The 70,743-nt window shown below is 46.6% G+C and overlaps 2 protein-coding genes across 3 annotated transcripts; one reads left to right on the forward strand and one right to left on the reverse strand.

Moving 5' to 3' along the window:
• The first annotated feature begins 1,073 nt into the window (after positions 1-1,073).
• GCNA (germ cell nuclear acidic peptidase) lies at positions 1,074-37,149 on the forward strand. Of its 2 annotated transcripts, XM_015127668.3 has the most exons (14): positions 1,074-1,235; positions 11,504-11,550; positions 11,924-11,957; positions 14,012-14,058; positions 14,435-14,468; positions 16,480-16,526; positions 16,903-16,936; positions 20,112-20,200; positions 26,354-27,445; positions 28,455-28,530; positions 32,258-32,402; positions 33,968-34,106; positions 35,914-36,118; positions 36,424-37,149. In XM_015127668.3, exons 1-14 carry the CDS (start codon positions 1,177-1,179, stop codon positions 36,542-36,544), a joined length of 2,169 nt encoding a protein of 722 aa, XP_014983154.2. In that variant the 5' UTR covers positions 1,074-1,176; the 3' UTR covers positions 36,545-37,149. The 2 variants fall into 2 exon arrangements, with proteins under 2 accessions (XP_014983154.2, XP_077845690.1); XM_077989564.1 differs by lacking the exons at positions 1,074-1,235; positions 11,504-11,550; positions 11,924-11,957; positions 14,012-14,058; positions 14,435-14,468 and adding an exon at positions 15,265-15,374.
• A 2,401-nt stretch (positions 37,150-39,550) lies between these two features.
• On the reverse strand, positions 39,551-40,647 carry CXCR3 (C-X-C motif chemokine receptor 3; the record flags this gene model as incomplete). The annotated part of the gene is given in 1 exon segment (NM_001145040.1): positions 39,551-40,647. A coding segment is annotated over 1 exon segment (1,097 nt), but the record flags the coding sequence as incomplete, so codon positions are not given.
• Between the last annotated feature and the right edge of the window lie 30,096 nt (positions 40,648-70,743).

Here is a 70,743-nt window from a genome sequence, read left to right on the forward strand (position 1 = left end):
GTGTGGGGGGGGTCGAAGTCTCATTGGCTGAGGACTGAGTGGTGGTGGGAGACAGGAGTGGAGTAGGGCAGAAGTTGGATAGAGGTGTGGGGGGAGTGGAAGCCTGCTTGGAAAACCGGTTGGAAGCAGTTGAACGTGGCTGGAGGTGGCTGGAGGTGGCTGGAGGTGCGAATGTGGGGGAAGGGTGGTTGGATTGAGGCCTGATTGGTGGAAGACTGAGGCGAGAACATGGTGGGGGTAGGGTCCAGACCTGATAGGAGGAAGGCGCTGGGGAGGGGCAAGGCCTGTTTGGTGGAAGATTGACTGGAGGCTGGAGGCAGGAATAGGGAGCGGGAAGCGGGTGGCCGGATTCATGTAAGACCAGTGAGAAGCCAGAGTGGCGGGGGGTAAGGGGGCAGTGGAGGTTGGGCAGAAGGAGGAAGGTGATGAGGGGGCGGTGGTAGCCTATTCTGGGTAAGATTGACAGTGGGGAGTAGAGGTGGGGGAAGAGGTTGACAACCGGTAGGTGGGAGACTTCCTTGGAGTGGGAGTAGGGGACTGAAGGTGTAGGGAGGTGGAGGGCCAGTGGGATGTGGGGGTGGTCGAGCCCTGGTACATGGCAGACTGGCAAGTTGAGGTGGAAGTGGAGGGAGTGGGAAGTGGGGGCGCGTGGAGGGTGGGAAGGGATTGGGGTGGTAGAGGCCTGAGTGGGAAAAGTTTGCAATAAAACAAATTTAAATACTTTTCATTTTGCAGAGCAAAGTTTCGGCTTTAAGGTGGGGGAAGATACCCAAAGATAAATGCAGAATGTGAGATGTCTCTGGTTTTGAGTTCTGGCTTTCTTTTTTTTTTTTTTTTTTTTTAAGATGGAGTCTAACTCTGTTGCCCAGGCTGGAGTGCAGTGGCACAATCTTGGCTCACTGCAAGCTCTGCCTCCCGGGTTCGCGCCATTCTCCTGCCTCATGAGGCCTCTTGAGTAGCTAGGACTACAGGCGCCCACCACCACACCCGGCTAAATTTTTTTGTATTTTTAGTAGAGACAGGGTTTCACCGTCTTAGCCAGGATGGTCTGGATCTCCCGACCTCGTGATCTGCCCGCCTCGGCCTCCCAAAGTGCTGGGATTACACACGTGAGCCACTGTGTCCGGCCGAGTTCTGGCTTTCTTAAGAAAGTGTATCTTTGTCTTTACTACAGACATGGATGGGTACAAAGAAGAGCTGCCCGGTTTGCAAGACCCAGAGGAGGACGAGGATTGGTGAGATTTGGAAAGTTATGTTTTCTTTTAGTTTAGTCTTAACTGTATTGGCAGAACAGCTTTCTCGAGAAGTATATTTATTTCCTTTAGTATCTGTAGAGCGTATAACTTGGTTTGTCATAAAATGAGAATTGTAAAGAAGGATTTTACAAACTAGGAGTCCAGCCTCCTATGAAATTTATGAATCCGCTATATAATTTCTCTGTTAGTGGCCAGGAAATGATGACACTTGAGGCAACAGTGCATCTTTGAATATATGTGGTTTCTAGAAAGTTCTTCATTCTGATGCAATTAAAACCTGTTGTTCCACGCCAGTATCGATAGTGCTGCCCTCTAGAGGTACACAAGTATTTTTCTTCTCCATGATAACACAGGGTGTTTTTGTTTTAAATTTTTTTATGGAGATGCACCCTGAACCAATAAAGGTTCAGAGAGCTTCCAACATGAGGTATTTTTGTGTGTGTGTGAGAGACAGGGTCTGCTCTGTTGCCCAGGTTGGAGTGCAGTGATGTGATCAGGAGCTATTTTTAAGATAGCTGCCTGTCTCTAAGTTTTTTCTCTTTTGGAACACTACCCTGTTTTCTTCCCTCACAGATCCGCATTTAAGGGTATGATATGGGGGAAGGTACAAACCAACAGAAAGTCTGGAAATAGACCTAAGTACATAAGAAAATTTACTAAACAAGAAAAACGACATTTCAAATCAATGGGGAAAAATATGGATTAGTCAACAAACCATTTGAGGATAACTGGCTAACCATCTGGAAAAAAATGAGACTTGGGTTTTTTCTTTATTATTCCTTATGCCAAAATAAATTACAAATGGATCAAATATTTTATTTTTATTTTATTTTATTTTATTTTTTTTTGAGACGGAGTCTCGCTCTGTCGCCCAGGCTGGAGTGCTGTGGCCGGATCTCAGCTCACTGCAAGCTCCGCCTCCCGGGTTCCCGCCATTCTCCTGCCTCAGCCTCCCGAGTAGCTGGGACTACAGGCGCCCGCCACCTCGCCCGGCTAGTTTTTTGTATTTTTTTAGTAGAGACGGGGTTTCACCGTGTTAGCCAGGATGGTCTCGATCTCCTGACCTCGTGATCCGCCCGTCTCGGCCTCCCAAAGTGCTGGGATTACAGGCTTGAGCCACCGCGCCCAGCCATGGATCAAATATTTTAAAATAAAAAATGAAACCATTAAAATGTTAGAAAACAATAGATGGATTTTGTTTCCAATAGTTTTGGAGTAGAAAGGTCTAAGTTTCATATCAAACAAAATATATGGTAAATAAACTGGAAAAAATATTTGTATTACGTATATAAAGGGCTATTTTCCTTAACAAAAAGCTTTCTATAAATCAGTAATTTAGAAAAAGGTGAACAAACGCATGGAACATGACAAAGAATATTAGAAGGTAGCTGTCTAGGAAAAAAAAAAAAAACAGAAACGGACCTCAGACATTAAAATTTTCAGCTTTGGCCGGGCACACTTTGGGAGGCAGAGGCAGGCAGATCACTTGAGTCCTGAGACCAGCCTGGGCAAGATGGTGAAACTCCGCCTCTACAAAAAATAAAAAAAATTAGCTGGGCATGGCGGCCGCACCTGTAGTCCCAGCTACTCAGGAGGCTCAGGTGGGAGAATCACCTGAGCCCGGGAAGTCGAGGCAACAGTGAGCCGAGATTGCGCCACTGCACTCCAGCCTCCGCAACCCAAGTGAGACCCTCTCTCCAAAAAAAAAAAAAAAAAAAAAAAAAAAAAATCAGCTTTTAATTATATTGCTTCTCATTAAATAAGTGATAACTTTTAATTATATTGCTTCTCATTAAAGGAATGATACATCTTATTATTTATTTTTTTCTCCCATTTGGAAAAGTAAAGAAATGATAACTTTTAAAATAAGATACCATTTTTTATAAATTTGCAAAAAGTTTGATGATACCCAGTGTTGTCAATTTATAGGAAAACAGAAAATCTCCTACACTCTTTGTGGGAATATATATTTGGTATAACGTTTCTGGAGGGCTGTCTGGCAGTATCACATTTTAAATGCCCATGTCCTTTGAAATAGCAGTTCCACTACTGAGACTTTTTCTTTTAAAATAATTTTATTTAATTTCTTGATACTTGTACTCCCATATACATGAGTGCATAAATGTGATTATATCATACGTGTAATTCAGTAATTGTAATTCAGTCCTATTTTTTCTTGACTTTTTCCCCCCCCTTCTCCCATGGCCTTTCTCCCTGTAACCCATGCTAAATATTTATGTAGCTAGCCTTCTATACTTTTCTCCATGTTCATGTAATCATATATAGACATTTACAGGTTATTTTGGTCTTTGTTCGCTTTTGTGAAAGAAGGCTATATGGGCCGGGCGCGGTGGCTCAAGCCTGTAATCCTAGCACTTTGGGAGGCCGAGACGGGCGGATCACGAGGTCAGGAGATCCGAGACCATCCTGGCTAACACAGTGAAACCCCGTCTCTACTAAAAAATACAAAAAAAACTAGCCGGGCGAGGTGGTGGGCGCCTGTAGTCCCAGCTACTCGGGAGGCTGAGGCAGGAGAATGGCGGGAACCCGGGAGGCGGAGCTTGCAGTGAGCTGAGATCCGGCCACTGCACTCCAGCCTGGGCGACAGAGTGAGACTCCGTCTCAAAAAAAAAAAAAAAAGAAGGATATATGATTTAATTACCAGGACATAGATAAATATGTACAAGAACATTCATTGCAGCACTGTTTGTAATAGCACAAATTTGAAAAGAGCTGAAATATCCTAAGGGTCTAGTTGAATAAATTATGGTTCATTGCAAAAATGTGGTGAGAGCTATGTGTACTGATAATGAAAAGACTATGAAGAAATATAAAGTGAAAAATGCAAGTTGCAGTACAATGCATATAGCATATTATTTGTAAAAAAAAAAAAAGAGAAAATGGTGTGTGTACTTGTTATGATGTGTGCTTACACTTAACTTTCTAAAAGGATAAATAATATACATTGTCTCTGGGAAGAAAAAGAGAGTGTCACTCACTGCTGTTTTCAGAGTTCTTTATTAGTTAGAAAAAAAACGACCTGGTAAACATTATTTTGCCATAGTTATTAAAAATGGGGGTAGGGGGTGGGGTGGCTCACGCCTGTAATCCTAGCATTTTGGGAGGCTGAGGCAGGAGGAATGCTGGAGCTTACAAGTTTGAAACCAGCCTGGGCAACATAGCAAGACCTCATCTCTATTTTTTGTTTAAAAAAACGGGGAGGGGTGGAGGGGATTAGCAAAAGAATGAAGCCAACATTGGAAAATATACGTCTTAACAATAAAAAGGAATGCTAATTTAAAAATAATTTATTAGCAAATTTAAAATATTTAATCTTATTATAGTAATGCTGCTGACATCACAAACTGACAACCCTTTAGAAATGATTAAGCAGATGTACCAAGAGCTATAAAATTGGACATACTTTTAGATTTTTTTTTTTTTTTTTTGAGACAGAGTCTTGCTCTGTTGTCAAGGCTGGAGTGCAGTCACGCGATCTCAGCTCACTGCAGCCTCTGCCTCCTGGGTTCAAGCAATTTTCGTGGCTGAGCCTCCTGAGTAGCTGGGATTACAGGCGCATGCCACCACGCCCGCCTAATTTTTTTTTTTTTTTTGTATTTTTAGTAGAGATGGGATTTCTCCATGTTGGCCAGGCTGGTCTTGAACTATTGGCCTCAAGTGATCCATCTGCCTTGGCCTCCCAAAATGCTGGGATTATAGGCATGTGCCACTATGCCTGGCTCTTTTTTTTTTTTTTTTTTGTATTTTTGGTAGAGATGGGGTTTCACCATGTTGGCCAGGCTGGTCTCGAACTCCTGGCCTCAAGTGATCCACCTGCCTTGGCCTCCCAAAGTGCTGGGATGACAGGTGTGAGCCACTGTGCGTAGCTGGACATACTTTTGATTGAGTAATTTGATTTTTGGCAACCAAGCATAGGAAAATCCAGTTTATGAAGCCAATTAAATGCCCAAAGGTGCTTTTCGTAGTATTTAATTTTTTTGTTGTTTGTTTGAGACGGTATTACTCTGTCACCCAGGCTGAAGTGCAGTGGCATGATCATGACTCACTGCAACCTCTGCCTTCTGGTCTCAAGTGATCCTCCCACCTCAGCCTTCAGAGTAGCTGGGACTACAGATGCACCACCATGCCCAGCTAATTTTTGTATTTTATTGTAGAGATGTGGTTTCGCCGCCAAGTTGCCTAGGCTAGTCTAGAACTCCTGCACTCAAGCGATTTGCCTGCTTTAGCCTCCCAAAGTGCGGGGATTATAGGCGTGACTGCTGTACCCAGCCTCGTAGCATTTAATTTAAAAACTAAATTAACAGCCGAGCGTGGTGTCTCAAGCCTGTAATCCCAGCACTTTGGGAGGCTGAGGCGGGTGGATCATGAGGTCAGGAGATCGAGACCATCCTGGCTAACATGGTGAAACCCCATCTCTACTAAAAATACAAAAACAAATTTAGCTGGGTGTGGTGGCAGGTGCTACCTTGGGAAGCTGAGGCGGGAGAATGTCGTGAACCTGGGAGGCAGAGCTTACAGTGAGCCGAGATCGTACCACTGCACTCCAGCCTGGGCGACAGAGTGAGACTCCATCTAAAAAAAAAAAAAATTATGTGTGTGATCAAAAATGCAAAAGGTGGCCAAGCCCAGTGGCTCATACCTGTAATCCTGGCACTTTGGGAGGCTAAGGTGGGCGGATGGCTTGAGTCCAGGAGTTTGAGACCAGCCTGGCCAACATGGTGAAACCCTGTTTCTCCAAAAAAAAAAAAAAAAAAAAAAAAATTAGCCAGGCACAATAGCATACACCTGTAAGCTACTTGGGGGGCTAAGGTGGGAGAATTGCTTGAGCCCGGCAGGTGGAGGTTGCAGTGAGTTGAGATCGCGCCGTTGCACTTCAGCCTGGGCGACTGGAGCAAAACCCTGTCTCAAAAAAAAGAAAAAAAGCAAAAGGTCAAATTGCAGCTCCATGACCCTCAGTCACTTGCCTTCAAATAGGGAGTACCCAGGGTGGATTGTTAGTCTCAGTTGTCCTGAGAGGTAAATGGGTTATGTGTTTTATTAGCCCCTTGTGAATTTGGTTGACAGGAGTCATGCCTTTAGCATTTGATGAATTGATAAATCTGAGTTTCTGAAGCTACAGGTCCAAAAAGCAGATCTTGGGCTTCCGGTTGGAGATAGCCCTTGAGGCCAGACACCAAGCTGCCAGTCTCTAACCCATCTTAGCTCCAAATTGGGACTGCTACTTCCCTTGATGTGGGCATTGTATTTTCGTTAATGAAGATAAGATTGTTAGCTTTTTTGTTTTTTATTTTGGGCTGACTCTTTACCTTGAACCTTCACATAGATGGGCATATATGTGTAATTACATTTTTACACACAGAAAATTATTACTTAGTGAGATCTAGTAGGCGGAATTCTTTCACAACTTGAGGTTTTTTTAGGGGATGGAAAATAATAGAAGGGGTCTTTGGAATCACTTTGAGATTCATTCATACATTCATTCATTTAAAAAATACTTACTGAATCCTGACTTTGTATGGAACAATGTGAAACAAATACACTCCCAAGTCCTTGCATAGCTTAGTGTCTGGGGTGGGGGTTAGAAACATGTAAACAGGTAGTAAAGTGTGATAAACGCTGCGATGGGGCAGAAGTGCATGATGCCATAGGAGTACAGAAGTATAGAGGAGGGTAGACAGGATCTTGTTTACTTTCCACAATAGCCCTATGAAATAAATGTTGTTTTTTTTTAACTGAGGCCCAAGAACTTGGTATTATAAAAGTCTAGAAGTGATGGTGGCTTAGAGTAGGGTACTACTAGTGGAGTTGGAGAGATTTGGATGAATATGTAATATATTGTAGTTCATAAATTCGGAGATGTCTTTTCACATTTTCGCATTTCTGAAATTGGCATGTATCATACATTTGATGGCAGGTTGTAGTTTGGTAGTGTTTTTTTTCTTTCATGGAGGAGGTATATATAATAATATCTTAGATTAGAGGAAATATATTAGAGAAGTGGAGCCAACAGGTCTTGCAAATGGATTGGATATGGGAGGTAAGGGAAAGAAAGAAATCAAGGATGACTCCTAAGTTATTGGCATTACTGGGTAGATGGTGGTGCCATTGACTGAGATGGGTAGGGCTGTATTTTTTTTTTTTTTTTTTCCTGAGACGGAGTTTCGCTCTTGTCGCCTAGTGATCTTGGCTCACTGCAACCTCCGCCTCCTGGGTTCAAGCGATTCTCCTGCCTCAGCCTCCCAAGTAGCTGGGATTACAGGCCCCTGCCACCACACCTGGCTAATTTTTGTATTTTTTTTTTTTTTTTTTTTTTTTGAGACGGAGTCTCGCTCTGTCGCCCAGGCTGGAGTGCAGTGGCCAGATCTCAGCTCACTGCAAGCTCCGCCTCCCGGGTTCATGCCATTCTCCTGCCTCAGCCTCCTGAGTAGCTGGGACTACAGGCGTCCACCACATCGCCCGGCTAGTTTTTTGTATTTTTTTTTTTTTTAGTAGAGACGGGGTTTCACCGTGTTAGCCAGGATGGTCTCGATCTCCTGACCTCGTGATCCACCCGTCTCAGCCTCCCAAAGTGCTGGGATTACAGGCTTGAGCCACCGCGCCCGGCCAATTTTTGTATTTTTAGTAGAGATGGGGTTTCACCATGTTGGCCAGGCTGGTCTTGAACTCCTATTATCCTAGTGTCTTATGAGACAAGGTCATTAACACGGTGAAGGGGGTGGGGAAGGAGGGATTGGCACTTCAAAGGCAGAAGTTGTACCGAAATGCATAATGCAAGAGGTGGGGATCTGATTTTCATTGATAAGCCTAATTAGTACTCTCTGATGCCCACTGACTAGTCTTTTTTAGCCCAAGCAAGATTCTTTGTTTTGTCAATACTATTACAAGATAGCCTTGATGATATGCAGAAATATTGTGTTTTAAAAATTATCCTGTTAGGCTGAATTTAAAATAATCAGAAAAGCAAGTGGGTCACCTAGTGGGTTGGCTATGTTTTAAATTTCTTGACAATACCAAAGTTACCTAATTAGCATTCTATTGATATTTTCAATTCCTGATTTCAAGGAAAAGAAGGCTGTCACACTTAACTGGTGTTCCTGAAAGTGGGGGTGCTTGTTAAAAATGCAGTTTGTTGGATTTTTTTTTTTTTTTTTAAACAGTCTTGCTCTGTCGCCCAGGCTGGAGTGCAGTGGCACAATCTTGGCTCACTGCAAACTCACTGCAACCTCTGCCTCCTGGGTTTAAGTGATTCTTGTTCCTCAGCCTCCCCAGTAGCTGGGATTACAGGTGTATGCCACCACGCCTGGCTATTAAAATTTTTGTCTTTTTAGTAGAGATGGGGTTTCGCCATGTTGGCCAGGCTGGTCTAGAGTTCCTGGGTTCAAGGGATCCACCCACCTTGGCATCCTAAATCACTGGGATTACAGGTGTGAGCCACTGCATCCAGCCAAAAATGCAGTTTCTGATTTCTGTTGTTCTAGAATAAGGCTCATGAATATTGTCTATTTGTTTTTTTGTCTTTGCTACTAGACTGTGAGATCCCTGGAAGTCATTCTTTTTTTTCTTTTTTGTAGCCCCAGTACCAAGTATATAGTAGATGCTTGATAAATGTCGAATTAGTGAATGAATGAACCACAGATATCCTCATCATATTATAACATATTTATTGAGTTGTAAAAATTACTAAGGGAATATAGGTCTGTGGTGGAAATGAACAGTACAGAAGCATATAAAGTAAAAATTGAAAGTCTGCCTTCACATGCATGCATCCTCCCATTCTTCTGAGGTAATATTTTTGAATAATTTGGCAGTGTTTCTTCTAAAGATTTTTCTGTAGTCATATAAAAGCATACATAATCTTTATGATTTATGGCCTTTTAAAGGAGGGATCTGGCCAGGTGCAGTGGCTCACACCTGTAATCCTAGCACTTTGGGAGGCCAAGGCGGGCAGATCACCTGAGGTCAGGAGTTCAAGACCAGCCTGGCCAACATGGTAAAACCCCATCTCTACTAAAAATACAAAAATGAGCCGGCTGTGGTGGCACACGCATGTAATCCCAGCTACTCCACAGGCTGAGGCAGGAGAATCACTTGAATTCAGGAGGTGGAGGTTGCAGTGAGCCGAGATTGCACCACTGCACTGCAGCCTGGGTGACAGAGCGAGACTCTGCCTCATAAATAAAATAAAATAAAATAAAATAGATCTTCTTTTTACCTTTTATAAGTTGTTTTTTTAAAGTTTTTTTTTTTCTTTGTCAGCCAGATGGAAGTGCAGTGATACCATCATAGCTCACTGCAGCCTCGAGCTCCTGGGCTCAAGGGATCCTCCTGAGTAGCTGGGAGGATCCCACATCCAGCTAATTTAAAAATATTTTTTGTAAAGGCAGAGTCTCGCTATGGTGCCCACGCTAGTCTTGAACTCCTGCTTCCAAGTGATCCTCTGGCCTCGACCTCCCAAAGTGTTGGGATTATAGGCGTGAGCCACTGCTCCCAGCTCTTCTACAGTTTTTGAGGTGTGTTTTTTTTTTTTTTTTTTTAATGTATCTTTAAAGCCTTCCAATGTTATTTCTTAGCCCTTTCATGATAGAGTTCTGGTTCTTGTTCCTTCAATGCATATATTCTTTTTTTTAATGAGATGTGGTGGGGGTCTCGCTGTATTTCCCAGGCCAGAGTGCAGTGGCTATTCACAGGTGTGATCATGGTGCACTGAGGCCTCCAACTCCTGGGCTCATACAATCTTCTCCTACCCCATGCATAACTGGGACTACAGCGTACCTGGCCTGCATATATTTCCTTGTTTTTTTTTTTTTTTTTTTTTTGAGACGGAGTCTCACTCTGTCACCCAGGCTAGAGTGCAGTGGTGCAATCTTGGCTTACTGCAACCTCTGCCTCCAGGGTTCAAGTGATTCTCCTGCCTCAGCCTCCCAAGAACTTGGATTGCAGGCATGTGCTACCACACCCAGCTAAATTTTGTATTTTTTAGTAGAGACAGGATTTCACTACCTTGGCCCAGCTGGTCTCAAACTCCTGACCTCAGGTGATCACCCGCCTCAGCCTCCCAAAGTGCTGGGATTACAAGCGTGAGACACTGCACCTGGCCGAAGTCTAACTTTTAATATGTAGAATCTGGACTTCCTTATAGCTATTAGATCCCCCTCCTTTAGCATTTTGATATCCTCTGTGGACTGTGTGTCACCATAACTAGTAACAAGATGACCTATGATGTAGCCAGGCGCCACATCGGAGGAGTGGCAGTGGGGTCACTGCGGTGTGACTCCTCTGGGCTGGAGTTTGGATCTGGCTGACAGTGGATGTCCAGCGGGCTGCTGTCTGGTGAGCTGAAGGGTTCCGAGCAGAAAGTGCTTGGCTTCACCTCAGGCAGTGCTGCATGGCTGTCTGGTAAGCGATGGCAGGAGGCAAAGGAGCCTGCCACGGAGCGGTGGAGAGTGAGTGCTGGGGCCCCTGGCAGATGAGGCGGAGAAGCAAGAGGCCCCAGCATCGTGGCTCACTGCAGGGAGCAGTGGCAGCTTAGAAACCGTCCGTTCACTGGCTCCCCATGAAACGGAGTTCAGTACTTATCCATTTACCTAGATAGCAATCCCAAACAGTAGGCTGTCTCCAAGAAGTAAACCCGAAAAGGGGACCTCCTTGCCCTTTTGCCCTTTGAATTTTTGACTGCAATCTCCTCTTCCTCAAGTCGTTTCCACCAAGGCCCCTTTCTCAAGACTCACTTTCATGTCTTTATTTTATTATTATTATTTTTTTTAGAGACAGGGTCATGCTGTGTTGCCCACATTGTAGTGCAGTGGCACCATCATAGCTCACTGCAACCCTGAATTCCTGGACTCTAGTGATCCTCCCCCCTCAGCCTCCCAAGTTGGTGGGATTACAGGTGTGAGCCTTTATGCCTGGTGTCGCTTTCATACCTTTAAAGGGAGATAAATTACTTGGCAGAAAACAGGCTTTTCACTGATAGCTAATAATACTCAGCTAACATTCTTCCCCTGTTTTTGATTCAGCAGTAAAGACTGAGCAGCTCATTGCTTCCAATTTTTGTTCACTTGTGCTATTGTGATCCTAGTTTCCTAAGGGGTTAAAACCCTTAAAACCTTTTTGCATTTCAGGAATTCTGATTGGTTGTTTCATTCACTTATTTGGGATTTTTGATATTTGGTTGCTTATGCTGTCGGTAGCCCTCCTTTTATAAAGTATCTCTTGTATTTTTGCAGTTACATCCTTAATGTTCAGTCAAGCAGTGATGACACCAATGGGTCTTGTAAGTAGAGTCCACTCAAAGCAGGAACATTTTGAAGTGTCTTTGTAGAGATGACTCAACTGTGATTTGGGATGTCTGGCCTAAGTTGGTTCTAAGTTCATCACCTCTAGGGCTCTCTTTAGGTTGGTGAAATGAAATTTCCTTACCGTCAGGAGTGGAGGAGGTTCTCCGCCTTTTTTCCAACTTACTTCCTTTCCTCTATTTTTTTTTGGCTCTGGGTTTCCTTACTTTTCTTTCCTTTCTATCTTTCATGGGAGATGTAAATTTTAAGCAGCTCTAATTTATAGACTTTGGTTTTAGGGAGTTCAAGATGTAGGAAACCAGATTTTATCATGCTTCGGATGTTTTCTAATGCCCTCTTTCTCTGATTTAGCTGTGGCCAGAACAGTTCCAAGGAGACAGGTCAGGTGAGTAGGAGAATTAATGAAACCTGACTTTTTTTTTTTTTAATTAAGGGGGAAAAATCCCCATTCTCTGTCTAAGGAAATTTAAGAGTGAACTTCACATTTCCTCTGTGGACACTCTGTGGTTCTCAGCAGGATCATGATGGCTGTTTGACATCACAACCAGGTTCAAAACATTAGATTCCTTATCCCTGATCCATTATCTAACTGGTCAGTTTCTTCTTTGAGGTATCTCTGTGAACTATGCCTTAACATCCAGGCTCTACTTGTCTAATCAGTGTTTACTCCGTTTTCGTTTTATTTTTAGTTTACTTTAGTTTTTATTTTTATTTTTTTTTGAGACCGAGTCTTGCTCTGTTGCCCAGGCTGGAATGCAGTGGCACGATCTCAGCTCACTGCAACCTCCACCTCCCAGGTTCAAGTGATTCTTCTGCCTCAGCCTCCAGAGTAGCTGGGATTATACTACCATGCCCAGCTAATTTTTGTATTTTTAGTAGAGACGGGGTTTCACCATGTTGGTTAGGCCGGTCTTGAACTCCTGACTTCAAGTGATCCACCCACATCGGCCTCCCAAAGTCCTGGGATTACAGGCGTGAGCCACCACACCTGGCCTAAGTCTAACTTTTAATATGTAGAATCTGGACTTCCTTATAGCTATTAGATCCCCCTCCTTTAGCATTTTGATATCCTCTGTGGACTGTGTGTCACCATAACTAGTAACAAGATGACCTATGATGTAGCCAGGCGCCACATCGGAGGAGTGGCAGTGGGGTCACTGCGGTGTGACTCCTCTGGGCTGGAGTTTGGATCTGGCTGACAGTGGATGTCCAGCTGGCTGCTGTCTGGTGAGCTGAAGGGTTCCGAGCAGGAAGTGCTTGGCTTCACCTCAGGCAGTGCCGCATGGCTGTCTGGTAAGCGATGGCAGGAGGCAAAGGAGCCTGCCACGGAGCGGTGGAGAGTGAGTGCTGGGGCCCCTGGCAGATGAGGCGGAGAAGCAAGAGGCCCCAGCATCGTGGCTCACTGCAGGGAGCAGTGGCAGCTTAGAAACCGTCCGTTCACTGGCTCCCCATGAAACGGAGTTCAGTACTTATCCATTTACCTAGATAGCAATCCCAAACAGTAGGCTGTCTCCAAGAAGTAAACCCGGAAAGGGGACCTCCTTGCCCTTTTGCCCTTTGAATTTTTGACTGCAATCTCTTCATCCTCAAGTCGTTTCCACCAAGGCCCCTTTCTCAAGACTCACTTTCAAGTCTTTATTTTTAATTTTATTATTTTTTTACGAGACGGGTTCTTGCTGTGTCGCCCATACTGCAGTGTAGTGGCACCATCACAGTTCACTGCACCCTTCAATTTTGGGCTCAAGCCATCCTCCCCGCTCAGCCTCCCAAGTTGGTGGGATTACAGGCGTGAGCCTCCATGCCTGGCGTCACTTTCATACTTTCAAATAGAAATAAATTACTTGGCAGAAAACAGGCTTTTCACTGATAGCTAATGATACCCAGCTAGCATTCTTACCCTGTCTTTTTTTTTTTTTTTTTTTTTTTGAGACGGAGTCTCGCTCCGTTGCCCAGGCTGGAGTACAGTGGCCGGATCTCAGCTCACTGCAAGCTCCGCCTCCCGGGTTCACGCCATTCTCCTGCCTCAGCCTCCCGAGTAGCTGGGACTACAGGCGCCCGCCACCTCGCCCGGCTAGTTTTTTTGTATTTTTTAGTAGAGACGGGGTTTCACCGTGTTAGCCAGGATGGTCTTGATCTCCTGACCTCGTGATCCGCCCGTCTCGGCCTCCCAAAGTGCTGGGATTACAGGCTTGAGCCACCGCGCCCGGCCTTCCCCTGTCTTTGATTCAGCAGTAAAGACTGAGCAGCTCATTGCTTCCAATTTTTGTTCACTTGTGCTATTGTGATCCTAGTTTCCTAAGGGCTTAAAGCCCTTAAAACCTTTTTGCATTTCAGGAATTCTGACTGGTGGTTTTCTTCACTTATTTGGGATTTTTGATATTTGGTTGCTTACGGTGCCGGCAGCCCTCCTTTTATAAAGTACCTCTTGTATTTTTGCAGTTGCATCCTTAATGTCCGGTCAAGGAGTGGTGACACCAATGGGTCTTGTAAGTAGAGTCCACTCAAAGCAGGAACATTTTGAAGTGTCTTTGTAGAGATGACTCAACTGTGATTTGGGATGTCTGGCCTAAGTTGGTTCTAAGTTCATCACCTCTAGGGCTTTCTTTAGGTTGGTAAAATGAAATTTCCTTACCGTCAGGAGTGGAGGAGGTTCTCTGCTTCTTTTCCAACTTACTTCCCTTCCTCTTTTTTTTTTTTTTGGCTCTGGGTTTCCTTACTTTTCTTTCCTTTCTATCTTTCATGGGAGATGTAAATTTTAAGCAGCTCTAATTTATAGACTTTGGTTTTAGGGAGTTCAAGATGTAGGAAACCAGATTTTATCATGCTTCAGATGTTTTCTAATGCCCTCTTTCTCTGATTTAGCTGTGACCAGAAGAGCTCTGAAGAGACAGGCGAGGTGAGTAGGAGAATTAATGAAACTTGATTTTTTTTTTTTTAAATTAAGGGGGGAAAATCCCCATTCTTTGTCTAAGGAAATTTAAGAGTGAACTTCACATTTCCTCTGTGGACACTCTGTGGTTCTCAGCAGGATCATGATGGCTGTTTGACATCACAACCAGGTTCAAAACATTAGATTCCTTATCCCTGACCCATTATCTAACTGGTCAGTTTCTTCTTTGAGGTATCTCTGTAAACTATGCCTTAACATCCAAGCTCTACTAGTCTAAGCCCTTATTAGTGTTTACTCCTTTTTATTTTTATTTTTACGTTAGTTTATTTTTGTTTTGTTGAGACCGAGTCTTGCTCTGATGCCCAGGCTGGAGTACAGTGGCACGATCTCGGCTCACTGCAACCTCTGCCTCCCGGATTCAAGTGATTCTTCTGCCTCAGCCTCCAGAGTAGCTGGGATTATACTAGCATGCCCAGCTAATTTTTGTATTTTTAGTAGAGACGGGGTTTCACCATGTTGGTCAGGCAGGTCTTGAACTCCTGACTTCAAGTGATCCACCCACATCGGCCTCCCGAAGTGCTGGGATTACAGGCGTGAGCCACCGTGCCTGGCCTAAGTCTAACTTTTAATATGTAGAATCTGGACTTCCTTATAGCTATTAGATCCCCCTCCTTTAGCATTTTGATATCCTCTGTGGACTGTGTGTCACCATAACTAGTAACAAGATGACCTATGATGTAGCCAGGTGCCACATCGGAGGAGTGGCAGTGGGGTCACTGTGGTGTGACTCCTCTGGGCTGGAGTTTGGATCTGGCTGACAGTGGATGTCCAGCCGGCTGCTGTCTGGTGAGCTGAAGGGTTCCGAGCAGGAAGTGCTTGGCTTCACCTCAGGCAGTGCCGCATGGCTGTCTGGTAAGCGATGGCAGGAGGCAAAGGAGCCTGCCACGGAGCGGTGGAGAGTGAGTGCTGGGGCCCCTGGCAGATGAGGCGGAGAAGCAAGAGGCCCCAGCATCGTGGCTCACTGCAGGGAGCAGTGGCAGCTTAGAAACCGTCCGTTCACTGGCTCCCCATGAAACGGAGTTCAGTACTTATCCATTTACCTAGATAGCAATCCCAAACAGTAGGCTGTCTCCAAGAAGTAAACCCGGAAAGGGGACCTCCTTGCCCTTTTGCCCTTTGAATTTTTGACTGCAATCTCTTCATCCTCAAGTCGTTTCCACCAAGGCCCCTTTCTTAAGACTCACTTTCGGCTAGGTGCGGTGGCTCACGCCTCTAATCCCAGCACTTTGGGAGGCCAAGGCGGGCAGATCACGAGGTCAGGAGATCGAGACCATCCTGGCTAACACGGTGAAACCCCTTCTGTACTAAAAATACAAAAAATTAGCCGGGCGTGGTGGCGGGCGCCTGTATTCCCAGCTACTTGGGAGGCTGAGGCAGGAGAATGGCGTGACCCTGGGAGACGGAGCTTATAGTGAGCCGAGATTGTGCCACTGCACTCCAGCCTGGGTGATAGACTCACTTTCATGTCTTTTTTTTTTTTTTTTTTTTTTTTTAGAGACAGGGTCTTGCTGTGTCGCCCACACTGCAGTGCAGTGGCACCATCATAGCTTACTGCAACCTTGAATTCCTGGGCTCAAGCCATCCTCCCCGCTCAGCCTCCCGAGTTGGTGGGATTATATGCATAAGCCTCCATGCCTGGCGTCACTTTCATACTTTTAAATAGAAATACATTTCTTGGCAGAAAATAGGCTTCTTGCTGATAGCTAACGATACTCAGCTAAGGTTCTTCCCCTGTCTTTGATTCAGCAGTAAAGGCAGAGTAGCTCATTGCTTCCAATTTTTGTTCACTTGTGCTGTTGTGATCCTAATTTCCTAAGGGCTTAAAGCCCTTAAAACTTTTTTTGCATTTCGGGAATTCTGATTGGTTGTTTTCTTCTCTTATTTGGGATTTTTGATATTTGGTTGCTTACGGTGCCGGCAGCCCTCCTTTTATAAAGTACCTCTTGTATATTTGCAGTTGCATCCTTAATGTCCGGTCAAGGAGTGGTGACACCAATGGGTCTTGTAAGTAGAGTCCACTCAAAGTGGGAATATTTTGAAGTGTCTTTGTAGAGATGACTCAGCTGTGATTTGGGATATCTGGCCTAAGTTGGTTCTAAGTTTATCACCTCTAGGGCTCTCTTTAGGTTGGTGAAATGAAATTTCCTTACCGTCAGGAGTGGAGGAGGTTCTCCGCCTTTTTTCCAACTTACTTCCTTTCCTCTTTTTTTTTTTTTTGGCTCTGGGTTTCCTTACTTTTATTTCCTTTCTATCCTTCATGGGAGATGTAAATTTTAAGCAGCTCTAATTTATAGACTTTGGTTTTAGGGAGTTAAAGACATAGGCAACCAGATTTTATCATGCTTCAGATGTTTTCTAATGCCCTCTTTCTCTGATTTAGCTGTGACCAGAAGACCTCCGAAGAGACAGGCCATGTGAGTAGGAGAATTAATTAAACTTTTTTTTTTTTTTTTAAGTGGGGGAAAAACCCAATGCTCTGACTGAGGAAATTTAAGAGTAAACTTCACATTTCCTCTGTGGACAGTCTGTGGTTCTCAGCAGGATCATGATGGCTGTTTGACATCACAACCAGGTTCAAAACATTAGATTCCTTATCCCTGATCCATTATCTAACTGGTCAGTTTCTTCTTTGAGGTATCTCTGTGAACTATGCCTTAACATCCAGGCTCTACTAGTCTAAGCCCTTATCAGTGTTTACTCCTTTTTATTTTTAGATTAGTTAATTTTTTGTTTTGTTTTGTTTTGAGACTGAGTCTTGCTCGACTAGGTTCGAGTGCAGTGGTGCAGTCTCGGCTCACTGCAGCCTCCACCTCCTGAGTTCTGGTGATTCTTCCCCTCAGCCTCCCAAGTAGCTGGGATTACAGGTACACGTCACCACGCCCAGCTAATTTTTGTGTTTTTAGTAGAGATGGGGTTTCACCATGTTGTTCACGCTTGTCTTGAACTCCTGACCTCAAGCGATCTACCTGCCTTGGCCTCCCAAAGTGCTGGGATTACAGGTGTGAGCCACCGTGCCCAGCTTGTTTCTTCTTTTTAAGTGGCATCCTCACCTTGATCTCTTACTTCTGATCCAGTCTGTGTACCACTTGCAGCTGGATCTCCTGAGGCACTGCTTTGATCATATCAATCCCCAATTCAAATAGGTCATAATAGAAAAATCAAGCTCTTGACCCCAATATTTAATGCCTTCTGTGATCTGGCCATAACCTCTCTTTCAGCCTCATCTGCTACTGTTCCTATTAATGAATCCTCTGCTCTAGCCAGATCTTGATGGAGGGGTGTTTCCCAGGTGCCAAACTGTAGGGGGTGCTGAAAAAAATTGCTGGAGTAAATATGAAGTATGGTGCTACATAACTGTTTTCCACATTGACTCCTTGAATTACTGTACAAATGCGAACTGGTCATTCTTGTTCTCCCCATCAAGCCAAATAGTGCTGTCAAGTGGGAAAATTTTTGTTCTGGCTATCTCTGATTTATCTCTGTTGAGTGTTTTTACAACATATAAGCCACCAACTCCTGACACCAATGTGTGAAATGTCATGTAAAGTCTGCAGTTGCAGGCCGGGCACGGTGGCTTATGCCTGTAATGCCAGCACTTTGGGAAGCCAAGGTGGGCGGATCGCTTGAGATCAGGAGTTCGAGACCAGCCTGGCCAACATGGTGAAACCCTGTCTTTACTAAAAGTACAAAAATTAGCAGGGTGTGGTGGTGGCATGTGCCTCTCATTCCAGCTACTCAGGAGGCTGAGGCACGACAATCACTTGAACCTGGAGGGGGAGGTTGCAGGGAGCCATAATTGCGCCACTGCGCCGCAGCCTGGGTGAGAGTGAGACTGTCTCAATAAATAAATAAATAAATAAATAAATAAATAAAGTCAGCAGTTGCAATCAACTGAAATTCTAGAGCCAAATTATGCATTGTATAAAACTATTAATCATTGATGATCAGTTTTATTAATTGTATTTCTAAAGTCTGGTTTATTCAGGTATGATTTACATATGGCAAAATTCACCCTTTTTAGGTGTACAGTTTGATGGATTTTGACAAGCATATGCGGTAGTGTAACCATCACCACTGTCAAGATGCAGAGTATTTCCATTGCTGTTATTTATATGTTAAATGTTCTATCATGGCGCCTAAGAAGTATTCCAGTATATAATATTATACATAATGAAGTCGTTTTTGAAATTAAAATGTATCTGAGTTTTAAATAGAAAAAATAGTTTCTTCCAGCCTCTGCTAGATAGATGGTGAACAAATATTTAAAGAAAATCAGTTTTAAGGGGCCTGAAAGGAGTGCCCACAAGTCTTGGTCCAGTCCCAGGTGCCGTCTATATATGGGATACTATAGGAAGAGTAGATTTGGGAGGAAGGTGATGAGTTTGGTTTTGGGCATGCTAGAATCAAGGAGCCTGTAGGCAGGGCTGATATTCAAAACTTTCTAACAACCAACAGAGCACAGGCAGGAATTAGTCAGGGTGGTTTCCTGCTGGTCAGGACAGACACCATGAATAAACAAATCGGTAAGGCCGTATCTCTGCATACTGACTAGATATCAGCTCTGCCCACAGGATATCCAGGTAGGAAGTTGGAACTGTGAAACTAGAAGTCGGAAGAGAAGTTGGGCTCAATATAATGGATTGGACTGGTATAATTAATAATTGATTGCATTGGCATGAGAGGGCTGGGAATAAGTCCTGGGATTGAGTCGAGGAAGGTGAGTGAGGAGGAGTGAATGGAAAGGTGAGATGAGAACCAAAAGACGACTTTGTCCCAGAAATCAAGAAAAGAGTTTTAAGGATGGAGTGGTCAATAGGATAGCAAAAGCACATCAACTTGGCAGTGTCAAAGTGGTAAACATGGTGGAAGCAGATGAACATGTGTGTCTGTAGCAGGTACAGACATGTCCTGTAACAGTGTTTTAAATATTTTCTTTCACTATGGAAGTATATTATACTTACTATACACTGTTTGGAGACAGGAAGGTGGCCAATTTCATCCTGCTGGAACTTCTGAGCCAAATACCAGGATCAGCTGAGGATGAGGACCCCAGGGGGTGCTTACCACTGGCACCCTGGGTGGTGCAGGTGCACTGCTGAGTTTGACACCTACCAGAGCAGTCCATCAGTTCAAGAGGGTGGTGCTGGTATGGGGCTGCAGAGAGTAGCACTGAACAGAAACTCCCTACTTTGAGGTGCCTCTCTCCGTCTGTGGCCCTCTACCCTTCTCAGACAACTGGATCTCAAACTTGATAAAGAAAGATGAGAGCTCCCTGATCAATGTTTCCCCTGTGCCAAAACTATCTGAATACATAAAATAGGACAGAACTCATTTCACTCTCAGTATGTGACAGACTCCTCCTTTTTAGAAGGATGTGAGACAGATGGAAAGATGTAGTAGGAAGATGGAAAAATATAGAAAATTAGGTAGAATGGAAGGATTGAGTGGTTCCAAAGGAGGGGAACAGAGTTACTGTGGGAAACAAAAAATTGACGAGTGGTCAAGATCAGAAAAGGTGAGAAATGCCATGAAAAAGAAGACTGTTGCGTTCATACTTCTCTCTTGTTTTTCTCCTGTCTCATCCCTCAGCTCTGTGGTAGTGATTGACTCTGATTCTGATGACGAATGTTACACCTATGAGGAGAAGAAAGCTAAGTTATTGGAAATAAACAGCGACGGCAAGTATATATTACTTTGTTAGATAAGTAGCTGAAATCCAAAGCCTCATCACACATGGTAGTTTCAGGATCAGAGTCTGCAGACTTCCTATTCAGAATCCTTCAGTAGTGAATGCCACCGTTTCTTTCCTCGTATGTGCTGGATGTGGATATGGCTGGGTTCCCTATAACCCTCTGGTCAATTTCCCAGCAGCAGCAACTGTTGTTGCTGCCTGAGACCTTGGGGGCCCCCTCAGTAGAGTTCTTACCTGCCTAGAGCTACATCAGTGAAGCGGGATTGGGGTGGTGGGTCAAGAATTGAGGCTGGGAAGTATGGAGGCTGCTCTGTGACTCCCTCTTCCCCCCTCTATGTGTGGGAATGATGAGGAAGAGAAAAGGAGTAAGAGGCCTGGCTCATTCTTCCTTCCATCTTGAAGGGTGGTGGTTGTGGGCCAGCTGGCAGTGTCGTGTTGAGAAAATTCTTACTTTCTCCATTGAGCTGCTGGTCCTTGCTGTTTGCCAGTCCTTCTGTATTTTCTAGAGATTCTTGTGTTTCTTTAGAGCCTGTTTCCCATGGCAGATCCTTACCTGTTTGGATTCAGAAGCCCCTTTAACCTTCTGGGTGGCTTGGAGCTTAACTCAATTCAGAACTTACCTGCTCAATGGGGATGAAACACAGGAAGACTAGAAACTTTTTTTTTTTGTGTGTGTGTGTGTGACAGTCTCGCTGTGTCGCCCAGGCTTGAGTGCAGTGGCGCGATCTCGGCTCACTGCAAGCTCCACCTCCCAGATTCACGCCATTCTCCTGCCTCAGCCTCCCGAGTAGCTGGGACTACAGGCGCCCGCCACCATGCCTGGCTAATTTTTTTGTATTTTTTAGTAGAGACGGGGTTTCACTGTGTTAGCCAGGATGGTCTTGATCTCCTGACCTTGTGATCCACCAGCCTCCGCCTCCCAAAGTGCTGGGATTACAGGCAAGACTAGAAACTTTTTAAGCATTAGGGACAGTATTTCATTGACCTTTGTTCTCTCAGTACAGATACAGGGCACTGTATCTGGGGCACTTAGTTAATGTTTGCTGAGCTGAACTCAACTGAAAATGGGAGATGCTTAAAGCGCCAACTACTTTTTTTTTTTTTGGAGACAGAGTCTCAGTCTGTCCCCCAGGCTAGAGTGTAGTGGCGTGATCTCAGCTCTCTGCAACCTCTGCCTCCTGAGCTCAAGTGATTCTCCTGCCTCAGCCTCCTGAATAGCTGGGATTACAGGCGCCCGCCACCATGTCCAGCTAATTTTTTTATTCTTTTATTTTTTTATTTTTAGTAGAGATGGGGTTTCACCATGTTGGCCAGGCTGGTCTTAAACTCCTGGCCTCAAGCAATCTGCCTGCCTTGGCCTCCCAAAGTGCTAGGATACAGGTGTGAGCCACTGGGCCTGACCAGCACCAGCTACTTCTTAGATAACTACCCCAGAGCTATTGTTGGCCAGAGTTTCTTTTTTTCTTTTTTTTTTTTTTGAGACGGAGTCTCGCTCTGTCGCCCAGGCTGGAGTGCAGTGGCCGGATCTCAGCTCACTGCAAGCTCCGCCCCCCGGGTTTACGCCATTCTCCTGGCTCAGCCTCCCGAGTAGCTGGGACTACAGGCGCCCGCCACCTCGCCCGGCTAGTTTTTTTGTATTTTTTAGTAGAGACGGGGTTTCACCGTGTTAGCCAGGATGGTCTCGATCTCCTGACCTCGTGATCCGCCCGTCTCGGCCTCCCAAAGTGCTGGGATTACAGGCTTGAGCCACCGCGCCCGGCCGGCCAGAGTTTCTTAGCTAAGCCAGGATATCAGAGCAGGGAAGGGAGAGGTCGTTTGAAACGCTGGTCTCCTATTGTTCTACCACTTATCCTTTTGGGTTTCTTTCCCTGCTTCCTCTCTCTAGCTCTGGATGGCTGTGCCTGAGCAGGACAGCGGTCTGGGTATAGAGTAGAGGGTCTGACATGACAAGCCGTTCAAATGTGAAAGGAACTCCAAGGAGGCAGCTTGAGGGCAGGCAGGAGTAACAGAGCCAGAAACCAGTTCACAACCAGAGGCCGCCAGGTGCTTGACTCCTTAAATCAGAAGAGACAGATTCTTTTAAGAGTGAACTTTTAGCCAGGGCTGCTCTTACCTTGCTGGCCTGTAGACTGTAACTGGGCATCCATCGCAGCAATGGAGGGATGAAGAATGCTCCTATAGGACTGGCTTTGTACGTTTCTTTATTGTTCTCTATGTGGCATTTCTTTCTGTTATAATGAATTTAGGCAATTCTACAGAAAACAAGGCCCAGTGAACTCTAAAACATACCTCCAACCTTTGTCGCTGTATAGTCATTTTTAAATATGTTGTAAGCAGTGTGTCCCTACTTTTTCTAATTTTTCATTTCAACTGCAGGTGGCAAATCTTTTAAGTTTTCTAGGAAGGAGGGAAGGCTTTTTACCATAGGAACATCTACTCCTTTTCTCTTCCCTTACTGCATATTTGAAGTTTTTTCACAATTAATTCAAGTAACAGATAAGATTCTCAAAATATATTGTCTCAAATCTGCAGTTTTAGGATAAAGAGTTTTTGCACCATAAGTAATATCTTTCACATCTTGCCTATGCCATGGTTTAGATTTTTAGATTTTTTTTTTTTACATCCAGAATCATAGAAAGCTAGAACTGGAGCTCCAAACACACTCCAAAGAGTGTGTGGCGTCAGACACACTGGCCTTCATTTCAGTGCAGGCTGTGATGTTCCAAATGTTCCTGAGGCCTCTCAGAGAGTGCTGACATCAGGACGTACTCCTGACTCATATCAGTGGTTCTGAGAGCTTTGCACTTATGAACTAATTTAAAGAATGAAATTTTGGTGACCAACACAGAGTTGTCAGTTTTTAATTTGTCTAATGAAGGAAATTAAAAAAAAAAACTTCAGCTACCATTTACTATCTTTGTAATTTTGTAAAGAACACCAAAAGTTTAGCCAAGACGTAATCACAAAATAAAGGACAGTCCTTTAAATTATAGAAATTTAACTTGATGGGGGAAAAATACCACTTTATTATTCTAATTTGTCTTATTTTGCTGTGGACCAGTGAAAATATTCAAGTCTGTAGACCTGTGTTTAGGAAGCCCGGAGCAACTACTACATCTTGCTACTTAGAGGCTATGATTTGAAAATTGCCACATGAGTTTGGTTGCTATTTGATCTGTCACTGCTCTCAGTGAAATAAAAAATAGAGGGAAAAACAATCTAAAATAACTTTCTTTTTTAAAAACTAATTTTTTATTTTTGTGAGTAGATAATAGATGTATATATTTATGGGGTACATGAGATGTTTTGATACAAGCATGCAATGTGTAATAATCACATCATAGAGAATGCAGTATCTGTCTCCTCAAGCATTTATCCTTTGTGTTACAAGCAATCCGGTTATATTCTTTTAATTATTTTAAAATGCACAGTTAAGTTATTGACTTATAGTCATCCTGTTGCGCTATTAAATAGTAGATCTTATTCTTTCTATTTTTTTGCACCCATTAACCATCCCCGCCTTTCCACACCCCTCCACTCTCCTTCCCTGCCTCTGGTAACCATTCTTCTATTCTCTATCTCCATTAGTTCAATTGTTTTCATTTTTAGACCCCACATATAAATGAGAACATGCGTGTGGTAGCTCACGCCTGTAATCTCAGCACTTTGGGAGTTCGAGGCAGGTGGATCACAAGGTCAAAAGATCGAGACCAGCCTGGCCAACATGGTGAAACCACATCTCTACTAAAAATACAAAAATTAGCTGGGTGTGGTGGTGTGCGCCTGCAGTCCCCGTTACTCGGGAGGCTAAGGCAGGAGAATTGCTGGAACCCGGGAGGCAGAGATTGCGGTGAGCCAAGATTGTGCCACTGTATTCCAGCCTGGTGGCAGAGCAAGACTCCGTCTCAAACAACAATAACAACAGCAACGAAAAAAACGTGAAGTTTCTCTTTCTGTGCCTGGCTTATTTCACTTTACATAATGACCTCCAGTTCCATCCATGTTGTTGCAAGTGACAGGATCTCATTCTTTTTTATAGTTGAGCAGTACTCCATTGCTCCATTGTGCATATATACCACATTTTCTTTATGCATTCATCTGTTTTTGTTTTTGTTTTTGTTTTTGTTTTGCGACGGAGTCTTGCTCTGCTGCCCAGGCTGGAGTGCAGGGGCGCAATCTCAGCTCACTGCAGCCTCTGCCTACTGAGTTCAAGCGACTCTGCTGCCTCAGCCTCCTGAGTAGCTGGGACTTCAGGCACCCTCCACCATACCTGGCTAATTTTTGTATTTTTAGTAGAGATGGGGTTTCACCGTTTTGGCCAGGCTGGTCTCAAACTCCTGACCTCAAGTGATCCGTGTGCCCTGGCCTCCCAATGTGCTGGGATTACAGGCGCTAGCCACCGTGCCCGACCTCCATTCATTTGTTGATGGGCACATAGGTTGTTTCAAATCTTGGCTATTGTGAACAGTGCTACAACAAACACAGGAGTGCAGATATCTCTTTGATATACTGATTTTCTTTCTTTTGGGTACGTATGCAACAGTGGGTTTGCTGAATTGTATGGTAGCTCTGTTTTTAGTTTTTTGAGGACCCACCAAACTGTTCTCCAGGGTGGTTGTACTAATTTACATTCCTACGAGCAGTGTACAAGGGTTCCCTTTTCTTTTCATTCTCACCAGTCTTTTGGCTAAAAGCCATTTTAACTGGGGTGAGATGATACCTCATTATAGTTTTTTTTTTGGCTTTTGTTTTGTTTGAGACACTCTCACTCTCACCCAGGCTGGAGTACAGTGGTGTGATCTCAGCTCAGTATAACCCCCACCTCCCAGGTTCAAGCAATTCTCCTGCCTCAGCTTCCCAAGTAGCTGGGACTACAGGCACGCACCACCATACGTGGCTAATATTTGTATTTTTAGTAGAAATTGGGTTTCGCCATGTTGGCCAGGCTGGTCTCAAACTCCTGACCTCAGATAATCCATTTGCCTCGGCCTCCCAAACTGCTGGGGTTACAGGTGTGAGCCACCATGCCCGGTCATTCATTATAGTTTTTTGATTTGCAATTCTCTGATGATCAATGATGTTGAACACCTTTTCATATGCCTGTTTGCCATCTGTATGTCTTCTTTTGAGAAATGTCTGTTCAGATCTTTTGTCCCATTTTTTCATTGGATTATTAGATTTTTTTTTCCTATAGAGTTGTTTGACCTCTGTATATACTTTAGTTATTAATCTCTTGTCAGATGGGTAGTTTGCAGATATTTTATCCTATTCTGTGGATTGTCTCTTCACTTTGTTTATTGTTTCCTTTGCTGTGCGGAAGCTTTTTAACTTAATGTGATCCCATTTGTCCATTTTTGCTTTGGTTGCCAGTGCTTGTGGGGTATTGCTCAAGAAATCTTTGCCCAGACTGATGTCCTGGAGATTTTCCCCAATGTTTTCTTGTAGTAGTTTCATAGTTTGAGGTCTTAGATTTATGTCTTTAATCCATTTTGATTTGGTTTTTGTATAGCAAGAGATAGGAGTCTAGATTCATTCTTTTGCATATGGATATCCAAGTTTCCCAGCACCATTTATTGAAGAGACTTCCTTTTTGCCAGTGTATGTTCTTGGCACCTTTTTCTAAAATGAGTTCACTGTAGGTGTGTGGATTTGTTTCTGGGTTCTCTATTCTATTCCATTGGCCTATGTTATCTGTTTTTATGCCAGTACCATGCTGTTCTGGTTACTATAGCTCTGTAGTGTAATTTGAAGTCAGGTTATGTGATTCCTCCACTTTTGTCCTTTTTGCTCAGGATAACTTAGGCTATTCTGGGCATTTCATGGTTCCATATAAATTTTAGGATAATTTTTTTCTAGTTCTGTGAGGAATGTCATTGGTATTTTGATAGGGATTGTATTGAATCTGTACATTTCTTTAGGTAGTATGGGCATTTTAACAATATTGATTCTTCCAATCCATGAACATGGAATCTTTCCATTTGTTGGTGTCCCCTTTAAAATAATTGATTCTTAACTGCTGTTCGAAACGCCACAGTTCCTGTCTTGTTTAATTTGTGCGAAATAATCTGCTGAAATTCAGTGTATAAAGGAGGTGGTGGAGGGAGTATATTCATATATGATTGTGTCTCTTGAATTTCAGATGAGAGTCCAGAGTGTTGTTATGTGAAGCCTGCCATCCAGGAACCTCCAATAGTTATTAGTGATGATGACAATGACGACAACAACAGTAATGATTTGGAAGTTCCCAACAAAAACAGCAACGATTCGGAAGCTCCCGACAACAACAGCAATGATTCGGAAGCTCCCGACAACAACAGCAATGATTCGGAAGCTCCCGACAACAACAGCAATGATTCGGAAGCTCCCGACGACAACAGCAGTGATTCAGAAGCTCCCAACGACTACAGTAGTGATTCGGAAGTTCTCAATGACAACAGTAGTGATTCGGATGTTCCCGACGACAACAGTAATGATTCGGAAGCTCCCGAAGACAACAGTAATGATTCGGGAACCCCTGACGACAACAGTAATGATTCGGGAACCCCCGACGACAACAGTAATGATTCGGGAACCCCCGACGACAACAGTAATGATTCAGGAACTCCCGACGACAACAGTAATGATTCGGATGTTCCCGACGACAACAGTAATGATTCGGAAGTTCCCGAGGACAACAGTAATGATTCGGAAGTTCCCGAGGACAACAGTAATGATTCGGAAGTTCCCGACAACAGTAATGATTCGGGAACTCCCGACGACAACAGTAATGATTCAGATGTTCCCGACGACAATAGTAATGATTTTGAAGTTCCCGACAACAACAGTAATGATTTGGAAGTTCCTGTGCCAGCAGAAGATTTGTGTAATGAAGGCCAGATTGCCTCAAATGAAGAAGAGCTGGGTGAGGCTGCTGTCTCCCAGCACGATTCATCTGATGATGCTGGTGAGCAGAATCTTGGTGAGAATCTCAGCGAACCACCAAATGATCCTGAGGCTAACCTTGAAGTTTCAGAGAGAAAGCTGCCAGCTGAGGAAGAGCCTGCACCTGTGGTGGAACAATCAGGGAAAAGGAAGTCAAAAACCAAAACTATTGTGGAGCCACTAAAACAACAGAAGGCAAAAACCAAAACTATTGTGGAACCGCTGAGGAAAAGGCAGGCAAAGACCAAAAATATAGTGGAGCCACTGAAGAAGAGGAAGGCAAAAACCAAAAATGTATCTGTGACACCTGGTAAGTCAGTCATGCCAAGTACGCCTGTCCCACTGAATGTGCCTTGCCTGCCGAATGTGCCTGTCTTATCCAGTCTGCCTGTCCTCCCTGTCAACCCTGTGCCATTTCAACAACTTCCTTGTGGCCCAAGGAGGCATCCATCCAGTGAAAGGATGGTTCTGGGAACAGGGGAGGAATGCCCACATCTTTCTCATGCTCCTGTATCTTGGTATCTGCTGTTCACTAGCCTGGAGTGCTGTCTCCCTGAACTTTCTGTTCTGAGGATGTCTTATTTTTCTTAGGACCCAGCCCAATGATCACTTCCTCTATGAAGTCGTGAGTCAGAGTGGCTCCTGTCTCCTGAGTTACCAAAGTTCTAGAGCCCATCTCTACGAAAGCACTAGTCATACTGTTAGAATATGTTCCTGAGTCGGTCCCCTTCCCTACCCCGCCCCGGTAGACTGTGAGCCTCTTCGTGGGAGGACTCTTCCTCATCTTTTACTCTCTCTCAGGGTTTGGCCTGGTGCTTGGCACGTGATAGAGGTTCAATAAATTTTTTGGATATATGAATGACACTGACTATTGTACATAAGCCTTTAGCTAGAGCAGCTGGCAGGATGGGTCCTAGGCCCAGGCAGAAAGATCTGCCTTGCCCTGCACACTGAGTGAAGGTGCTGCCTAGGATATGAGCCACTCATCGGAGCAGGTGTGTGAGCTGTACCGTACCACCCCTTCGACTGTGCACGCTTCAGTTGCCCACACCACCTAGCTTCCTAAGGGCACACTCCTGGACCTTCATAGTCCTTGGTGCCTGTGACAGAATCCTGCCCAGCTCATGCTGCTGGCAGCTCTGTAATTCACGTGGGTGAGATGGTTGAGAATGATGACAGCGGCAGTATGCCACTTCAGACAGTTTTGTTTAGAGATGTTGCACTGGGCTTGGCAGTGAGGGCTCCTTTTGGGTTTACCTTTCTGTTAGTCTCTTGATGGTACCAATTTTTGGGGTACAAGTAACCTATTATTTTTTCAGCTGGTAAAGGACGTAAGAAGCGTGGACCTTCAAAGAAGAAACACGGTGCGGCAAAAGTTAAAAAACGCAAAACTAGGTATGTACTACCCATGTTCCGTTGAACAGGAATTTATTGCACAGTTGTCACACTGGGCAGTCCACTGGGCACTTGGATGGGGGTTGTCTATAAGGAGATGGAGTCTGGCTGCGATGGAATGGGGGGGACAAGATTTCTGTCCTTCAGTAGGAGGGCCCAAGCAAGGGAGAATACCACCCACTGGCTCCCTTCCCACTTCTTTCCCCACTCTCTGAGGCTGGGCATGGGCTCTCCGCCAAGGTGCCTGCAGTTACCTGGATAGAGGGGGCCTTTCTGCACCCACAGCAGCTCTGGCCTCTGAGATTGCCCATGGCCTTCAACTCAGATCAAAGAACTATGTGTAGCCAAGCAAGACACTTTTTTTCAGGCTTGATATAGCTTCGTGGCCACCAGTTTATGCTAAACCAAGGCAAAGGCACTGGAAATGGTGAGAAGGCAGAGGCAACACATTGATCTGTTGGAGTTGGAGGGAGAGTGGTCAAGATTGTCTTCCAGGTTTTTCTAGTGCTTTGGCTGAACCCAGTTACTGTTACTACTATGTATATCCTTATGAATTTTTCAGCTTAAATGTTAGGATGAAATGGATTGCTTATCATTCCTTTATTTTTATTAAGCTATATATAGTTGATACTGAAAACAACAACTGATCCTGTAGACCAAAGACATGTTAATACTTAAGGCAAAAAATTAATGTGTTTTCTTATTTAGATTCCAGGAATTTCTTAGTTTTTCCCTTAAAAATTTGATATAGTAAGCATAATTTTTTTTTTTCTTTTTTCTTTTTTTTTTTTTTTTGTGAGACAGAGTCTCGCTCTGTCGCCCAGGCTGGAGTGCAGTGGCGCGATCTCGGCTCACTGCAAGCTCCACGTCCTGGGTTCACGCCATTCTCCTGCCTCAGCCTCCTGAGTAGCTGGGACTACAGGCGCCCGCCACCACGCCCAGCTAATTTGCATAATTTTCTTTGTTTTTACTTTCATTGAAGAGTAATGTATACTCACATCTGAATTGTCTTACAAGACAAGGAATGTATTTGAAGGACTATGTTATTTTTTTTATTTATTTTTTTTTTTTGAGACGGAGTCTGGCTCTGTCGCCCGGGCTGGAGTGCAGTGGCCGGATCTCAGCTCACTGCAAGCTCCGCCCCCCGGGTTTTTACGCCATTCTCCTGCCTCAGCCTCCCGAGTAGCTGGGACTACAGGCGCCCGCTGCCTCGCCCGGCTAGTTTTTTGTATTTTTTTAGTAGAGACGGGGTTTCACCGTGTTCGCCAGGATGGTCTCGATCTCCTGACCTCGTGATCCGCCCGTCTCGGCCTCCCAAAGTGCTGGGATTACAGGCTTGAGCCACCGCGCCCGGCCAGACTATGTTATTTTTTAACGAATATTTGGGGACAATAAGTATATCTTAAGGGAGGGGAAAAAGACTGATTATGTCAGGCATAGGGGCACCAGCTTACCCTGGACCTGAACAGAAGGGCTGTCTGTTTCTGCACTGGCTGAGGTAGCCGGTAGCAGCTTGCCAAGTGCTCTTTTAGCTGGATCCCCTTTCAGGAAGGTTTCTGCTCCAGGCTCCTAACTACATATTTAAGCTACTTTGCCTCCAGGGACATGTGTCTTGGGTAGCTCCCAGGTTGCTTTGCTAGAGCGTGACAAAAGAAGGGAAAAGCTGTCCCTTGGTGTCATTGTCAGTCTGCATTATCCAAAGGAGGCTAGCCTATTTGGACTCTTAACTGTTGTTTAGCACTTCCTGTGTCGTCTGGAGGCTTCCTGTTATGCTTAGCCTTGTTCCTGTGTAGGCTGCTTGCTGGTCATAGTGTCTGATTTTCCCAGTTTGGGGTCTTGTCGGTTCCTGTGATGTGAAGGTGCTCAGTCTGCAGTAAAGAGCCACAGGCCTTGAGGTGAAAGTATGCTGAGCCACAAGGCTGGCGTTCTGTGAGCACAAACACACAGGGGTCTGGGCTCTGCCAAAGTCTGCAGAGGGTTCAGGTTTGCATCCGCCACCTTACATACTGATGTAAGTTTGCTTTCAGACCTAAGTAACTGGAGGCAGAAATATTTCAGTCCCCCATTTCAGGCTTGGGATGAAGACCCTTCCGTAACCTCTGTCTTGTCTGGTACTTCCCCTCTGCAGCCCAACTTCCTCACGTAGGGTTTAGTTTGTGACTTAAGGGTTAATAACTGTTCTGGCAAAATCTCAGTCTTAGGAGTTCTGTTAAGTCAGAAACTTGCTGCGTTTGCTCCCCTTTTATCTTTCCAGCTCTTTGGGCTCATCTCTGGACTTAGTGGACTGTTCCAGCTAAGATAAAAATGCTTCTGTTTAAATGGTAGCTATTGCAGTATGAGTCCTTTATGTGCTCAGCATTATTCTCTGTGCCATTTGAATTAGGCCTTGAAAGATGGGGCAGCGATAGTGGTTTAATCAAAAGACCATGAGATTTGGATCAGGAGATTCACTGTCTCTGTGACCGTTGGGCAAGTCACTTGACCTCTGAGCACAGTGGAGATCGTAAAAATAGTAATAGCTTCTTTGAAGGGCGGTTGTGAGGATTAAATATGACAATGCAAAAGGAAGTTCTTTGCGAATGATAAAGTGCTGCGCAGATGGTTATTCTCAGTAGTGGTGGAGATGTAGTCATTGTAAGCCGTGGGAAAATAGATTGTGCCGAGGCACAAATGTGGGAAATTGCGATTTGTGTCCAGGAAACATTTAAGTTGCCCACTTTGGCTAGAGTGGCAGTGGTAGCTGGGAATAGAGCTTTGGACAGGGTTGACCCTGGCCATGAATATCAGGCCAGGCAGTGAAAAACCAGAGGGGGACAGTAATTGGATCATGGCCTGCAAAATGAATCTGGAGGAGTGTGTGTGATTGGATGAGAAGAGAAAGAGCCTGGAGGTAAGGAACACTGGAATGTTCTCATATCCAGGCATAAAGGGTAGGACAAGAACTTGAACTAGAGTAGGAACCAGGGGGATGGAAAGGAGGGGCTGAAGAGAAAGTGTGAAGAAGATAGTCTGTCTCTGTGCCCAATAAAGAGAGAAAAGGAATTTTATTTTATTTTTTGAGACGGAGTCTCGCTCTGTTGCCCAGGCTGGAGTGCAGTGGCGCGATCTCGGCTTACTGCAAGCTCTGCCTCCTGGGTTCACGCCATGCTCTTGCCTCAGCCTCCTGAGTAGCTGCGACTACAGGCACCCGCCACCATGCCCGACCAATTTTTGCATTTTTAGTAGAGATGGGGTTTCACTGTGTTAGCCAGGATGGTCTCGATATCATGACCTCGTGATCCACCCGCCTCGGCCTCCCAAAGTGGTGGGATTACAGGCGTGAGCCACCGCGCCCGGCCGAGAAAAGGAATTTAAAAATGTCTTTGAGGTTGTTCAGCCAATTGTAACACAAGTTTGATAATTGAACACATGTTTAGCTGGAGATACATTCGTGTTAGTCAGTTGGAAGTTTGCACTGGGCAGTTGTAAATTCAGAACTAGGTCTCAGGAGAGCTCCAGAGTGCAGATACAGATGTGGGGATAAGTGTCTTTGAGGTTGAAACCATGGGCTTTATACCTCTGAGGGTTGCAAAGAGTGAAGAGAAAAGGCTGCAAATGAAGGCTTGGGAAATGCCCTCATCTAAGGAGCTGGATGGAAGAGGGAGCGACAGGTCTTGACAAGACGCTTACATGTGCATTCCTTCTCTCTCTTGAGCTACATAAACTTCAGCTGAATTTATCTTTACAGGACTCGTAAGTGCAAAGTCCCTGGATGTTTCTTGCATGGCCTTGAAAAATCAAAGAAATACTCTGGAAAAAATTTAAAGCGAAATAGGGATGAATTGGTTCGGAGAATCTATGATCTGTTTAACAGATCCGTCTGTGATAAAAAGGTAGGATCAATGAATGAGCACTGATTGAGCACCTACTATACACCAGTACTCTTGGTGCTGTGAGGTGCACTAACCATATATACTTCCCGCCCTTGAGCAGAGGCGGTTGAGGTTGGGAGATGAGCCCTGGCACAGGTGAAAGCAATAGAGAATGTGTATGAGTTATAATGTATAGGACAGATGGCTATTACCACAGGAGATCAGCAGAGGGAGAAATCACTGAGAGCCTCAACAGCCAGGAAGTAAGATTACCTGGAGGAAGTGAGACTCTGCTTCTTAAAGGATGGTAAGTGGCGAGAACAACAGGATGGGGGAGAGGGAGAGTTGAGGCTTGACAATCAGGAAGAGACGATTCTTGTGGAAGGATAATGGAAAAAGAGCTGTGTGACCTTGAACAAGTTACTTGACCTCAGTTTCCGTCAGTTTCTTCATCTGTAAAATGGGGACAACACGGTACATATTACCTTACAGGATTATTGTTACCCTTCCATAAGTTAATACACATACAGTGCCTAGAACAGGGTCTAGGACATAGTAAGCTCTTATTTTTTGATAGTGTAGGACTGGATACTGGAGGGCCTTGGGAATCAGGTTGGAGGAGGTGAAATTTACGTGAGTAGGCAGCACTGCACAGGGATGGGGTGCATCAGGGAGTGAATGAAATTAACCTGCTGAAAGAAATTAACCTGACAGTAACCTGTGGGTATGGACTGGATTGGATAAAATCTGGAGGCAGAGAGACCTGTTAGTCATTAGATTTTTCAGACTTTATCATCTCTGGTGACAACACTTTATGGAGGGAAGTTCTTACATATTCCTAAAGGTTCCCCAGCCTTTGGTGCCCTTCCGGATGACAGTGATGTCACATCAGATGGGTGGAACCTGAAGTGTTCTGAGTTGCATTTTCAGTTCAGCCTCGCCCACCTCAGCAGGGTTGTCCTTCTCTCCTTGGCTGCACCAAGGACAAGAGAGCCCAAGTCCTGCACTCACATGTTCTATCAGTCTCCCTTGTGTCCTGATTGCCTGTTTATTGTCTTTACCCAGACTTCAATGCGGCTTTTATTCTCCTCAGAATGTTTTGATTTGTATTCTCTTTGAATAAATTTCTTCTCAAACTTGCTGTGAGCCAAGAACCTGGGGGAGAAAGTTCCTTTTCCTTTTTATTAGAGGGTAAAAAACTCTGGAGTTAATATTTTCTGGTCTGCTTAAAACTGCTTTCTGGGCCCAGCATGGTGGCTCACGCCTGTATTCCCAGCACTTTGGGAGACCAAGGCAGGCGGATCACCTGAGGTCAGGAGTTCGAGACCAGCCTGATCAACATGGTGCAACCCTGTCTCTACTAAATACGAAAAATTAGCTGGGTGTGGTGGTGCACGCCTGTAATCCCAGCTACTTGGGAGACTGAGGCAGGAGAATCACTTGAACCTGGGAGGCAGAGGTTGCAGTGGGCTTAGTTTGTGCCATTGCACTGCAGGCTGGGCAACAAGAGCTAAAACTCCATCTCAAAAAAACAACAACAAAACAAAACTGCTTTCTGATTCCTTCCATTTGCTTTTCATTCTCAGCTGCCAGAGAAACTACGGATAGGCTGGAATAACAAGATGTTGAAAACTGCTGGCTCATGCAGCACTGGTGAGATGTGGCACCCAAAGAGGCAGCGCTTTGCCGAGATCCAGATTGGCTTGAAAGTCTGCGACTCTGCAGGTGATGGCAGGAGTGTGGTAGCTTCACTACTATGCTCTTTCCTTCTGACACTGTGCCTATGAAATCACTCCTAGCTGGTAGCCTGTGTCACAGCTCGAACTGTCATTCTTGGGTGGGCAGGCATGCTGTGTGTTGCTTAGAGGACATAGTTATTGGATGTCTCACCATCCCTGTGAATCAAACCCATCGATCTTTATACCAGGCCTGCCTTTCTCTCTGCATTTCCCCCTTGCCAGCAGTAGCATCTTCATTCTCTCAGGAGCTGAGGTTCAAGGTCCCCTATGTCTAGCCAGTCACCAAATCTTCCTTCACAGTAGCTCACCATTCCTTCTCTATCTGTGCCTCCATCCAAGGACAGGCCCTCATCCCTGCTCCATTTCGTCTCCCATATGTAACTACATTGCTTTCCTGCTGAGAAACCAGGGCTTTTCAAGGCCTAGAGCCTGGCTTTTGAGGCCATTGTAATGTGCTCCTGTTTGGCTTGGCCAATCTTGTCTCTCAGTATTCTACCACTAGCCCACGCCCCAGACAGGCTGTCTTCACACTGGCCTTCAAAACATACCACAGGCTGGGTGCGGTGGCACACACCTGTAGTCCCAGCTATTTGGAAGGCTGAGGTGAGAGGCTCGCTTGAGCCCAGGAGTTCGAGGCTGTAGTACACTATGATCACACCTGTGAATAGCAGTTTCACTCCAGCCTGGGCAACATAGCAAGACTCAGTCTCCAAAATGTTTTTAAAAATGTGCCATATACTCATGTTTTGCCATACCCAGAATGGCCTTTCTAAATTCAATCAATTAGTAAGAACCCCTGAGATCCCAATTTCACCATGGAGCTTCTTTTTTTTTTTTTTTTTTTTTTTGAGACGGAGTCTCGCTCTGTCGCCCAGGCTGGAGTGCAGTGGCCGGATCTCAGTTCACCGCAAGCTCCGCCTCCCGGGTTTACGCCATTCTCCTGCCTCAGCCTCCTGAGTAGCTGGGACTACAGGCGCCCGCCACCTCGCCCGGCTAGTTTTTTGTATTTTTTAGTAGAGACGGGGTTTCACCGGGTTAGCCAGGATGGTCTCGATCTCCTGACCTCGTGATCCGCCCGTCTCGGCCTCCCAAAGTGCTGGGATTACAGGCTTGAGCCACCGCGCCCGGCCAGGAGCTTCTAACCAAATCCCACGGCCATAGCGATTGCTCCCCACCCTGTCCACCTCTGTTCCTGGAGGGCAGAAACTAGATCTTGTCTGGATATTTTTCTAGAAGTGCCTCACAAAAAAATGAGCATGTTGGAGCTGCTCTGAAAAGACCTGCTCACCGAAGGCTCTTTGCCGTAAACAATATCGGGTTGAAGTAGGTTCACTATTCACTTTGAGAATCCTGGGAAGGTAACACTCATACTTACCTGCATGTGCTTCTGTAAGATAACCTTGTGTCTGGTGGGGCTGAAAGTCGAGGGGTTGTTGGGTAGCAGATAAGAAGAGGATTGGGGCCGGGTGTGGTGGCACACGTCTGTAATCCCAGCACTTTGGGAGGCTGAGGTGGGTGGATCACCTGAAGTCAGGAGTTCGGGACCAGCCTGGCCAACATCGCGAAACCCCGTCTCTACTAAAACAAAAGACCAAAAAATCAGCCGGGCATGGTGGTGCACGCCTGTAATCCCAGCTACTTGAAACCGGGAGGTGGAGGTTGCAGTGAGCCGAGATCACGCCATTACACTCCAGCCTGGGCGACAAAGCAAGACTGTCTCAAAAAAGAAAAAAAAAAAAAAAAAAAGAGTATTGGTTTTAGTGCTCACAATTTCTTTTCATTCTTCTTTCAAGACCGAATCCGGGATACTTTGATCCATGAAATATGCCATGCTGCCTCCTGGCTGATTGATGGTATCCGTGATTCTCATGGTGACACATGGAAGTATTATGCCAGGAAATCCAACAGGATACACCCGGAGCTGCCCAAGGTCACCCGTTGCCATAACTATAAGATTAACTACAAGGTCCATTATGAATGTACTGGGTGCAAAACCAGGTAAGACTCTTCTCCTCAGACTTTTCCCAGTTACGTTTTGCTGGGGCCTCCAAGTGGCTCTTGAGTGATTTCATAAGTAGATGGCTGTCTGAATTGAGGAGGAGAACCTCTCTCCTCCTTTCCATGTTCTCTTTCTCCTTTCTCTTCAGTAATTTGAGCCGGTCTGACCACTGCTGCCACTTGGTGCCTGGGTCTCTGACAACCCAGAGAAAATTATTGCTTTGGGCCCAAGGCCAACATCTCAGAGCCGATGCTGAGGTGCAGTGACTGATTCTTTTGTTGTGTGTTGTTCCTTTCCTTCCCAGGATTGGCCGCTACACCAAATCGCTGGACACCAGCCGCTTCTTCTGTGGCAAATGCAAGGGGTCTCTGGTCATGGTGCCGTTAACTCAGAAACATGGGACCCGTTCTGTGCCCCACGTATGACCATTTGCTGTGTATGTGCAGAAGTATTATAGAAAAATTAAGCAGGAGATGGCTAGGATTAGCCACGGGGATATGATGAAAACACTTGGCAGGAATTACAAGGCAGTGAAGAATTCTTAAAGTTATCTGAGAGTATATTCATGTGAGCTATATCCTTTACTGGTAAGAAGTTTTAGAAAAATTTGTTTTTGTGAAGTTAGGAATATTAGAATTTAGGTACTGTTAAGTAAGTAGTAGTAGAATTTAAGATTCATGTTATTAATGATAATTGATCTTAACCAGGGACTCTGTTGCTAACTATTCTGTGCCCTTGACAGGGTATTTCTGAAGCCCTTGGGATCTACCTTGGGTCTTACTTGAGTTCCATATTTTTCACATGTAGGACAAAATGCAAAAGAAAAGTGAGTTTTCAAGAGTGGCAGGTTGAGAGAAAGAGGAGAACGCTGGAAAGAGGACAAGTTTTAGAGGCAACACTTAAATACCAGGGCTACTGTGACATCTATGTAGACAGGAAAGACAAACGTGTTTCATAAAATTCGTTGCTGATGGTATTGATTGAAACTATCTGAGCCATGTAATCAAAAAATAAAGTTTTCTGCATCTCACTTGTTAGCAAAGTCTGTTCATTGACTCCCTGCACCTAGAGCAGAACAGACCCTCTGGTCTTTTGTCCAAGACTCCGGACATCTGAAGCCCTCCAGGACTTGTCTAGAGGAGTACGCTGCACTCCGTGTTTCTCTCTGGCTTCTGTGACAGCCCATAAGGACTTAGCAGCCTCCCTACTTCTTGGAGCAATTCAGGATATGGACTGGGATCCACATTGTATTCATTTCCTATGGTTGCCACGACAAATTACCACAAGCATAGTGGCTTAAAACAACACACATATACAGTTCTGGCGGTCAGGTAGTCCATCACTGGTGCCACTGGGCTAAAATCAGGGTGTTGACAGGGCTGTGTACCTTCCTGGAGGCTCTGGGGGAGCATCTGTTGCCTTGTATTTTCCTTTTTTTTTTTTTTTTCCGAGACAGAGTCACTCTGTCACCCAGGCTGGAGTGCAGTGGCACGGTCTTGGCTCACTGCAACCACTGCCTCCTGGGTTCAAGTGATTCTCCTGCCTCAGCCTCCCGAGTAGCTGCGATTACAGGCACCTGCCACCATGCCCAGCTGATTTTTGTAGTTTTAGTAGAGACAGGGTTTCACTGTGTTGGCCAGGCTGTCTGAAATTCCTGACCTCAAGTGATCCACGTACCTTGGCTTCCCAAAGTGCTAGGATTACAGGTGCGAGCCACCTCACCCAGCCTTTTCTGCCTTTTAGAGGCTGCTCACATTTCCTGGGTTCATGGTCCCGTCCTCCAGAGGCAGCAACAGTTCCCTCTCTGACTCCCCTGCTGCCTCCCTCTTTCGCTTTTATTTTTATGTATGTATGTATGTATGTATTTATTTATTTATTGTCGCCCAGGCTGGAGTGCAGTGGTGCGCGTGGACGTCTTGGAGGCCACATTTTCAGCCGGCCACAAGCATCTTGACTACCCTGATACTTTTTCTAGGCAGGGTGCGTTCTGTCATTTCCCTGCCTTTCTTCATTTTGTAAAAGCTTGGAGTGTCTAGTGGCCACAAAGAGGGATGGTGTGTTTATATGGTGGGACGAGCTTCCCCAGCTAACTCTTGAGATTCTTCCTCCCCATTCCCACCTCCAGCCGTATCTGAAGTTTCAGCAGGGGCCTAGCTGGCCTGTGAAACTGGATCCTAGCACATTGGTGACTTAATTAGGGGGCACTGACAGTGCAGTAGACCCACCCGTCACCTTCTGTTTTAACTCAGTAGCCCTGTCACTTGCCTTTCTGGGAAACCCCAGTTATTTCTTCCCCTCACTTCAGCCTCATTGATAGTCCTGGAAAAATGCTCCCCACAGCCCGCCTCCAGGTGGCTGTGTGCTAATGACTGTTGGCAAGCATCTGGCCTTGCTTTTCTTCAAGCCCGCAGCCATTTCCCTAGTAAGCGCTTGTATCACTCACCTGAAAAACCAGTAGGGCCTTCTGAATGGTCTCCAATATCATCACCTGATCCCAAATTAACCTTTCAGTCTTACTTTCAGCCTTCCCACCTTTGCTACTACCCTCCCTTATGCCTGAAAATACCTGCCCTTTAAGTCTTCAAGAAGCCTTCCCAAATGGCTCCAACCTTCAGTGCCCTGAGCTGTGGGTTCACTGTGCCACTTATTTGCCCCATGGCCCAGGCTGCTGGGTTTCAGTAGTTTCGTACACATCTTGCCTCCTGTCCTGAGCTGCTGGAGTGCAGAGCTCTCGTGTTCATGTCTGATGGCCCCTTCCCCAATTATGTCAACCAGCTGCCTAACTGGTCACTCTGCACCCATGTACTTGGGTGTTTCCCTGTGAGTAGAACAGGAGTGCCCACGGGGGTGGAGACAAAGCTGCAGACAGACATTGATGAAGGCAGGATGGGCTGGCACAGACCCAGGGCCAGGCAGGGAGAAGCAGAAGTGCCCCTGGAGCCCAGGTGGGCTGGCTGTAATGATGCACGAACACGCCCTGGTCCTGACGATCTTGTTTATTGAAAAGTTTTAAGCAGGATTTTCGACGTAAAAATAAAAGCAAATATAGAGGTCTTGGGGACCATGGCCACAGTCACTGCTGAACTGGAGGCCTGGGCTGCGGCTTCGTGGGGCAGCGCCCTCTATGCTATGCCTTGTACTCCCAGCACTCGGGGAAGGTGAAGTTTTAGTTTCCAAATGAGAAGGGCAGTGGGGCTCCACGCAGCCACCTCGGCCGGCAGGATGGGGCTTGGCAGCTAACGAGCAGCAATGGTGCAGTCCTCAGAGCTGGGAGGGTGGCTTCCCTGGAGACCTGGTGGTGCTGGGGCTGCCAGTGAGTCCCGGGAGCGAGAATGTGGGGAGAGCCAGAACTGGCTCAGCAGAGGGAGGGAGGAGCCTGGAAAGCGGGAAAGTCAGACTGTGTGGGTGAAAGGGGAGCCCAGATTCTGGCCTCACAAGCCCGAGTAGGAGGCCTCTGAGGTCTCAGACCAGGATGAATCCCGGCGGGAAGACGATGGCTGCCTCTGGAGCCCTCTCTGGTTGGGGCAGCCCAGGCGCAAGAGCAGCATCCACATCCGCTCCCGGAACTTGACCCCTACAAAGGCATAGAGCAGCGGGTTGAGGCAGCAGTGCATGTAGCCCAGGCCTGAGGTGACCGACTTGGCCACGTCTACCCTGCTTTCTCGGCCACAGTTCCGGGCTAAAGCGCCCAGGTCCATGAGGATGTCCACCAGCACCACCAGGTGATAGGGGGTCCAGCAGAGGGCAAAGGCCACCACGACCACCACCACCAGCCGCATGGCCCGCAGGCGCCGCTGGCCCCTGGAGACCAGCAGCACGGCCAGGATGTGGGCATAGCAGTAGGCCATGACCAGCAGGGGCAGCAGAAAGCCAGCCACCAGCTGCAGCACCCGCAGAGCCGTGCGGCCCACCTGTGGGAAGTTGTACTGGCAGTGGGTGGCGTTGAGGCGCTCGTCATGGTGGGCCGACAGGAAGATGAAGTCTGGGAGGGCGAAGAGCAGGCAGAGCCCCCAGACAGCCAGGCAGGTGAGGGTCACGCGGGCCGGGGGCCCCCTGCGGTAGAGCTGGGTGGCGTGCACTATGTTCAGGTAGCGGTCAAAGCTGATGCAGGCCAGCAGGAGGGCCCCTGCGTAGAAGTTGATGTTGAAGAGGGCACCTGCCACTTTGCAGAGGCCAGAGCCAAAGACCCACTGGACGGCAGCGTCCACTGCCCAGAGTGGGAGCGTCAGCACCAGCAGCGTGTCTGCCACAGCCAGGTGGAGCAGGAAGGTGTCGGTGCTGCTCAGGGCTGCCCGCCGGCTCAGCAGCACCGCTGCCACCGCGCCGTTGCCCAGCAGCCCCAGCAGAAAGAGGAGGCTGTAGAGGGCTGGCAGGAAGGCCCGGTCGAAGTTCAGGCTGAAGTCCTGTGGGCAGGGCGGGGAGGTACAGCACGAGTCACTCTCATTTTCTCCATAGTCATAGGAAGAGCTGAAGTTCTCCAGGAGGGCAGCAACCTCGGCGTCATTTAGCACTTGGTGGTCACTCACCTGTGAGGGAGGGAACGCAGAGGAAGGGGCTGTGTAAAGGCCCGCCAGGAACTCCTTTGTGACTGAGTCTGATTTAGACTGCGATTTACTCTGAGCAGCTCCTCCTATAACTGTCCCCGCCAGTCTTCCAGGGCCATACCTCCTCAACTCCATCCGCTCAGCCTGGGCTCTGGAATGGTAACTTCCCTTCTCAAAGACTGCTTCTCTTGAACTCTTCTGGGTGATCCCATAGGCCCAGGGACCCCTGGGCAGGAGAAAGAGCATCCCCCCGGTGCCCAGAGCCCTCTCTGCCCACTGTCCTCGCTCTCCCCGCTCTCCCTTCACAGCTTGCCTTGTATCCTCAGTGCCCCACCCCCAACACATAGTTCAATCACCTTCCTCCCCAGCGCCTCTCCACAATCCCCTTTTCCAGTCACTGACCCTCCTCTTCCCTCCTCGGCCCTTGTCCGGGGACCCCAACTTCCTGCCCCCTTCTCCCCGTGTGGCCTCTCTACAAGTCACCACGCCCCCAAATGCATGCAGTCTGCCCAGTCCTTCCCCCTCCCTACACTGAGGCTTGCACGGCCATTTAGTTGCCCACGAGGGGATCCCCCACTGAGCTTGAGAAGGAATCTTCTTTACCCCCTCACCCCCAGCACTACGGACCTGCAGGCCTCCCCAGTGCCAATTCAATCCAGCACGCAAGAGTCAAAGTTCCAAGTCGCCTGAAGGGAGCCTTTGAGTCTACTTGCCCCCTGCCCTCCCCCATTTTGCAGACGAGACACCAAAGCCAGAGAGGAGAGGAGAGGCACCCAGGGTCAGTGGCCAAGCTGGGTTCCCAATTCCCCAGTGCTGTTTCTGCCACAACCCATGCAGCCTCCAGCTACTCACCCAACCCTGTGGTGACCCTGGGCTGTGGGCGAGCCGTGGTATTCCCCTAGTGCCCCGGGTTCTCCACTTCGAACTCTGTCCTGGCCTTGCTGGGCAGCAACACTTACCTCAAGGACCATGGCTGGGCTGGTGCTCTGGCTGCTGGGTGGTGTGCTGCCTGCCCCTCTGCTTTGGTGCTTGTGGTTGGAAACCTGCAGTCACAGAGGAAGTGAGAGTTTCAGGCAGTTCTCAGCAGCAGCCTCTTCCAGGGAGTTACCTCTACCAGACCTCCCTAAACCTTAGGCCGCAGAGTTTCCGTGGCTGGGTGAAGCCTTTCTGGAGGAGCTGGCCACAAGCTTGGGACCAGAAAAGCTGGGCAGAGGATGACTGGCTGGGGGCAGGTCCTCTGAGAAGAGAGGTCCGAAGAAGAACCAGTGCAGCTGAGAAGTGAAGGGCAGCCCTGCTGCCTGCACTGGTAGGGTCAGTGCTCCATAGATTGGAACTCATCTGTTTTGATCTTGAGTTGATCTTTGCATGATTGTAAAGACTGGGTAGAGAAATAAGTCTGTAGAGGAGATCCACCTTCTTAAAAATTTCGGTCAGGTGCAGTGGCTCATTCCTGTAATCCCAGCTACCGGGGAGGCTGAGGCAAGAGGATCACTTAAGGCCAAGAGTTTGAGACCAGCCTGGGCAGCATAGCGAGGCTCCATCTCTACCAAAACTAAAAGAAGCCAGCCAGGCATGGTGGCATGTGCCTGTAGTCCTAACTACTTGGGAGCCTGAGACAGGAGGATTGCTTGAGCCCCGGAGTTCAAGGCTGCCTTGAGCTACAATTATACCACTGCACTCCAGCCTGGTGACAGAGTGAGACCCTGTCTCTTAAAAAGGAATTAAAATATTTTTTAAAAAGTCATTACCCTAAATCTAGCTCTTTACCATCGCCCCTCCCTGCTAATCAATGGAGAAAAGGAAAGGGAACTACCAGTAATGAACTTGCTATGTGCTAGACATTGCTTTAGGTGCTTTCTCTGACACTGCCTTATTCCAACCACACAACTCACTTGTGAAGTGCGGGGTTATCTGCATGGATGATTCAGAAAGGGGACAGGCCTTCCCCAGATACAGCAATTAAAGGTGGGCGTGAGGATTGATCCCACGGCTGTCTGATTCTCCTTTTCCTACTCATGACACTGTCTTCAGTTTCTTTTAAGTGAATAAGCTATGATATATTCATGCAGTTAAAAACAAATGAAATAAAGCTACACATTTTAACATGGATGCATCTAGAAAAGCCAACGATCACATGGTAGAAGAGGCAAGTTACAGAATGCCATGTATAGTTTGATGCCACTTACATAAACTCTAAAAACCACTGCAAAATCAATACCATGTTGTTTTGGGTAACACTCTTTGTTCTCAAAGTTTAAAACAGGGATGGGAGATACCACAAGTTCATAAAAGCAGTTGCTTCTGGGGCAAGAAGGATGGGGTTGGGGAGGAGGCCATAGGAACCTCTTGACCTTAAGGAAAAGCTGTAAGGCAGCCTTGGTACAGCACATCAGTCACTTTATGGCGGAGAGTGGTGAACAGTTCCTCTCCCCACCTGCCCTCAGCGCTCCCCTTCACCCTCTTCTCCCCTCCCTGTTGCCCTCTTCTCATTATCAGTGGGCAAGGCTACCTGTAACTTGCTTCTCCCAAGCAGTTTCCTCTTTCTATCTCTCCCCCAGTTGGAAAGCAGGGGTGGAGGGAGAGAAAGACGAGAGAAGAGAGAGAGAGAGAGAGAGAGAGAGAGAGAGAGAGAGAGAGAGAGAGAGAGAGAGAGAAGCAAATGCTAGCCCATGGTCTTGGGGCCAGTTTTCAGCCAGACTGCTCCACCAAAGCCTCCAGGCTAGGGCCTGGAATTCAATTTACACCTACTCACATGATGCATACTTGCAAGGCATCAAGGCCCTTCCCCTCCTGTGGACAGATGTGACTCTCCTTGCTCTAAAACAGCTTGTCACCTGCAGGTTCAGGCCAGAGGGAACTGAGGGCCTGGCAGAGGTCAGGAGCAGTGCCAGTGGAGCAAACAGGAAGGATTCCAGAAACCAGGCCAGTTAGGATGAGCAGGACTCGGCCAGTAGCTACCTATGGGGGTGGAAAAGGAATGGGAGCTGGGACCACAGTTTCCCAGTGCTGACCTGTGAAGAGGTTTGAGTTCCCTAGGCTTCTGCAAATGAGAAAATTGACCACGGAAAGCCACATCTGTTCCATTTAAAGGCCTGTCTTGTATTCAGCAATCATGTTATTTGTCCCCTTTTTTTGGTATCAAAAGGGCCTTTTCTTTGTGAAATGATGGGGAAAATAGATGGTAGTTTTGGAAATATCTTGTGATGGCAGAAGTTGACAACCCAATGTGGGTCCTCTAAATCAGCAGTCCCCAACCTTTTTGGCACCAGGGACCAGTTTCATGGAAGACAATTTTTCCATGAACTGGATCGGGGATGGTTTCGGGATGAAACTGTTCCACCTCAGATCATCAGGCATTAGATTCTCATAAGCAGTGCACAACCTAGATCCCTCCCATGCGCAGTTCACAACAGGATTTGTGCTCTGCTGATCTGACAGGAGGCAGAGCTCAGGCAGTAATGCTCCCTTGCCCTGCAGCTTACCTCCTGCTGTCCAGCCTGGTTCCTAACAGGCCACAGACCGGTATACTGGTATACTGGTCCACGGCCTGTGGGTTGGGGAGCCCTGCTCTAAATAGATGTTGAAATGTTACTGGTCCATGTGTAAGATAAAAATCCAGGCCAGGCATGGTGGCTTATGCCTGTAATCCCAGCACTTTGGGAGGCCAAGGCGGGTGGATCACCTGAGGTCGGGAGTTTGAGACCAGCCTGACCAACATGGAGAAACTCCGTCTCTACTAAAAATACAAAAATTAGCTGGGCATGATGGCATATGCCCGTAATCCTAGCGACTCGGGGGGCTGAGACAGGAGAATTGCTTGAACCCAGGAGGCGGAGGTTGTGGTGAGCCAAGATCACGCCATTGCACTCCAGCCTGGGCAACAAGAGTGAAACTCCATCTCAAAAAACAAAACAAAACAAGACAAAAAATTAACCAGGCTGGCACATGCCTGTAGTCCCAGCTACTCGGGAGGCTGAGGCAGGAGAATTGCTTGAACTCAGGAGGCAGAGACTGCAGTGAGCTGAGATCGTGCTACTGTACTCCAGCCTGGGTGACAGAGTGAGACTCCGTCTCAAAAAAAAGAAAAAAAGGTAACCCTGGTGTCCTCCCTGGTGTCCTTCCAGTCTCCTCACTTGTTTGTCGCATGTCCTTCCCAGGTTTCTGGCAAGGATACATGAGAGAAAGTAGGGCAAGAGCTTTGGAAAGGGGCAGAGAGCTTTCCTTTCTGAGCTTGGACACCCTGATATCAGGGCCGTGTCCTGATAGCCCAAGCTGGGCTATGGGGCTGAGCTGTTCCTGGTGAGGCCATGATGTTGTGGGAAGAATGCTAAACTTGTCTGAGTTCCAGCCCTGACTCCACCCTGTTCAACCTGTGTGACTTTGGACAAATTACATAGCTAAGTTGAGCCAGTTTCCTCAGCAGGGTTGTTAAAAAGATGATCTGGAATAACCAAGGCTGTAGGCTTCTAGCACAGGGCCCAGGGCTTAGTAGGAGTGCAATCGAGAATGTTGAGTGAGAGAGATGTTGGCTACAAACCCGGAGCGACCAGGAGCCTTTCCTATCAAGGGAGCCAGGGATAGAGGGTGGCACTTGTGGGGCATACAGGCGTGGACTTGGCCGGAGGGCTGGTTTTCCAGAGAGGCCACCTCCTGCCTTAACTGGGGGTGGAGGGGGACGGTGGGTTTGCCAGTCCTAGCCGAATCCTCTGGCTGCCCAGCTGTGTAATCTCAGGCAAATGATTCCATCTCTGTACCTTGGTTTCCTCATCTGAAAAATGGGTCTAAGGATAGTATACATTTGATAGGGTTGCTCTGGGAACTGCAAACGATATGTGTAGAAAGTGTCTGGGGCAGGGTAGGTGCCCAGTGAGCAGCAGTCTCCTCCTGCTCTAGGAACTTTTCAAACCGACCCCTCCCAACCTCCCAATCGCAAGTCTGTGGTGGGCTTCTGCCGTCATGTACAGCTAAGATGCCTTAGAAGGTTCCTGCGTTACGGGGCCGAGCCAAACCCTTGACCAGCTGTCTAATTTGGTTCTTTCTGGTCCCAAACAGCTCCCAGACCAGGACAGAACCAGGCCCAGCTTAGGGGAGAGCCGCCTGGCCAAGGGCCTGCAATCAGAGTTCTGGCCGGTGAGCCTCCTGCCTCCGCCCTCCAGAGCAGCTGACAGGGAAGCCTGAGGAGGAAGTTAGTCAGAGTGAAGCTGCTCCGGGCCCCACCTGTGGTCAAGGTGTGAAATGTGCACCTGGCTCTTCTCTGCCACCCCTCCCCCTGTTTTTTTCTTTTTTTCACACCTCTGGGCTGTGGTTTGAGGAGATGAGAGGCTCAAAGGTTGAGGCCTGGGCCCAGTGCCTCACAGGAAGGAGGGCCCCTAGTGCTGTCTGCCACGCCGGCCAGCCCGGGAAAAGGGCCATTTCCTCCTCCTCTCTGTCAGAGTCAGCTGCTTCACAACCTCTCTCACAGCTCCTCTGAATGCCTCTTGGAGCACTACTCCAAAAGCTCCTGGACTCGGCCGCAGGCCCCAGGCTGTTAGGGGAGCAGGCTCAGTCAGGCCTGAGGTTCCCGTTCCCGTGTGGCCCAGGCTGGGGCTGAGACTCTCTTACGTGAAATTAAGAAGAGTCCGAGCCCTGGGCAGGGGCGTGTATCTGCTCCAGACAGTGCTGGGACCCTGGGCTTCCTTCTCCTGGTCCTGAATTTCCCTTGAAAGATAGCTGAAGTCACAGGGAGACCTGGGGCCTGGGGCCTGCCTCTTCCTCTGCCCACGTCCTGCAGCTCTATCTAACCCCTCCTGGGAGGCAAGTCCATTTTAAGTGCTGGGGGCCATGGGCTGGGGCCTTGGGAGCCCAGGAGGTGGGACAGACAGCCCCAACCCGTGAGGGTGAGTTCCCAGACGTGTGGGGACACTGCTTTTTGGGGGACTGGAGAAGGCCTCACAGGGGAGATGAAGTTTGAGCTTGGTCTTGGAGGACGTTGCTGCTGTTTGTCATGTGGCAAAGGGAGACGAGGCTGTTCTCAGGCTGGGGGAACACCAGGTGCCAAGACAAGGAAGTAAGGAAGAGCTCCTCACACCAGGGGCGGTCAGACTGGTTAGAACGGAACATTCTTGTGAGGGCAGCAGGGTAGAGGGGGCTGGAAAGCAGCTCAGGACCCAAGCCCCACCACCGAGCACAATGACCTTCCTGTCATCCTGTCTCTGGCAGTTCCCTGGGAACTATTTTTTTTTTTTTTTTTTGAGACGGAGTCTCGCTCTGTCGCCCAGGCTGGAGTGCAGTGGCCGGATCTCAGCTCACTGCAAGCTCCGCCTCCCGGGTTCACGCCATTCTCCTGCCTCAGCCTCCCGAGTAGCTGGGACTACAGGCGCCCACCACCTCGCCCGGCTATTTTTTTGTATTTTTTTAGTAGAGACGGGGTTTCACCGTGTTAGCCAGGATGGTCTCGATCTCCTGACCTCGTGATCCACCCGTCTCGGCCTCCCAAAGTGCTGGGATTACAGGCTTGAGCCACCGCGCCCGGCCCCCTGGGAACTATTAAATAAAACGACTTCCATTCTGCAAGGCTTTACTTTCATACACACGATCTCCTTTAAACCGTTCAGCCATCCAGTGAGGGAGAGGCTACTGCGCCCATTTTGCAGAATGGAGGTTCAGAGAGGTGAAGTGATCTGTCCAAGCCTAGTCAGCCAGGAGGGCTGTGTCACACTGCCAGCCCTCCAAACATCCTGCTGCTCAAGGACTCATCAGGAGCCACACCTTCCTCATCACACAGCCCTAATCAGGCATCTTGTCTGGTGAGAGTGGACACCCACTTGGCGGGGCTGGAGCCATAGAGGGGAGTGTTGACATAATTTGCTTCTTGCATTTCCTTGGGTTTCCCCACAGGATGGGGTCATAAGAACTGAGGACATTTATTTGTTTTGGGGCTTTTTTTAGTTCTTTTTTTTTTTTTTTTTTGCTTGTTTTTGTTTTCTGTTTTTTAGAGACAAGGTCGCACTCTGTTGCCCAGTGAGGAGTGCGATCATAGTTCACTGGAGCTTCGACTCCCTTGGCTCAAGCGATCCTCCTGCCTCAGCCTCCTGAGTAGCTGGGACTGTCGGCATGTGCCACCACGCCCAACTTATTATTATTATTTTTAAACTTTTTGTAGAGACAGGGGTCGCCTTGCTATGTTGCCCAGGTTGGTCTCCAACTCCTGTACTCAAGCCATCCGCCCGCCTCAGCCTCCCAAAGTGTTGGGACTATAGGCGTGAGCCACCTCACCGGATGGACATTGATTGATTACCTATGTGCTAGGTGCTGTTCTCAGGGTTTTACTGGGATGAATTCATTTAATACCCACAACTATGTAGTAACTACGCAGCCGTTACTATCATCATCATCCTCATTTCACAGATGACAGAAACACAGAAAGTTCAAGTCACATAGCTAGTTAGTGGCACAGGCTCCTCACCCTCCCCCATTACACTCTACGGGGACGCTGTGTAAGGTCAGAGGGGCTGGGAGCGAGAGTGTCCTTCAAAGAGGAACTACTTTGGCCTTGTCTGTATTGTTTTATTCAGAGACTGCATTCATGTATTAGCTGTGTGATTAAACAGTCATCAAAAAGGAGAATAAGGCCGGGCACGGTGGCTCACATCTGTAATCCCAGAACTTTGGGAATCTGAGGTGGGCAGATCACAAGGTCAGAAGTTCAAGACCAGCCTGGTCAATATGGTGAAACCCTGTCTCTACTAAAAATACAAAAATTAGTCAGGCTTGTGGCAGGCGCCTGTAATCCCAGCTACTCAGGAGGCTGAGGCAGGAGAATCACTTTGACCTGGGAGGCGGAGGTTGCAGTGAGCTGAGATCACGCCACTGCACTCCAGCCTGGGCAACAGAGCAAGACTCTGTCTCAAAAAAAAAAAAAAAAAAAAAGGAGAATAAGCTGGGCATTGTGGCTCACGCCTGTAATCCCAATGCTTTGGGATGCCAAGGTCAGCAGATGGCTTGAGCACAGGAGTTTGAGACCAGCCTGGGCAACACAGTGAAACCCCGTCTCTACAAAAAAAAAATACAAAGATTAGCTGGGCATGGTGGTGCACACCTGTGGTCCCAGCTGCTCGGGAGGCTGAGGTGGGAGGATCACCTGAGCCTGGGAAGTTGGGGCTGCAGTGAGCCGAGATCACACAACTGCACTCCAGCCTGGGTGACAGAGCAAGACCCTGTCTCAAAATAATAATAATAATAAAAGAATAAAATTAAGCTAAAAGATTGGGACAATTGGTAAAATTTGAATATGGCCTGGAGATTAGACAAAAACCTTATATTCCTGTTATTTTGCTAATTTGGATAATGTAAGAGAATGTCCTTGTTTGTAGGAAATACACATTGAGGTATTTAGAAGTTAAGGGTCATGATGTCTGCAATTTACTTTTGTGTGACTTGGAAACCAAATATGCAGAGCAAGAGAGAATGCACAAAGGATAAAGCAAATGGGGTGACATGCTAACAACTGGTGATACGGAGGAAGTACATAAAGGAAATCTTTGTACTATTCTTGCAACTTGTTTGTATTAGGTTGGTGCAAAAGTAATTGCAGTTTTTGCAATTAAAAGTATTGCAAAAACCACATTTAATTGCAAAGACTGCAATTACTTTTGCACCAACCTATAAGTTTTATGTTACATCAAAATAAAAGGCCGGGCACGGTGGCTCACGCCTGTAATCCAGCACTTTGGGAGGCCGAGGCGGGCGGATCACAAGGTCAGGAGTTTGAGACCAGCTTGGCCAACATAGTGAAAGCCCGTGTCTACTAAAAACACAAAAATTAGCCGGGCATGGTGGCACGTGCCTGTAGTCCCAGCTACTTGGGAGGCTGAGGTGGGAGAACCATTTGAACCCGGGAGGCGGCGGTTGCAGTGAGCCGAGATTGCACCATTGCACGGGTGACAGAGTAAGACTCCGTCTCAAAAAAAAAAAAAAAAAAAAAGTACCAAAAGAATCTCAGGCAGGATGGGTTTGATATCGGATGCTATTATTCCCTGAATCAGCTTAGAGGCCGTTTGAGAAGAAGGTGGGGTCAAGCCTGCCTGGGAACACATCTTTTCTGGCAGTGGCCTCTGGCCTCATCCCAGTCCCAGGAAAGCACCACTCCCTCATTCACTTGGTTCCCACCTTTCCTGCTTGTGGCCTCACTTTGTGCTTCTAGAGTCCTGGACTTCTTCCCTTTTCCCACTGTCTGGCTACCTCCAACCTCTCAACCAAGTTCCTCCTGACTTCCCCTGCAGCCTTTTGAACCAGGGAGGGAAGGCTGCCTGCCCTCCAGCTGCAAGGCATCAGCAGCCCGCTTCTCCAAGCCACTCAGGGCCCCTCAAGGAATACAGGCCGTGCCAGAGGCTCCCGGGGTGACCCTATCCTTGGCTCAGACTGGCTGAATAGAAGCGATTTGGGTTGTGTTATTCAGAAAGTGTCATCAGCTGAGAGCCTGAAGTTCTTTTTCCCAGACTGAAGAGGGCCTGCACAGCTGGCTAGGGCCCCTTCCTGAGGAGCAGGTAGTCTGGACTGGGCATGGCCTGGGGCTCTTGGCTGCTGCTGGGCTTCCAGGAACAGGGAAAGGCACACCCTGGAAACCATGGTGCCCAACCCAGACACTTCACTGAGCAAAGCTGCCGAGTAACGTTCTTCCCGGGGTCCATACCTTCTGAGACACCCAATAATGCTTGAAGCTGCCCTCCCAGGACCTGCACGAGGCCTCTTAATTGCGGGCCTGACTCTGGGCTGAACTTTACCTGCTTGGACTCTCAGGCCTTCTGGAAAATTCCTCAACAAGCCAAAACTCGTTTTCTACAATCCCAAGAGGGTGTGGTGTTGGCCTTGGGGACTTTGTCCGCATGCCCTGTGCCGAGGTGCCGTGGCCCAGGCCCTGCCTCCTCTTAGAGTGGAGCCCATATTTCTCTAACTAGGCAGTCAGCCATCTGTACAGGCATAGGCATCAGTGGCAGTCTGGCCAGATCCTGGCTAGTCCCACGCAAGGCAGGGCAGCAGAGTGGGTAAGCACATGGACCCTGGAGCAAGCTGTCTGGATTGGGTTCCTGGTCCTGGCTCTGCCATTTACTAGCTGTGTGACCTCGGACAGGTTATTTCACCTCTCTGCCTTCTGGACTAAGAGTCAGTCTAGGGCTGGGTGTAGTGGCTCATGCCTGGGTGCTCCCAGTACTTTGGGAGGCTGAGGCGGGTGGATCATTTGAGGTCAGGAGTTTGAGATGAGCTTGACCAACATGTTGAAACCCCGTCTCTACTAAAAATACAAAAAATTGGCCGGGCGCGGTGGCTCAAGCCTGTAATCCCAGCATTTTGGGAGGCCGAGACGGGCGGATCACGAGGTCAGGAGATCGAGACCATCCTGGCTAACCCGGTGAAACCCCGTCTCTACTAAAAAAAATGCAAAAAACTAGCCGGGCGAGGTGGCGGGCACCTGTAGTCCCAGCTACTCGGGAGGCTGAGGCAGGAGAATGGCGTAAACCAGGGAGGCGGAGCTTGCAGTGAGCTGAGATCCAGCCACTGCACTCCAGCCTGGGCGAAAGAGCGAGACTCTGTCTCAAAAAAAAAAAAAAAAAAAAATTAGCCAGGCGTGATGGTGGGCACCTGTAATCCCAGCTACTGGGGAGGCTGAGGCAGGAGAATCGCTTGAAGCAGGAGGTGGAAGTTGCACTCCAGCCTGGATGACAGAGCCAGACTGTCTCAAAAAAAAAAAAAAAAAAAAAGAAGAAGCTTGAGGAGACACCAAATTAAAAACATGCTCTCGCTTGTGGCACCCACGAATTCCTCACTCACAAAATCCCAGACTAACTGCTGACTAAGCCAAAACATCTGAAGATGGGTGGACAGATGGATGGCCACAACAATAATATTGACCAGGAACGCTCCCCAAGTGCCAGGTGGTGCTTAAAGTACTTTTACAGCCAGGCGTGGTAGCTCACGCCTGTAATCCCAGCACTTTGGGAGGCCAATGGGAGCGGATCACAAGGTCAGGAGATCGAGACCATCCTGGCTAACACGGTGAAACCCTGTCTCTATTAAAAATACAAAAAAAATTAGCCGGGCGTGGTGGTGGATGCCTGTAGTCCCAGCTACTCGGGAGGCTGAGGCAGGAGAATGGCGTGAACCCAGGAGGCAGAGCTTGCAGTGAGCCGAGATCGCACCACTGCACTCCAGCCTGGGCGATAAGAGCGAGACTCCATCTCAAAAAAAAAAAAAAAAAAAAAAAAAGCACTTTTACATATATGTATTCTCGTGAAAACTCTTTGAAACAGGTTCTATTTTTATTTCTCTTTTAAGGATGATAAAACAGACTCAAAGAGGCTAAGTCACTTGCCCAAGATCAAACAGCTAGTAAGTGACAAAGCCTGGCTTTCAAACCAAGCCGTCTGGCTTCAAAGTCCACACTCCTAACCAGCCCACCCTTCTGTCTCTGGAAACACGTTTTATTTTGTGAATACCCTTCCTGCCTCCAACTGGATTTGAAAAGACCATGATATGAATTAAGGGGCTGAGGACACCCAGTCCGGGACCTGGTGATGGGCTCTGGAGTGGAGCACTGAGACAGCGCAGGGGCTGGGGTGAGAACCACGGCAGGGCGTCTTCCTGGAGCCAGGGAGTGTGGGAGTGCCTCAGACACTCTGCAGTTACCGAGGACAGCAGGTCTAGGGGTCAGAAACTAGAGGTGGTTACCAAGGAAACTAACAATGCAGTAAAGCTCTGTCTAGTTCTAAAAAAAAGCAAACGATATTTTTGAAAAGTTAAGGCTGGGTGTGGTGGCTCACGGCTGTAATCCCAGCACTTTGGGAGGGCAAGGCGGGTGGATCACCTGAGGTTGGGAGTTCGAGATCAGTCTGACCAACATGGAGAAACCCCATCTGTACTAAAAATACACAATTAGCCAGGCATGGTGGCACGCGCCTGCAATCCCAGCTACTCAGGAGGCTGAGGCAGGAGAATTGCTTGAACCCGGGAGGTGGAGGTTGCAGTGAGCCAAGATCGTGCCATTGCACTCCAGCCTGGGCAGCAAGAGTAAAACTCCGTCTCAAAATAAATAGGTAAATAAATAAAAATAAAAAGTCAATTTTTTTTCAAGGATGGCTTAGGACAAACCCTCCTTGAGACTCAGATGAACTTTTAGCATATTTGCTAGTGAGTAGTGGTCTTTCACATAACTGGAAAGTATTTAGCCATTACCATAGCTTATAAAATAGCTAGAGAAGCGCTTTCATCTGAAGAGGCACAGGGTAATGGGATGGTCGAAGAGGATGGCTGTGGTGCCGGCAGGGAAGGTGAGTCTGGAAGAGGGGAGATGGTATGGGGGCAGGTAGGTTCAGGGAGACCCGTTAGAGGGCAGGAGGGTGTTAGTTGAAGTGGAAGTAGCAGGGTGGCCGAGAGCGGAGAGAGGAGGCGATAAAGAGCCGAATCCACAGGATTGACTGGCCATCCCCAGGCCAGTCTGCCTCTAGCGGGGCTCCATCCATGTTCACTGTGAGGATGGCACTCACCGTGACCCATTGGCTTGCCCTCTGGCCGTCATGCCAGGTCAGAGAAACCATGCACAAAAGGAATCTGTTCACGTTCACTGAACCTCAACTTATTTAAGAAGGAACCTTCACCTTCTCACAAAAGACTACCTCCTGTCACTGCTATCACTATCCCCAAACACGAATGGTCTGCAGGACATGCTTTGGCAAACACCAGCCCAGAGAATGGAGGCTGTTCTCCTGGCCTGGCCATTAAGGCCTTCCATGATCTGGCCCCAGCCTCCAGGCCAGCCCGATTCTCCACTCTGTCTTGTGCATTCTATATTCCAGCCGGACTGGGCCGCATGCTGTTGTAGACCTGCTCCAAGCTTCCACTGCTTGGCTGGTCTGTCTGCCGGAGTCCCACCCACCATCCAGGACTCAGAGATACAGCTCAGAGCCACAAAGGCATAAAAAGTATCTTTAACTGGACTCTGTGGCTCTGCCTGAGGGCCCCAGGTGACGGTGCAGGACACAAAGGAAAGATGAGGAGACCCAGGGGAGGAAGCAGGAAGTTTCGGTACCCTATGACTGCCTTCCAAATATAGAACTAAGTTGAAGCGATTCTGCAGGGCAAGTCTCTGACTAGAAGTGTCCTTTGCCATCTGATCCCCTGCCTCCAGATTTCTTACCCTCAGAATCATTAGTCAATGATTTCCCAAACTCCACTGGGAATCAGTGAACAACTGTAGTAGAAAGGACAAGGCAGGCTCTAGTGAATTCCAATGGGAGTTCAATTGGGTACAGGAACCGTGTAGCATGGTAGTAGTAAATGGGCTTTGTTTGGTGTCAGACCCGCCTAGGTCTCAATCCCAATCCCATATCGACCAATTCATAGCTGTGTGATTTGGACAAATCACTTCACTTCTCTGAGCCTCAGTTTCCTTGTGTACAAAGTAGAGATGACACCTACTTTATATGATAATAATGAAATGGGTTGTTGAGAGCATTACATGAGATTAATTTGGGTAAATAACCTGGTGAAATGCCTTGCCTTCTCTGATCACCCACTGTAAAATACACCCTGCATCCCTCTCTATCCTTTTGGCCCATTATATATACGTGTATATATATGTGTGTGTGTGTGTGTGTGTGTGTGTGTGTATACATATATATATATATATTTTTTTTTTTTTTTTCCTTGAGACAGAGTCTCACTCTGTCACCTAGGCTGGAGTGCAGTGGCGCGATCTCGGCTCGCTGCAACCTCTGCCTCCTGGGTTCAAGCGATTCTCCTGCCTCAGCCTCCCAAGTAGCTGGGACTACAGGTGCACACCACCACGCCCAGCTAATTTTTTTTTTTTTTTTGTATTTTTAGTAGAGACGAGGTTTCACCATGTTGGCCAGGCTGGTCTCAAACTCGTGACCTCAGGTGATCCACCCATCTCGGCCTCCCAAAGTGCTGGGATTTACAGGTGTGAGCCACTGTGCCTGGCCCATTTTATATTCTTTATAGCATTCATCACTACCTGCTACTTATTTGCTTATTTGTTTATTGATTGATTATTTCACTAGAATATACTTTTCACAAGAGATATAATTTGGGTTTTATAAATCACTATATCACCAGGGCCTTGAATCATTTCTGATGCATAGTAGGTGCTCATTCAACAAATACATTTTTATTTATTTAAATATTCAATAAATAGGCTGGGTGCAGGCGCTCATGCCTGTAATCCCTGGACTTTGGGAGGCCGAGGCGGGCAGATCACTTGAGGTCAGGAGTTTGAGACCAGCCTAGATGACATGGTGAAACTGTCAGAGGTATTTAAACCAGACAACTCCATTTTGAACAGGGGCTGGGTAAGATAAGGCTAAGACCTGCTGGGCTGCATTCCCAGGAGGTTAAGGCATTCTTAGTCAGAGGATAAGAGGTCAGCATAAGATACAGGTCATAAAGACGTTGCTGATACAACAGGTTGCAGTAAAGAAGCCGACTAAAATCCACCAATACTAAGATGGCGACAAGAGTGACCTCTGGTTGTCCTCACTGTTCCTCTCCCACCAGTGACAGTTTACAAATGCCATGGCAATGTCAGGAAGTTCCCCTATAAGGTCTAAAATGGAGAGGCAGGAATAATCCACACTACTTGTTTTAACATATCATCAAGAAATAGGGCCAGGCTCGGTGGCTCACACCTATAATCCCAGCACTTTGGGAGGCTGAAGAGGGCGGATCACCTGAGGTCAGGAGTTCAAGACCAGCCTGGCCAACATGGCGAAACCCCGTCTCTACTAAAAATACAAAAATTAGCTGGGCATGGTGGTGGCTACCTGTAATCCCAGCCACTTGGGAGGTTGAGGCAAGAGAATCGCTTGAACCCAGGAGGCAGAGGTCACAGTGAGCCGAGATTGCGCCTCTGCACTCCAGTCTGGGGGACAGAGGGAGACTCCGTCTCAAAAAAAATAAAAAATTAAAATTAAAAAATAAAATAAATAAAAATAAAAATGGGCAACCAGCAGCCCTTGGGGCTGCTCTGCTTATGGAGTAGCCGTTCTTTTATTCCTTTATTTTCCTAATGTTCTTTCACTCTACTCTATGGACTCACCTTGAATTCTTTCTTGCACGAGATCCAAGAACCCTCTCTTGGGGTCTGGATCGGGACCCCTTTCCGGTAACAAAACTTCACCTCTACAAAAAATACAAAAAATTAGCCAGATGTGTTGATGTGAACCTATAGTCCCAGCTACTCAGGAAGCTGAAGCAGGAGGATCACCTGAGCCTGGGAGGCAGAGGTTGCAAAGAGCCGTGATGGCACCACTGCACCCCAGCCTAGGCAACAGAGTGAGATTGCCTCAAAATAAATAAATAAATATTCAATAAATAATTCTTTATTGGACTGAGTTAGAAAATGAATAAATAGTCTCATGCATAAAGGTCTTGCACACATACAATCTGCGGTGCTGAGAGCTTGGTTCGTGGCGGCTGGCTAAGGTGTGACCTATCACAGGGTGTGTTCTATGGAGCACTTGTCTGGGGCCTGTATTTGGAAAACAATGCCCATTAGCATAGGAAAGTTTTCAGGACATTCTGCTATAGACAGAGTCACCAAATTCATTTGGTCACTGTATTAGCTTCCTGAGGCTACCGTAACAAATCACCTCAAACTAGGTGGCTTAAAATAACAGAAATTTATTATCTCAAAGTTCTGAAGGCTGAAAGTCCAAAATCAAGGTGCCAGCAGGGCCATGTTCCCTCCAGAAGCTCTAGGGGAGAATCTATTCTTCACCTCTTGTAGCATCTGGCAGCTGCTGGCTGTCATTCCTGGGTTTGTGAGAGCATCACTCCAGGTTCTGCCTTCATCTTCATGGGGGCGCTCCCTCTTCCGGGTGTCTGCTCTCTCTTTGTCTCTCCTTTATAAGGACACACTTGTGAGGCCATTTAAGTCCCATCCAGATAATCCAGGATAGTCTCCTCATGGCCAAGTATTTAACTTCATTACATCTGTAAAGACCCTTTTCCCTAAATAAAGCAGCATTCACAGGTTTCAGGGGTTAGTACCAGACTTATCTTTGGGAGCCATTATCAGCCACTAACTACTGTCACTAACTACTGTGTTTTTCCCAGCTCCCCTGCACTCTCTACAGAATATATTCTGAGAAATGTTGACTTGAGGAAATGGGCTTTTAGAAAGAATGGGGTGGAGATGGGAATAGAGTACAGGAGGAAACCATTTCTCAGAAATTTCAAAGAATGCTACACTTGCCAGACCTCCTCAGGATGGGAGGGATGGGGCTGGATATCGACCAAGTGCTGCTGCTGATTCTTTTTGTGTGTCAAGGACTAGGACCCACAGCGCACAAAGACATGGAGAGGTAATTATGTCTGATAGAGAGCAATGAGGATGCAGTGCTTCTCATTTAATTAGGCCGGGGAGAGTGTCTGGCTCTGGGTAGTTTTCAAGAGCTCTCTAGGTAATTGTAATGCACATCAAGAGTGGAAAGCCACTAGACAATAGTGCTGAGGCAATGAGAATTTCAAAACAGCTGTTAATGAATATTATCTTTAAGAGTAGTAACAAGTTTCATAACATTGTCATCAATAATTAACCCTCTTGACCTTCTCAATGAGATAATAATGAATGTGAAAGACCAAGAGCACTGGCTGCTCTGGGGAGAAAGTCTCAGCAAGCATGAGGGGCAGTGAAAAGCACAAGAGAAAAAGGGTGCCTGGAGCCACTGATGTTCCACAGCCTTGGCCCCTACATGGAGACTACAGGGCCAGGGGCGGCGGAGACGTAGGGGACCAGCAAGAGCTGCCAGGAGTTGCCTGGAAGAAGAAAGAGATGTTCTTCATTGTTGTAGTTTGTTAGTTTCTGTTTCTGTTTTTTTAAAAGGGAAGCCCCTGGTTTGGGCTCAGTGGTCAGCGGCATCTACTCCCTTCTGCCCCTGGGAGATTGGGACAACCCTGTCATGACCACCGAGGCTGGAGGCGAGGGACTGCAGTATCTCTCCTCTGATTCCCTGCAAGAGAAGTTGACCTTTAGGATGGGCCAGTGCTTTTGGTGCCAAAATATGAAATGTACATGTGAGGTTCAAGCTAACTGGTATGAGGCCTCACGAAGGATTTACTTCCACCCTTTTGAGGTTGGCACTTCCAAAAAGGAATGCTCCTTCCTTTCTCTACTGGGTCCTATGCAGGGCCTAGCTCCCTCAGCCTCCCAGCTCCCTGGGGAGAGAAATCAGGCAGATTCTTTTTTTTCTCACTTTTTATTGTGAGGCTGGGGCCAGAGTCTGTGTTGCACATGTTTGTGCCTGAAATGAGGAAAGCTCAGGCACTGCCTCTCGTGGCCACATGAGTGAAGAGGCTGACTAGGAGACAGAGAATCTGGTAAGACCCAGAGCCTGGTGTGCTGGCACACGCCTGTAGTCCCAGGTACTTGAGAGGCTGAGGTGGGAGGATCGCTTGAGCCCAAGAGTTCGAGACCAGCCGGGGCAACATAGTGGGAGCCCGTCTCTATAAGAAAAAAAAAAAATTAAATCAGCCAGGTGTGGTGGTGTGGCTTGTAGTCTCAGCTACTCCGGTGGCTGAGGCAGGAGAATCACTTGAGCCCAGGAGTTCGAAGCTGTAGTGAGCCATGATTATGCCACTGAACTCCAGCCTGGGTGACAGACTGAGACCCTGGCTCTTAAAAAAAAAAAAAAAAAAAGACCCAGATTTGTCAGGCCAAGCCAGACTAGGCTATGCTGTAAAACAAAAAGTACCAAACCTCAGAGCGTTAATCAAACAGAACTTTGTTTTTTATTCACATTAAATGTACAGCACAGGTTAGCGAAGGCTTGGCTCACTGTTGTCACCCAGGGACCCAGGCGCTGACAGTGGCCCCATCTTGGCACATTCGCTCATGCTCATTGCAGCAGGGGGATGAGAATGAGATGGATTGTACACTGTGTCTTAAAGCTTCATTGGCAAAGGCAAGCCACATGTCCATATCCAATTCTAAAGAGGTTCCCTGGGATGCGCAATCTTACCACAGGCCTGGAAGGAGGACCTATTTGTAGATTCAGCAGCTGTCAACACTCATCTCTAGTCAAGACTTGGCTTTTACATGGCTTAGAGGGAAAGGGGAGACATGGGTTTCTATGAGCCCACGAGGCCAGGGCCAGAGGCAGACCATGTGTCCTATCCCCATCCTCCACCACCCTAAGGTGTGGGAGAAAACAGGATACCAGCCATGCTCAGGGCTACCTTCAAGCCCCAGAATGGAAATAGTTACACTGAAAATCATAAGAAGAAATTAAAAACCATGAATTTCCTTTTGTAGCTTGCATTCATTTCCTACTGCTGCTGTAAAAAATTATGACAAATTTAGTGGCTTCAAACAATACAAATTTATTATCTTTTTTTTTTTTTTTTTTTTTTGAGACAGAGTCTCGCTTTGTCGCCCAGGCTGGAGTGCAGTGGCACCATCTCGGCTCACTGCAAGCTCCGCCTCCTGGGTTCACGCCATTCTCCTGCCTCAGCCTCCCAAGTAGCTGGGACTACAGGCGCCCGCCACCACGCCTGGCTAATTTTTTGTATTTTTAGTAGAGACGGGGTTTCACCATGTTAGCCAGGATGGTCTCGATCTCTTGACCTCATGATCCGCCCGCCTTGGCCTCCCAAAGTGCTGGGATTACAGGCGTGAGCCACCACGCCCAGCCCAAATTTATTATCTTATAGTTCTAGAAGTCAGACGTCTGAGATGTGGACTGGGTGTGGTGGCTCATGCCTGTAATCCTAGCACTTTGGGAGGCTGAGGTGGGCGGATCACCTGAGATCAGGAGTTCAAGACCAGCCTGGCCAACATGGTGAAACCCCGTCTCCACTAAAAATAAAAATAAAAAATTAACCAGGTGTGGTGGCACGCACCTGTAGTTCCAGTTACTGGGAAGGCTGAGGCAGGAGAATTGCTTGTACCCAGGAGGCGGAGGTTGCAGTGAGCCAAGATCCTGCCATTGCACTCTAGCCTGGGTGACAAGAGCGAAACTGTCTCAAAAAAAAAAAAAAAAAAAAAAAAAAAGCCTGAGATGCGTCTCACTGGACTAAAATCAACGTGTTGGCAGGCTTGGTGTTTCTTCTAGAGGCTCTAGGGAAGAGTCTATTTCCTTGCCTTTTCCAATTTCTGGATGCCTTGGCCCATGATCCCTTTCCCCATCTTAAAACCTGGTAACATCAGGCCAAGTCCTTCTCACACGGCCATCTCTCTGGTTCGTTCATTCTGCCTCCCTCTTCTACTTATAGGGCACTGAGATTACACTGGGCCTACCTGGATAATCCAAGAGAATATCCCTGTCACAAGTGTGCTGACTGGCAACCTTAATTTTATCTGCAACCTTCATTCCCCTTCGACATGTAATCTCACACACACACGGGTTCTGGGTTAGGATGTGGATGTGGATATCTTTGGTAGTTGGGGAATTATTCTGCCTACCACACAGGCCTAGGAAGAAAAGGGTCGTCATTCTAAGAGGAAAAGTGGCAAAGTCCCCTGGAAGATTTCCTGTGAATCCGTGATGCTGGGCTACACTCCCACTTATAAGTATTTTAAGCTTGGTTTTTTCTTTTTGTGGAGACCGGGTTTCACTATGTTGACTAGGCTGGTCTCGATCCTCCCACCTTGGCCTCCCAAAGCGCTGGGACTACATGCATGAGCCACTGTGCCTGGCCTAAGTATTTTAACGTTAGATTGGATGTTGACATTTTATTTTATTTTCTTTTTCTTTTTTTCTCGAGACAGAGTCTCGCTCTGTCACCCAAACTGGAGTGCAGTGGTGCGATTTGGGCTCACTGCAACCTCTGCCTCCTGGCTTCAAGCGATTCTCCTGCCTCAGCCTCCCAAGTAACTGGGACTACAGGCACGTGCCACCACACCTGGCTACTTTTTTTTTTTTTTGTATTTTTAGTAGAAAATCAGTTTATCCCTTTAGGTGCCATAGGCTGAAGCCTGTATCTTCCCTCCTTGTGTTTCCCTCTTTCTCCCCACACTTTATCAAAATGAAGCCTGCTATGTGCTTTATTGCCTCAGGAGAGGTATACAGCCTGAGTAGAAGGAAAAGAGGGAGAAGAGAGAGAGCTGTGGGTCCCTGGGCCCTGCTTCCTAGTAACACTATTAGGAGGTGGTAATTCCCCAAAGAGGAGTGGTCCCCTGGTGTGTGCAGAGAGATGTACCAGAAACTGCAGGCCTCCCAGCTGCCTGGTGGATTTCCTCAGCCACAAAAGCAGCAATGAACAGGGTAGAATGAATGGCTTAGCAGAAACTTACAGACAACAAGACCCTCTACCCCTCTGCTCCTAGATGTCTGATACTGTGAAAAGTCCCCAGACCTCTTCTTGACATCAGGGAAGCAGGAACTGTGAAGATGACTCAGGGTGAATTTCCCAGACTCTGCCAAGATGGAGTGCAGAATTGAAATTAGATTGATATAGAAAAACATAAAGAGAGGCCATGTTTCTTATATACCTAGATTTATAGTCTGGGATGACTAACAATAAAGAAAGATACACCTTTCAATGTACTGAGGAGCCTGGGCATAGTAGAAGAGAAAGCAGGGACGAGTCATGCGTGCTACACGGGGAATCACAAGTTTAACATGAAGCTTTTGATTTTCTTTATCATCAGAGAATATGATTCTCCTTCACAGGGCAGTTGATATGCAAATAGCATTATGGGAAGACTGAGAGAGAATGAAAAATAGCTGGGATGCTCTAAAGAACATTTCCTATGTAAATTGGTGCAACATTTTTGGAGAGCATTTGGGTAGTATTTAGGCAACAAATGCATCTGTGATGATTCAGCAGCCCTACCAGCACAAGTGCTCAGAAACCTATGTTCTTAAATAGGTTCCCTCCTCTCTGCCCTTCCTCCCGAGGCTCAAGCTGGCATCTCTCAACTGGCCCACCGCGACAGCCCCTCTTACCTGATTCCCCTGTGCCCAGTCTGCTTTGATATGGAAAGATTGCTCAGAATACAAATCTAATCATATCATTTCCCTGTTCAAAACTCAACAGTGCTCTTCCCCATGGCCCTGTGTATATAGGTCGATGCCCTGAGCCTGACACACAAGGCCCCAGTGGCCTGGCTCTTTAACAAGAGTCCCACTTACTAAGCATACTGTCAAGTTTGTTCACCAAATGGGTCAACAGGCTCCTCTCCATGCCTCTGTGCATGTTGTTCCCATGTGCTCTGTCCTAACTCAGTTGCCTTATCCATTGGGAATCTCTTCCTTTCAGAAGTTGGCCTCAAACATCCAATGCAGTAGTGACTGCTTCTTTTTGGGCTCCCACAGGACAGTGTGCACCAGCATAGAATAGAAATTTGGATATTGGATTTTAATTTTTTTTTTTTTTGAGACACGGTCTTGCTCTGTCGCCTAAGTTGGAGTGCAATGGCACCATCTTGGCTCATTGCAACCTCTGTCTCCCAGGCTCCTGTGATCCTCCTACCTCAGCCTTCTGGATTGTACATTTTTAAAAAATTCTTTCTCTTCCACTTAAAGAATGCTTTGAAGGTACAGGCTATGCCTGGTAGCTCTATATTCCCACCATCTTGTAAGATTCTCAATGATAGGCCGGGCGCGGTGGCTCAAGCCTGTAATCCCAGCACTCTGGGAGGCCAAGGCGGGCGGATCATGAGGTCAGGAGATCGAGACCATCCTGGCTAACACGGTGAAACCCCGTCTCTACTAAAATAAATACAAAAAACTAGCCGGGCGAGGTGGCGGGCGCCTGTAGTCCCAGCTATTCGGGAGGCTGAGGCAGGAGAATGGCGTGAACCCGGGAGGCGGAGCTTGCAGTGAGCTGAGATCCGGCCACTGCACTCCAGCCCGGGCGACAGAGCGAGACTCCGTCTCAAAAAAAAAAAAAAAAAAAAAAAAAGATTCTCAATGATTCTCTCCAAGGACCTGGTTTCAGGCCCTGGGGCTCTGCTCCTCATTCTCCCAGATCACCTCCTTCTGGTCTCAGTTACCTCAAGCTGAAGGGACTGGAGTTAGAGATGACTTCAACACCAGAGGGGTGGCACAGGCAGTAAGTCCTGCTTTCACTCAGATGGATCAACCAAAAAACACGATATCTGGACTGCATGCCTGTATCTGTCACTTCCTGTGTGATCATGGACAGATCACACTCTTTAAGGCTGTTTGTTCCTCAGTAAAATGAGCAAAATAATAATAGCTACCCTCAGAGACTGTTGTGCAGATACTGAGAGACGAAGTGAAAGTGCTGCACACTGATAACCTCCAAAGAACCAAGTTAGTTAAATGTGGCCCAGAAAAAGAAATGAAAAAAATTAAGTTCCTAAGTTAGGAACTTGTTCATACAGATTAAATCCTCCCTATTCCTTTCCCAGTCTTTAAACTAACTTCAAGCTTAATTCTGCCTCGACCTGCCTTCGTCGGCAGGACATTGTCCTCCCCTCTCCATGTCATCTTTTTTTACCCCCTTCCCAGATCTTATCTTCAGTGAGAGCAAAGCACCATCTTCCTTTCATGACACGATCAACTCGACCTGAGAGTTACAGATCTGGTCAAAGCTCACCTCCTCCATTTCCCAGCTGCGTGACTTTGGACTGGTTACTTAACTTCTCAGTACCTCAGTTTTTTTCATCTCTATGGCCTACATATATGATGAGGATTAAATGAGACCCTGTGACTATTCCTTTCAATTTCAGTCATCTCCATCTTGACTCTCATTCAGCCTCCCACACATTTAATCACACTTAGGATGCCTTCTTCTTCAGTCAATCATTGTTTCGTTTTCAAGATTTTAAACTTGGAAATCCTCTTATTTGAGTATAACCTCTGGTTCTTCTTCTTCTTTTTCTTCGAGACAGAGTTTTATGCTTGTTGCCCAGACTGGAGTGCAATGGTATGATCTTGACTCACTGCAATCTCTGCCTCCCAGGTTCAAGCGATTCTCGTGCCTCAGCCTTCCGAGTAGCTGGGATTTCGAGCATGCACTACGATGCCAGACTAATTTTTTGTATTTTTAGTAGAAATAGGGTTTCGCCATGTTGGCCAGGCTGGTCTCAAACTCCCAACCTCAGGTGATCTGCCTGCCTTGGCTCCCAAAGTGCTGGGATTACTGGCATGAGCCACCTCGCCCGGCCAACCTCTGGTTCTTTCAATTCTCTTCCTTCCACCAAACTCACTCTGTCTCTAGCTTGGGTTCCAGCCCCTTGAACCATTCTCATTCTCCCAGACCATCTTTTTCTGGTCTGTCACCTCTCTGCCAAGACAGAACTTCGTGGCCAGACGTTTCACTGTGCGCTCACTGTTACTTTGCATTTCCACACTCCCTGTCTCTGGGTGGTTTCCAGGCCCAGGTAACCCCTGCTTACTGTTTTAACTTCCAAATGTCCAAGTTTGCAGGAGAAAAAGTCCTTCCCTCTTATGCTATGGGGCCACTCCCATTACCAGAAAGCCTCTCTGCCTCTCCTTGGTCTCCTCCTATCATGGCTGAGGAAGAATCATCCCCTTCCTTAACAACAGTGTCCTCTGACTCTCACCCCAGAGTGCTACCTCCAGGCTTTGTTCCAACCATGATCTTACATTTCATTTGCCTCTTCAGTTGTTCTTTCTACATCTCCTTTCCTTCTGCTTATAATACACTCAGATCTCCTCCATTCTATAGATACCTTCTCAGCTCCACGCCAGATACCACCCTATGCTGACCTATCCCTTCATTAAACTCTCTTTTTTTTTTTTTTTCAAGACAGAGTCTCATTCCGTCGCCCAGGCTGGAGTACAGTGGCATGATCTTGGATCATTGCAACCTCTGCCTCCCGGGTTCAAGTGATTCTCCTGCCTCAGCCTCCCGTGTAGCTGGGATTACAGGAGCACGCCACCATGCCCAGCTAATTTTTGTCTTTTTAGTAGAGATGGAGTTTCACCATGTTGGGCAGGCTGGTCTTGAACTCCTGACCTCATGATCCGCCCACCTCGGCCTCCCAAAGTGCTGGGATTACAGGCATGAGCCACCGTGCCGGCCTATTAAACTCTTTCAAAGGATAATCTACACATGCTCCTCAACCTGCTGATCGACTATTCACTTGTTAATCCCTTGCAATCTGACTTCTACTCCCACCACTCTACTTGATCACCAACCTAACGACCACTAACATGACGACCTCTCACCTCCCAAATTCAGGCAGCAGTCTTCATCCTCTGTCTAGCACTTGGCACCCTGGCCCACCTGTCTTTTTTGAAACACTCTCCTTCCTTGATATCCACTGCTGCTTTATTGTGGTTTTACCTCTGTCTATTCTCTTCCTCAAGCATGATGCTCCTCTCTCGACACCACTCGCTTGGTGAGCACCTCTACCCTCATGGTTTTGACGGGGCCTTGGCAGACTTTTCCTAAATGTCAGAGAGTAAATCTCTTTGACTTTGTGTGCCGAGAGGCAAAATCAAAGCAATTCTGTAGGTCTTTATATAAACATTTAAAATGTAAAAACTAGCTGGGTGCAGTGGCTCATGCCTGTAATCCCAGCACTTTGGGAGGCTGAGGTAGGCGGATCACTTGAGGCCAGGAGTTCGAGACCAGATTGGCCAACATGGCGAAACCCTGTCTCTACTAAAAATACACAAAATTAGCTGGGTTTGGTGGTGTGTGCCTGTAGTCTCAGCTGCTTGGGAGGCTGAGAGGCACAAGAATCACTTGAACCTGGGAGGTAGAGGTTGCAGTGAGCTGAGGTGGCACCACTGCATTCCAGCCTGGGTGACAGAGTGAGACTCTGACTCAAGCAAAACAAAATTTTATATATGTATTTATATATATAGACTCAACTGTGAGTCTCACTATGTTGCCCAGGCTGGAGTGCAGTGGCGAGATCTCGGCTCTCTGCAACCTCTGTGACATTTGTTATAATGTCTCTCTCTTCTCTTCTCTTCTTTCTTTCTTTCTTTTTTTTTTTTTTTTGAGACAAAGTCTCTGCCACCCAGGTTGGAGTGCAGTGGCATGATCTTGGCTCATTGCAGCCTCTGCCTCCCGGGTTCAAGCGATTCTCTCTCCTCAGCCTCCTGAGTAGCTGGGATTACAAGCACCCACCACCATGTCCAGCTAATCTTTGTATTTTTAGTAGAGATGGGTTTTCACCATGTTGGCCAGGCTGGTCTCGAACTCCTGGTCTCACGATCCGCCCGCTTCGGCCTCTCAAAGTGCTGGAATTGCAGGTGTGAGCCACTGCTCCCAGCCTTCCTCTTTCATTTCTGATTTTAGTTGGAGTCTTTCCTCTTTTTTTTTTTTTTCTTAATCTAGCTAAGCATTTGTCAGTTTTGTGGATCTTTTCAAAAAACAAAATCAGTTTTATTTATTTTTATTTTTTATTTTTTTTTTGAGACAGAGTCTCGCTCTGTCACCCAGGCTGGAGTGCAGTGGCTGGATCTCAGTTCACTGCAAGCTCCGCCTCCTGGGTTCACGCCATTCTCCTGCCTCAGCCTCCCGAGTAGCTGGGACTACAGGCGCCTGCCACCTCGCCCGGCTAGTTTTTTGTATTTTTTTTAGTAGAGACGGGGTTTCACCGTGTTAGCCAGGATGGTCTCGATCTCCTGACCTCGTGATCCGCCTGTCTCGGCCTCCCAAAGTGCTGGGATTACAGGCTTGAGCCACCGTGCCAGGCCTTATTGTTTTTTTCTACTGTTTTTCTATTTAATTTATCTCTGCTCTAATCTTTATTATTTCCTTCCTTTTGATAGCTTTAGGTTTAGTTTGTTCTCCTTTTTCTAGCTTTATGAGGTGTAAAGTTAGTCTGTTTCTTTGAGATCTTTCTTTAATGTACGACGCATTTACAGCTATAAACTTTTTTGTTGGTACTGCTTTCGATGCATCCCATAAGTTTTGGTATGTCGTGTTTTTATTTTCATTTGCCTCAAGGTATCTTCTAATTTCCCTTGTGACTTCTTTTTTAAAAATTTTCAATAGCTTTAGGGGTACAAGTGGTTTTTGGTAACATGAATGAATTATATAGTGGTGAAATCTGAGAGTTTAGTGCACCCATTACCTGAGTAGTGTACATAGTACCCAATATGCATATTTTTATCCCTCGCCCCTCCCACCAGCCCCCTTTCTGAGTCTCCAGTGTCCCTTATATCACTCTGTACGCTTTTGTGTACCTATAGCTTAGCTTCACTTAATGGCCTCCAGCTCCATCCAAGTTACTGCAAAAGACATTATTTTGTTCTTTTTTTATGGCTGAATATTCCATGGTGTATGCCACATTTTCTTTATCCACTCGTTGGTTGATGGGCACTTAGGTTGGTTCCACATCCTTCCAATTGTAAATTGTGCTGTGATAAACATATGTGTGCAGGTGTCTTTTTTTTTTTTGTATAATTACTTCTTTTCCTCTGGGTAGATACCCAGTAGTGGGATTGCTGGATTGAACGGTAGATTCTTTTAGTTCTTTGAGAAATCTCCATACTGTTTTCCATAGAAATTGTACTAATTTACATTCCTACCAGCAACATATAACTGTTCCCTTTTCACCACATCCATGCCAACATCTATGGGATTACAGGCATGCTCCACCATGCCCGGCTTACAAGCCATCCAGAAACAGGCGGTGGGTTTGATTTGGCCTCTGGGTTGTAATTTGTTGATCCTTTGTATTTTGGTTTTTTAATAATGTCAATTCTGGGCCAGGTGTGGTGGCTCCCGCCTGTAATCCTAGCGCTCTGGGAGGCTGAGGCAGGTGGATCACCTGAGGTCAGGAGTTCGAGACCAGTCTGGCCAACATGGTAAAACCCCGTCTCCACTAAAAATACAAAAATTAGCCGGGCATGGTGGCAGGCACCTGTAATTCCAGCTACTTGGGAGGCTGAGACAGGAGAATCACTTGAACCCGGGAGGTGGAGGTTTCAGTGAGCTGAGATCGTGCCACTGCATTCCAGCCTGAGTGACAAGAGTGAAGCTCCATCTCAAAAAAAAAAAAAAAAAAAAAAAAAAAAAAAAAAAAAAAAAGAGAAGAGAAAAGAAAAGAAAAAAGGCAATTCTGGCTGGAGTTAGGTAGTATCTCATTGTGGTTTTAATTTGCATTTCCCTGATGATTAGTGATGTTGAACATTTTTTCGTCTGTTTATTGGTTGTTTGTATATCTTTGTTTGAGAAACATCTATTCATGTCATTTGCCCACTTTTTGACAGGATTATTTGTTTTTTTATTTTTTTTCGTGCTGATTTATTTGAGTTCCTTGCAGATTTCTGGATATTAGTCCTTTGTTGGGTGTATAGTTTGCAAATATTGTCTCCCATTCTGAGGGTTATCTGTTTACTCTGATGATTTGTTTTGCTGTAGCACAAGTTTTTAGTTTAATTAGGTCTCATTTATTTATTTTTGCTTTTGTTGCATTTGCTTTTGAGGTTTTAGTCACAAATTCTTTGCCGAGGCCTATGTCCAGAAGAGTTTTTCCTAGGTTTTCTTCTAGAATTTTTTTTCTTTTTTGAGATGGAGTTTCGCTCTTGTTGCCCAGGCTAGAGTGTAATGGCACGCTCTCCGGCTCACTGCAACCTCTGCCTCCTGGGTTCAAGCCATTCTCCTGCCTCAGCCTCTCGAGTAGCTGGGATTACAGGCATGTGCCACCACACCCGGCTAATTTTGTGTTTTTGGTAGAGATGGGGTTTCTCCATGTTGGCCAGGGTGGTCTCGACCCCCCAACCTCAGGTGATCCACCCACCTCAGCCTCCCAAAGTGCTGGGATTACAGGCATGAGCCACCAGGCCCGGCGGTTTTCTTCTGGAATTCTTATGGTGTCAGGTCTTAGCTTTATGTCTTTAATTCATCTCGAGTTGACTTTTGTATGTGGTGACAAATAGGGGTCCAGTTTCATTCTTGTACATGTGGCTATCCAGTTTTCCCAGCACCATTTATTGAATAGGGTATCCTTTCCCCAGTTTATGTTCTTGTATGCTTTGTTGAAAATCCACTGGTTGTATGTAAATATTTGGCTTTATTTCTGGGTTCTCTATTTTGTTCCATTGGTCTATGTATCTAGTTGTATACCTGTACCATGCTGTTTTGGCTACTATAGCCTTGTAATATAATTTGAAGTCAGGTAATGTGATGCCTCCAGATTTACTATTTTTGCTTAGGATTGCTTTGTCTATTCAGGCTCTTTTTTGGCTCCAGATGAATGTTAGGATTTTCTTTTCTTTTGTTTTTCTTTTTCTTTCTTTCTTTTTTTTTTTGAGACAGTCTCACTCTGTTACCCAGGCTGGGATGCAGTGGTATGCCCATGGTTCACTGCAGCCTCAACCTTCCGGGCTCAAGTGAGCTTCCCACCTCAGCCTCCTGAGTAGCTGGGACACCAGGCACATACCACCATGCCCAGCTAATTTTTAAATTTTTTTTTGTAGTGATGGGGTCTTGTTTTGTTGCCCAGGTTGGCCTTGAACTCTTGGGCTCAAGGGAGTCTCCTGCCTCAGCCTCCCAAAATGCTGGGATTATAGGCAAGAGCTACTGCACCTGGCCTCTTTTTCTAATTCTCCGAAAAATGATTTTGGTATTTTGATAGGAGTTGCATTGAATTTGTAGATTGCTTTGGACGGTATGGTCACTTTCACAATATCAATTTTTTTTTTTTTTTTTTTTTTTTTTTGAGACAGAGTCTCACTCTGTAGCCCAGGCTAGAGTGCAATGGTGTGATCTTGGCTCACTGCAACCTCTGCCTCCTGGGCTTAAGCGATCCTCCCACCTCAGTCTCCCAAATAGCTGGGATCACAGGCACATGCGACCATGATCAGCTAATTTTTGTATTTTTTGTAGAGACAGGGTTTCACCATGTTGCCTAGGCTTGTCTCGAACTCCTGGGCTCAAGAAATCCACCTGCCTTGGCCTCCCAAAGTGCTGGGATTATAGGTGTGAACCACTGCACCCAGCCTTGATTCTTCCAATCCATGAGCGTGGGATGTATTTCCATTTGTTTTTGTCATCTTTGATTTCTTTCAGCAGTGTTTTGTAGTTCTTCTTCTAGAGATCTTTCACCTCCTTCTCAAAGGAAATGAAATCACAATACTGCCATGTCCATTGCAGCATTATTCACAATAGCCAAGATATAGAAACAACCTAAGTTGATTTTCTTTATCCATTTTCACCTACACACACACACACACACACACACACACACACACACACACACACACAGGAATATTATTCAGCCTTAAAAAAGGAGATCCCGCCATTTGCCACATCATGGATAGACCTGGAGTACATTATACTAAGTGAAGTAAGCCAGACACAGAAATAAAAATATTGCATGAACTCACTTACATGTAGAATCTTAAAAAAGGTCAAATACATATAGAGAGAATACAACAGTGGTTACCAGGGGGAGGGTTGGGGGAAGGGGAGGAAATGGGGAAATGTAGGAGAAAGATTTTAAAGTAGCAGTTACGTAGGATGAACAAGTCTAGAGACCTAAGCTACAACATGAGGACTAGAGTTAATAAAATTGTATATATTAAGGATTTTTATTAAATAAGTAGATTTTTAGCTGCTCCTGTCACAAAAAAGTAACTGTGTGAAGTGATAATGTTAATTTGCTTCACTATAATAACCATCTTATTATCTATATGTATCCCACAACATCATGTTGTAAACCTCAAATATATACAACAAAACTTATTTAAAAATATTCTATCTGAAGAAGGTGGGATTCACAATAGTGGTGAGTTAGCATATTTCATTGATTCTAAGATATACTTTTTAAAAAAAGTTTCATGTCTCTGAAATCAGAATGCTTCTGACAGTCAGTGATGACAGTTGACCATTTGATAATTTTGTGATCCGGTTGTCATTGCCTGTGCATGAAATCCCCTTAAAAGATCAAGAAAGCATCTTCATTGAAAGGGTGCAGATGGGGTCTCAGCAGCTTGGAAGGAAATCTTGGAACCAACAGTGAAACAGTCTTTCAATAAATGATGTACCACCAAAGGATAGCATAGGGTGCAGATCCAGCAACACAGACAACGCTAATGCAAAAAAGGATTCAGAAGAGTTCTATACTAAATATAAAGAACTTCTAGAAATAAATTCACTGATTTATTTTGCTTATGTGGACTAACACATTT

The sequence above is a fragment of the Macaca mulatta genome, chromosome X (genome assembly GCF_049350105.2).
Source record: "Macaca mulatta isolate MMU2019108-1 chromosome X, T2T-MMU8v2.0, whole genome shotgun sequence".
Classification (NCBI taxonomy): Eukaryota; Metazoa; Chordata; class Mammalia; order Primates; family Cercopithecidae; genus Macaca; species Macaca mulatta.

What these genes read in the sequence shown, in the direction of transcription:
- GCNA (XM_015127668.3), top strand. Translation starts at nt 1,177, where the DNA reads ATGGATGGGTACAAAGAAGAGCTGCCCGGTTTGCAAGACCCAGAGGAG. An exon ending in TGATGACACCAATGGGTCTT is followed by an intron (nt 11,551 to 11,923) that starts GTAAGTAGAGTC and finishes TCTCTGATTTAG; the next exon opens with CTGTGGCCAGAACAGTTCCA. An exon ending in TGGTGACACCAATGGGTCTT is followed by an intron (nt 14,059 to 14,434) that starts GTAAGTAGAGTC and finishes TCTCTGATTTAG; the next exon opens with CTGTGACCAGAAGAGCTCTG.